The sequence below is a fragment of the Haliotis cracherodii genome, unplaced genomic scaffold (genome assembly GCF_022045235.1).
Source record: "Haliotis cracherodii isolate W230 unplaced genomic scaffold, xgHalCrac1.p SCAF_16, whole genome shotgun sequence".
Classification (NCBI taxonomy): Eukaryota; Metazoa; Mollusca; class Gastropoda; order Lepetellida; family Haliotidae; genus Haliotis; species Haliotis cracherodii.
In genome coordinates, this window is record NW_027266271.1 from 15,970,990 (window position 1) to 16,043,078 (window position 72,089).

General features: G+C 38.5%; 2 protein-coding genes across 2 annotated transcripts; one reads left to right on the forward strand and one right to left on the reverse strand.

Moving 5' to 3' along the window:
• Nucleotides 1-579: 579 nt before the first annotated feature.
• Nucleotides 580-4,146, forward strand: LOC139463590 (uncharacterized protein KIAA1958-like). Its single transcript, XM_071244862.1, has 5 exons — nt 580-585; nt 1,259-2,373; nt 2,593-2,857; nt 3,856-3,936; nt 4,009-4,146. Exons 1-5 carry the CDS (start codon nt 580-582, stop codon nt 4,144-4,146), a joined length of 1,605 nt encoding a protein of 534 aa, XP_071100963.1.
• Nucleotides 4,147-7,274: 3,128 nt separating this feature from the next.
• On the reverse strand, nt 7,275-27,034 carry LOC139463413 (mucin-2-like). Its single transcript, XM_071244671.1, has 10 exons — nt 26,941-27,034; nt 19,232-19,411; nt 18,525-18,781; nt 17,440-17,564; nt 16,593-16,716; nt 16,021-16,206; nt 14,124-14,249; nt 11,830-12,003; nt 7,943-11,516; nt 7,275-7,447 (listed from the first exon to the last, which is right to left on the reverse strand). Exons 1-10 carry the CDS (start codon nt 27,032-27,034, stop codon nt 7,275-7,277), a joined length of 5,013 nt encoding a protein of 1,670 aa, XP_071100772.1.
• Nucleotides 27,035-72,089: the final 45,055 nt, after the last annotated feature.

Sequence of the window (72,089 nt, forward strand, 5' to 3'; positions counted from 1 at the left end):
CCCTGGTAGACGGGCTTTGGTTTAGCAGGAGTTACATACCGAGTGGTGCTTAATTGTCAGAATTTAATGCTGTCAGGATAAATCGTTTGTCAACATGCGCATAATTTTATGATTTCTATTATGTAAATTTCGTTGCGTTAATTGTAACTACCTAAATCAGGAAACCAGGACTTCATTCACGTGCACGATGAATATATAGTTCGTAATTCCTTGTACCCAGTAGGTTATTCTATATCTTATAAGTTTATTCTATATATTTTAAGTTATAAGGGACGCCTAAAACCCTATGTACCCCGAGTAGTTCTGCTACAACGAATGTATCTTACCGATATGTTTTAATATGACATTGTAAAAGAATTAAAACAAATTCAAATTTGATAGAAAACACCTGTTCGATTGAGCGGAGGTTAACTTGCGCTATGTCACGTGACTCGGGAAAAAAGCGTGCGGATTTATTTTACCTCTCAGAAATCCACGTGCAGCCTGACTTTCCCGCTGAGAAATATATTCCCTCCAAGGCGGGATACATCGTTTATTATGAAGATAAGGCGGGGACCAATTATATCTCGTAATTCTGACATGAAGGTATGTATTATGCCCTGTATCAAATTAAGACGTACGAATCTCAACCCTTCAGTGAAAATTTATTAAAGTCAACCTGTCGTCCAGATAACTTAATATTATTTATGACGCCAACGGCTGACACTGCAAACAAAGGATGACTTCATATCATATCGTGTGACGTGTGACGCAATCTGTCGTCTCATTACTACAACTCAACATTGAGAGACCCTAAAATGGTGCAAGTATCTAAACGTTAATACACACGACACTTCTATCCTTGTGGGTAAAAATTGACATCATGAATATGATTCATTCTATAGCATAATATCGCGACGACCCATTTAGCATTCACATAAATTATTTGCTTTTATGTGTAGGATATGGTCCGAAAAGACACGATTATTTTTGCACGTGGGGCGAGTTCGAGGCCGTCAGGCCGAGAACTTGCTTCACGTGCAAAAATAATCGTGACTTTGAGGACCATATCCAACTTAAAACAGAGTCCCATTCAAAATACATGTTAAACTAATGTCCACCCAATATGCACGTGCATATATATTGGAGGGTCGTTCTTGTTTATGCCGAATCGATAGGAACTGCGCGCATGAACGCGCTAAAGTTCGAGCAAAACTATTGGAGCCCTCGTCTTATAAGAGCGCGGAAAAGCACGTGCGATTTCTCAATTCGCTTTCAGTCTTTGTACGTGATTAACATGGGAGATTCCGATTCCGATTCCGATATTCATTTCATTACACAAAATCGTTTTACGAGCTCGTACCAGGCAGAATTTAACTCAGATTTTGAAAGACTTATTAATACTGATATTGAAACATTTGACGTGGCTGTACCAGATTTTGATGTTGGTAAAAGTGATATCTTGGAATCAGATGAGTTCTCTGGAAATGATACAGATTTGGTGGAACTCTCTCAACAAGTAGAAGCAAGTATTCCCCAGGCCATACCAATTCCCATTACTACTCATACCACTGATGACGCAGACGGTATTTCCGGAAATAACGCAGGTCCTATTCCTAACCGTTTTAGCAATCCTGTGTCAGAACAGGATCTTCAAAGTCTTTGTAATTCGGCTTTTTCTCAGAACACAGAAAACAAGAGTAGGTGGGCCCTCAACGTCTTCCAAGCGTGGGTCAAGGAAAGACAATCACGTGGGTTACGTGATGACGTCTTGTTAAACCCCGACATTATTGCCCTTTCGCATCGTGAAACAGATCTTAATAAAACTCTCATGCGTTTCTTGGTAGAAGTACGAAACCAAAAAGGTGAAGAATATCGGGGAAATACGTTATATGAACTGATTGCGTCATTGCAATACTATCTCCGAAGACATGATGTCGAGATTAACGTTTATGAGTCTCCTTATTTCAAGGGAATGAGAAACGTCTTGGATGCTCGCATGAAGTCATTAGCTAAGCAGGGTATTGGCATTGAGAAAAGACAGGCAAATGTTGTTTCAGTTGATCAAGAGGATATACTGTGGGAGAAGGGTATGCTCGGCGAGGATACGCCTCAAAAGTTGCTAGACACTTTGGTCTATCTCATTGGCTTAAACTGTGCACTTCGAGCTGGAGACGAACACAGGAATCTACGTGTGGGCCCCAATTCTCAATTTCAAATAACAGAAGATTCAAGTGGCGTCACCTATTTGAAATATACTGAGGACATTTCTAAGACAAACAAAGGCGGCTTAAAAAGTCGAAAATGTTCAAGGAAGACCATTCGAGTGTCAGAGAACGTTGAACTGCCACAGCGATGTCCAGTTCGACTATACCGCAAATACATGTCTCTGAGGTAAGTTTTTAGGCATAGAATTGAAATTAAAACAGTTTGTTGCAGTCAAATTGTTTATTATGTGATTTGCAATTGATCTGCATGTGAAAAAATAACAATTTTTTCTCTTAAAAAACAGCAACAATCGCGCTTAAAGTACATATGAATCTTTGCTTAATTTATGTGGTGTGAATCCCGATTTCAAATTCTTATAATTTTTGACTGCAATGTATATTTCAGACCCAACAATGGTAAATGCAACGCATTTTACCTGCGACCACTGCACTACGTCAAGGAGGGTGTCTGGTATGCCGATATTCCCGTCGGGAAGCACCCGTTACGTGCAACAGTTTCCAAACTCTTCAAGCAAGCTGGTATTGAAGGATATTTCACTAATCATTCTCTTCGAGCAACGGCAGCTACTAGACTGTACGATTCCGGCCTGGACGAGCAATTGATAGCCGAACGCACTGGACACAGATCTCTGGCTATCCGTAGCTACAAGGTATTTGTATTCACTGGTGTTTCTAGATGTGTCGTATAGATCTCAAGTCCTAAAAATCCTAAAAATTGAATTTTCTCCTTTACTCTCAATATCATATTTTTAAAGTTTTACTGAAATACCTAATCTAAATCATAAATGCTCTGTCTGCCTAGGGTTTTATCATTTTTATGTTTCTAATGAGCAATTTCTAATTGTAAATTTACAGGAGGAAGCTTTATCCAAAATATTCTACTTTTGCAGGAGCGTTGTATATCTTCAAATATGGGGGAAAATAAAGAAATTAAGGAAATCTGAAACAGACTATAAATTGATGCAAATGTAGTTTTGTAGCACATATTTTTACTGTTTAAAATAATGCTTCATTATTGGTTGCTAATATCAATGTTGCGATAAATGGGTGAGTTAAATTTCTTATTTCTTTTCATCGCCTCACCTATTATTTAAAACCTACTCCCATAATGCATATTTCATTAGATGTACATAGCCAAACCAGGGTTTATGCCATAACGTTTAAAGTACTTTCTCTCATCCTAACATAAAGATAACTTTAATAAAGATTTGACATTTTTCTCCCGGGAAGCAGTCGTTTCAATTTTAAATGATAACTTTATGATTCCTAACTTCAGTCCCATTCTCATAAAACCGCTCGGTTTGATAATATTTGCCTTTATATTTTATGGAGACTCCCCAATACATTGACTGTCATCTAGGTCAGCTTTGTACCTGTCAGGTGACCGGTCACTGACGTCATGCCCCCCCCCCCCCCCCCCCCCCCCCGTGATTATAGTCTATTTCACACATTTAGGTGCACAAATGAATGAGTATCCAACGGTTTAGCTGTAAACATGCATTTCTAACATTGTGACATTAAACTAGATGATAACCGATGTTATTTAATGAGATATTTCTTACAATCTTTACTGTATGAACAAAGTACGATTTATCATTTGACATCGTCCAACATGCATTCTAAACTCGCACAACACTTTTGGTTACAGAGAACATCTGCACAGATGGAGGACCGAGTAGACGGAGTTATTCAGAGAAAATCGAGAGCCTCTGCAACTGTTACATCTGCCGCCTCTGGTCCCGCTATCGCACCTTCGAAAACGTTGGTATCTACCGCCTCTGCTGATGCTAAATCGGCTGAGACAATGTTGACACCTACAGCGGTTCTGGATGAAACGTCAACAGTCGCAGTAACAGAAACAACTACAGCCGAGAGTGCAGCAAAAAAATCCATGAAACTCGTATTACCAGATGGGGCAACTTTGTCGTTGTCTTTCTGAAATAAATTTAATTTCTAATGTGTCTCCGTTTCATTTACCTCAGAGGACAGAAATCATGGTAGTTTTATAGTGTTAACACAAATACAGGACGGTTCGTGTATTTGGGATTTAGCGCCTTTATTACAAACAGAATTTCAGTTATATCACGGCGGCATGTTCATTGCAGAAGAAAAGCCTGCCAAACTATTGTGGTTATGTGTTGCAGTGAAACGTGCGAACGTCGACTGGTACATGCAAACCAATGGTGGGCGTAGTTCCTTAACTAATTGGGAGGGTGCGTTTCTACGTTTTGTCTATCAAAGTTCACAAACACGGTTCGACTGACATGATCGGCTAATGGAGTTTAAACTATTGGAGGGTGCACATTAGTTGTTAACTATTGGAGGGTGAACATTAGTTGTTAACTATTGGAGGGTTTATCTGCAATACACCGACTACTGGAGGATTACAGCATGAATGCGCACGACCAAATTCACACGAACATTCATGTGACTTTGTTTTAACATTATATAATATAGTGATCTATTTCGCTCATTGTATCCACATATTCTCTGTGGATCAGTTCTTTCAACAAGCACTACGTGTAAGCTGTAGGAATATACTGACTAAGCGTATGTTGGGGTCAGACTCAATGTACCATCACTAAACTTGAGTTTTCCAGCACTCGTCATTGGTCCTTTCCGATTTCTCCTTGTTGGAATTCCGGGCCAGAATAGTACAACAGTATCCCATTGTAGTAAGGGCCGAATTGTTCCAATTATGTGACCAGAGCCCGTTAGACGAAACGAATTTAACACTTAGGTGCTGAGGTCTGATGTCACAAATAGTTGTTACGACAGTAATGGCGCCAAGATCGTTTCGGTCTCTGAACGTATCATCTTACGTACAGCGTTGGTTGTTGTTCATTCTGACAATCACGGTTTGTCTTGCCCAGACCTGATTACTGACAAATATATAAATGGTAATTTGCTAAGTGTAGTGGGAAGCATCACCCAATGCAATCTGTCTATGTTTTTGTAGAATAATCGTGTTACTCCGCAACATCTAACGGGCTGACGCATCTGTATGAAAAACAGATCCCATGTCTCAATTCTTTTGATCACAATCACGGCAGGTTAAAAACAATGATGACACTACACGTAATCAAACAGGACATATGAATAATAAATTAGCTTAAGACAAACGTATTTGTCATCAGCTGTTTCTTTGTATGGATGAAAAACGTCAATGTTCAATGTATCCTTGGTGATGCCACGTGTTATTTTTGCCATATGTCCAGCTCACAATCTAACATTATGGATCCGTTTTTGAATTGCACTCATGATCATGTTTGGCATAGTATATGGCAAGGGTGCACACGTATCTTGTAAGAGTTCAAATGTCAGGAGTTCGTATTGGGACAATGCAATGGTTGTCAATAAAGCCATGTTAATTTCTTTTAAGAAATATACCAGGGTCCGTGTGCACGTGTTGGAGAACATCGATGTATTATGTTGCTGTTGGCTGATCTATTTGTCAAATGCTACGTTTGAATTCAATGAATAGAACATTATGAATAAGGCAGATGACGTAAGTGTCAGAGCATCTCTGTTAGCCAACCTTTGTTTAACAACACTGCTCACCATTGTCTGTAAGTAAACAGTGCACAAATAGCCTTGTAGATAACGTAATAGAAACACCTTGCATTTTGTTATTGAATGCATGTGCTGTCAGATCATATACAAGAAGGGTTTCAGTGTGTAGAGTGTGTCTTCTGTCCAGATTACATCATAAAAAAGAAATTGTTCATATTGTCTGAAAGTGTACATATTTACTTGAACCGGATTTTATGGCAAGGACTCGGAGTGATTTGAGGATGCTATTTTCTGTTGTGGTTATGACTGTTGATTTCTGTTTTTGTCCTGACTGCTTTAAACAAAAAGCGACAAAAAACTTTCCATATTCATAAGAAATCTGTGGAAATGTCCTTCACATGTCTACGATATAACTTTTTGAAAGATTTACCGAGGCCGTATATGTTGTAACGTTTGCCTCATATTTTTGTCCTTGTTTTGCTTTTTAAGATAATCACTGAGTGTTGTTATTCCTTGAATGTATGAACGTTATTAACGCAGATTGAACGCTATTTGAACTAAACCTTACTCCGCGCAGACAAGGTCAGAATTTCATATGAAATGCCACTTAAGGTTAAAATAACAAATAATGACGTTTTCGCGCACCAGCTTAATAACATCATTGTAATGACAATGTCCTGGGCCCACTTGAATAAAGCGATCTTAGAGCTAAGATGATCGCAACTCCCATATTTTAACATAGGCTTACAATAGTCTTAGCGCTAAGATCGCTTTGTGCAAGTGGGCCCTGGTGTCATCACTGATTTTTAGTGATTCATTCGTATAATTTTCACCTCTATTTTGCTTTTTATTTTCTAAAGGAATCTGTTTGGGAAGATAATGAAAACACGTTATTCTCTGGCGTTGACGTTATATATTTCCATGCAGAAGACGTGGCAAATGTCATATGTCCTACGCTTCAATCATGTTAATGCTCCGCACCATAATCCTTATACATTGTGTGCTGCCAATTACATAATAGGAAAGTGAACCCGTGCACATATGCAAGTATATGTTATGTTAAATATTATGTAGCATTCACGTCAGTGAGTGAATTTTGTTTAACATCGACTTAAACAGTATTTCGGATAAATTACCCCGTAGCATGGATCTGTATGTGATCTGAAACCCCAAAATGAAGCAAGATTCTCATCACGTAGATGAAAACCAACCATTACAATGTATGTTGCTGCCCTTGTGTCATAATCAGTGTTGATGTAGAATTGATGTCAGAATGGCTGTATTTCTAATTTTCGGATCTTGTCCAAACAATTACACAAATCCATTTATTTCGTATAAAGAATATTTTATTCACAAGAAGATAAAAATGGCAATATCAATGCATTCTTCTTCTGATAAAAGTAATGAAAACAGTATAAATTATATACACGTATAAAATATATTCAACATTTGATAAAATATCATCGTATAAACAAGTTACTATTTACATTTACCAAACCCAGAGTTTGCCCAAAGTTTTTTTCAGATGGCTCTCACGTGAGCCTTCCTGTGACGTCACGTTGGACACGTGGTAACGGCCTGCGGCCAATCACAGATTTTCATGGTATCGTTCCATACAGTTCCCTTACCACACATATGATGAAATGGCACAAACCACACACACTGATAGAAACTGTGACAGTCCGTTCTGTCCGGGAATATTCCAAACACAGATGGACATCGGAATTCTGAAAAGTAAATTAAATTTCATAATGAATGTACTAGATTAAACTAATAAAGTGATTAAGCATTTTATCATATAAATATTTAATAATCTGTAACACTAAAGACAAAGGCTCTACTAATATGAGTGAGTATGGTCTCACGCCGGCCGCTTAAAGCAATATTCCAGCAATATCACAGCTGGGGACACCAGAAACTGGTAACCACGTAGGGAATCGAACCCGGAATTCGGAATGAAGGTTGAAAGCTTTATCCACTAGGCTACCCAACCTCCACTTATACTTATATGAAATAGAAGGGTCAAAGGATACTGTTATTAATACTTTGATATGCACGCTTGTGGGATACTCGTTGATCGGTGGCTGATCTTTACCACGGTAAATACATGGTTTGGACACAATGTACGGTACATTATTTGGTTGTCTGATGAGAAGAGTTGGAGCCATGTCGCTATTGCATACATGATTTCCTATTAAGCAGGACATTTATTTGGTACTCACCTGGAATGGCAAATTTATTGAAGTTTTCTTTTTCTGTAGCTTCCATAATATGTTTCTTTTCTTGTGCTTTTATCTCCAGATTCTGTTGAATTGTGTCGAACTTTCCTCCAGGAACTCTGTAATCGATGACTATTTTCTGCGGCTGTGTTACCTTCCGTGATGGAATATTATACCCAGTTTGTGGTCTTGGTTGTCTGAAAGAATTTCGCGAAGGGACGTGATATCTGACATTTGTGCTGTAAAGTCTTTGAGGTCTTGTCTGTTTTGTAGTGATCTTATAATTATGGCCATAGTTATTCCTTTTTTGTTCCTGCCTCCTGTAGAGACTGTCTTTAAGGTTCTCAACTACGAAGCCGTGGTGTGGGCGTTTTCTCAATTTTGGTCTTGGTTGAATATAATCAGTATTCATTATCAATGGTCTCTGATTGCGCTGGTTGTCATATGGCCCTTGCACGTCAGGTTGCCTGATGTCCTCATTCTTATGGTCACAGTCACTGGTTTTGGGAACAGTGAGGACATAGGCTCCATCAGTTGGAGGTGGAGGAGTGGCAAGTCTTGGTGGTGTTACTCTAATGAATGGTCTTTTAAAGAATCGCATACCACGTCTGTTATTGACGAGACCTTTCCTGGGACCCTTCCTTAGGGACGAAAATTTGACATTTGGGTGAGTATGGTCAAGCCCAAGCCCGGCCTCCATCAGACTGTGAGTTGTTCGTTTTAGAGTACTAGTTCTGGTCGTAGCAGCTGACGTTGAAGTCGTTGTAGGAGCTGTTGAAGTGGAAACGGTTGTTGTAGTAGTAGGCGTCGTGGTAGTAGGTGATGCCGTCGATTGCGTTGTCGTCAATGGAGTGGTCTTGGGCTTTGATGTGGCTTTCGTAGTTGTTCCACTGACCTTAAATGATTTAGTTGTTTTTGCTGTCATCCAAGCAAATATTTTTTGTGGTCCAGTAGGACTTGGAGATGTAGATTTCCTTCCTCGTCTATAGTCGGAATCGAGGTCACCGTCATTTTGTTTCAGATTTACACTACGAGATCCGATTGATGTTGGGGGAGCTGTTGGCATATCAGTCGACCATGAAGATGCTGCAAACCCTCCATCTGCTTCAGCTCTCAGGTCTGGGGTGCTGGATGTTATATTCTTTGTAGGTCCTCTTTGGGTAAACTTAATTTCAGGGTGTCTCTTTTTAAATCGTGGAGTAGTTCTCCTGGGTGGTAGTGTCACTACTTTAGAAGCCTTGGTTGTTCGTCTCATTGGGAATGTCTTTTCTTTTATTATTTTGACGATAGCCGGTGGTGTTGCTGTTAGTTTCCATTGTCTTGAATTCTTAGTGGAGGGCCGTGGTCTTGGCGTTATCCTACGTGTTGCTAGTGTTGGTCTTGAGGTTGAGGTTGAGGTTGATGTTGTGGGTGGAGATGTAATTGATGTTGTTGATCTAGTCGTTAGTTTAGTGGTGGCTCTAGTTGTTTGTTTAATAGTTGGTCTCTTGGATGGTCTAGTAGTTGGTCTTGTGGACGGTGTTTTGGTTGGTTTAGTAGTTGACCTTGTGGTTGGTTTAGTAGTTGGCTTTGTGGTTGGTTTTGTGGTTGGGTTAGTAGTTGGTCTTGTTGGTTTTGTGGTTGGTTTAGTAGTTGGCCTTGTTGGTTTTGTGGTTGGTTTAGTAGTTGGCCTTGTGGTTGGGGTAGTAGTTGGTCTTGTGGTTGGTTTTGTGATGGGTTTAGTAGTTGGCCTTTTGGTTGGTTTTGTGGTTGGTTTAGTAGTTGGCCTTGTGGTTCTCGTTGTAGGTCTAGCAGTTTGTTTCCTAGAAGGTGTTGTGGTTGGTTTTGCTGGTCTTTTCTTTGTAAGATGAGCGAAAAGGAAGAAAGCCTTCGTAGATGAAGGTGTTGGAGATGTTGTTGTAAATTGACTTGTTCTCGTCCAAGGCCTGAATTTGGGAAGGGATGTACTCACTCTTGAAGTCATTGTAGGTGCACTCAGTTTTGGTTTGAACATTGCAGCTCTCATTCCTGTGTCGGTTGTAGGTATTGGTTCTGTGGCTGTTGTTGTTCCTGCGGTAGTTGCTTTGAGTGTAGTCCGGCTCCATGGTTTGAAGGAGTATCGAGGCCTTCGGGATGTTCTTGGTACATTACTTGTGGAAAGAAGAGTGGTTGAAGTCACTGTGCTTGAAGGCGTTGTAGATGTACTTGTTAACGGTGTGGAAGTTGTTGATGAAGAAGTTGTAGATGTTGTAGTTGATACAGTTGTCTCAGTCGTATTCTCAACAGTTGTAGCGTTTGCCTTGGGAATGGATATCGTAGAAATCATTGGTTTAAATGTCGATTTACTCCAGGGCTTAAATGAATACGGTGGTCTCCAAGTGGGTTTGGGTGATGTTGTCGTTGATGGGGTAGTTGTAGAAGTAGAGGTTGTTGTTGATGGTGTTGTTGATGATATTGTTGATCTGGTCCATGGTTTGAAACTGAAACGGGCCCTGTGAGTCGTGCTCTGAATACTTTCCAAAAGGTTATGCTCATACACATCGGCTGACGGTTTGCTGACAACATTCACTCTGGTTGGTTTGGTGACTCTCTTCACATTCACGATTGTTGTTTCAGGAGAGGAAACCGTTTCAAAACTCGAAATGGAAGTTTTCATTGTCGACTTTTGGAAAATGTTGATGACTTTCTTAGATGGCCACTTTGGCTGCGAAACTTTGGTGGCAATTGAAGGGTCAACACCTGAGCCAGGAAAAGAAGCCTGCTTTGCCAGATAGGAGGGAGGAGGAGTGTAAGGACTCTTCCTATGAGAAGGTTTAGGTCCAAACCGAACAACTTTATCCTTACTGTTCTCGTTGGGTGTAATCTTTCTGGATAACAGGGAGTTTTTATGATCATTGATTTTCAGATCATGTGATGATTTCTTTAAAGCTGGCAGTTTTGTGGGTGTTACTCCTTTTGTAGTGATTACAACGGGAACCCATTGTGGATATTTTGGTGAAGAGGACATTACTGGGGGCAGTGATGGTGTCACACGTTTAGCTTGAGTTGGCCGTGTAGGGTTGGTTCGCAAGTAAAATGGCTTCCGTGTGCTTGTATGTCTGTATGACGGCCTAGTGGGCCTAGCCGTTCTTACAGTACGTCTGGAAGAAGGTCTGCTTGTACGTTTTGTTGAAGTGAACTTCGGAGAAACTGTCGATGTTGATGTTACTCTTTGCCAAACACTTGGCCGACGTGTTGATAGCTTTGTAAGTTTCACAGGTTTCTTGTATGGCGATCTTCTGGAGGATATGACTACTCTATGGGTGGAGCGTCGTGGTTTTGTGGTAGTTGGATGTGAGGTAGGTGTTGTTATAACTGTCGTTGGAGTCGCCTTAGTAGTAGTCCTCCTTAGTATGGTGACAGAGTGCGTTGTTGGTCGTCTTGTTGCTGTCGTTGAAGTCCATGTTCGGCTGGTCCTCCTGGACGGTGGTTTAAAGGGGGATTTTCTCACTGTATTCAAATTATTAAATTTAGAACTTTTGTTCTTCTTTGTTACGGCCTTCTCCTGTTTGTAAGTGTCCTTCCCTGGTCTTTGCGTCGATTTAGGCTTTTGTTTTGTCTGAAAATGCAAAAGACAAATCATTTTACATTATATTGATACAAGCAGAGAAGTGGCGTATCATTGAACATATTTCCATTTTCAAAGCATGAATCGGTGCCACACTGTAATCTCAAATATATTACGCACAAAACGGTAGTAATTAGCTTATTAACAAAGAAACATATCATGTGAAGATACCATGAAGCACCGGCAACTGCAATGGAGGAAGTGCGACAAGTTTCTGAATGTGTAGGAACTGCCCATATTGCCCTGGCAGTAGTGTTGTGGAATGCATGTATTTTTTTACATATATGCACATATATAATCTTACCGTTGCGATTTTCGGAGGTGGGGTGAATGCGGGATAGTCAGCGTCTTCCAAAACGTCTCTGATGGCCTTGGAAAGTGGGTAGACTTCACCACGTCCGGCCAGATTACTGAAGTCATCCAGGTCCACAGCCCACACCATAGCTCCTGCCAGCTGACGATGCTTGATGTACTGTGCCTGGAGAAAAGTAATGGCGTGAGTTCAAAGGAGTTCAAGAAACTAATGGCTGTACACCAGCATGTGAAGTATGTATTCTCAATCTACTGTTATAATTTGTTTGCTGGATTTTTGTATCGGCGTCGGTTTCAAATGAATTACCAGTCGTTGAAAGACAACGTAACATACGTAACTATTTATCTTCTAATATAATGTCCCTTCTGTTTTGTAAGTGGAACACGGTCATGATACAGCACTTGCAATGTTGGACTGTAGCAGTAAATATGAGATGTTATTTGCAATTTGTTGCCTTCCAACTTGGTAGAATTGTACAAGAAGTTAATATATGGCAAGCATTTTTACGTTATGCATGCGTGAGAACAAGATAAGAACTTACAAAACAGAATAGGTAGACCGCATGGATATATAGGAAAAACTACTTAATAATCTTAACATTCCAAGATATTGTCAAATCTCTTTGAAGACCCTATCAGGCAATTACTTAGTAGCGTTAATGTTGACAAATTGTACATGTCTAAAAATGTCCACAATCTGCTGTTTTACACTCTCAATAAGAAAAGTGGCCCAGCAGATTGAAATGTATAGGACTTTGAAACATGTCTTGTACAATACACATGGATTAAAAGGAGAAAATTGTCTACGTGAAGCTATATGTAAAAGACTTGTGACATTTGAATTGAATTTTAAAAGAAATAAAAAAATCGGTAATCTCGTAAGTTATTTCAGGGAAATTTTAAACATCTCAGCCCGGTGAAAGACGTATGTATGTTGAAATACTTGAACGTTTAAAGTAAAAGGGAATGGCCAAAGGCATTTCGATTTAGGAAAGGAATGACTTCATTGAACAATAGACAAAGTTATCATCCGGCTTAAGGCATTCACATGTTTAAAAATGAGGAACAGATGAAGCCTGTGTTCTTTTTAAATGACAATCATATTGCCAATCAGTTGTATTTGACGTAACAATTTTCCAAACTATTTCATCAATCAGATTTCGTCTCACGTGCCAGTGTCAATCCCGATATTGAACAAAAACTTCTTTCTAAAATTGAAAGGCAATAAATGTGAGTTATGGTAGCTTTAGTTGACAGACACTAGTCCAGGTATGCCGGACCATCGGCATGTGTTTGAGGTCAGAATTGGCCAAATGTTTCATCCATACCAAAACGTGACTTTTGTTGACTTTTGATTTGTCTAAACAAATGCATGTGTTCCTCTTCTCTGGGCGCACCAACGATTATGAAAAACCATGTCAGATATTTCTTGTATTTTCCGGAAACAATGGGACGTACGTCACATGACGTCATTGTTGTGTACAAAGCAAGGTGTCAAATGACAATGGAATTTGTTCTCATGTTCCAGCATTGCACTTCGCATGAATTAAATGTAGGTGTCAAATGGAAATGTATGATTCAGAATACTATGATTCAGATTCTAGAAAACAGATCCTGTTTATGTGTATTTGACGGGGAAACGATAACATTTCTAGATCATAATTTGTTTGAGTAGTTTTTCAGCTGATGTTTCACGTGAACATACAACGTAGTGTTCTTGTTGCACTGAGGAATTTTGGGTTCAATGTCGCTGTGAACAGTATATCAGTTTTATCACGGCATGTCTGCAAGAAAGCCCAAAGTGATGCAGGTCACTAGGGACAAATATGCCAAAGGTAAACTGGGGTCATATGCTTCTGGCTTCAGGGATGCACCAATATACATAGTCTTCACTTATTGTACTAATGTAATTAACTGAGTGAGTTTGGCTTAACACAGTATTTTAGTTGTATTACTGCGAGGTGGCTTGATGTAGCACGACAATGATGCAGGTTTTAGACGCTTACCACTTCAGTGGAACCCACGAAATAAATTTTCTAATGACAGGGGTTTATAATAATAAAGAATTGTATAGCGATTGTTGCATAAATCGTACATTATCTATCTATAATCTTTAGATATACAGACCTCCCTGGTCATAATGCCATGTCTCTATCAGAACGGATTTCCGCAATGCAAAATTCCCTGACTGTAATGTCATTCTGTTTATAATGATAATGCTTAGGTTTCCCTGGTTATAAAGCTATATCTCCAATTTTTAATACATCAACATCGTACGGGTCGTACCTTGAGCTGTACGCTCTGAATGTCATCGTAGCCGACCCATTGTTTAAGACGGAGGTTGTAGGCATACGGCACCATCTGGTCCTCTAGCCATACCCGTGTCCAGTCTTGTTGAAGGTACTTGGACATCTGTAATAAGAACGTATATCAGTGGACAATCACAGACAGTGTGAGTAATTGAAACACAAGTGGGATAGGGAAATACACTTCCAGGTCTTACACTCATATGCCGATCCCATGTGCTTAACTTTCTAGGCTATTTTACATATTCATATCTACAGTTCTGTCATCTTATGTTGAAACAGCATAGGGAACCAAGGCAGTTTCCTACAGATATCTTTGATTCATTTTTGATGAAAGAATGGCAGTAATTAATGTGAGTAAGGTGGTCCGAGCAGAAAGCCATATGAAAATTTCGCTCTCGCCAATATAGTATGTGTGGCTTTAGTATGTTTTTCATACTCTTTCTAAAAGAAATCTGGGGTAGTTACAGAATTTCGTGCCAATTTTCGAGTTAATGTTTGAAAAAGTTATTATATTCATGAAAATAATTTACCCTACACTTTAATACCGTAGAAAGCTATGGGTTCAATGACTTGATGAAAATTCAGTGCACAATAGTGAAACCGAGCTTCAATTGTCAGGCCAAATTCAGAATTCAACAAGCCAGAGAATAATCAGCCTCAAATATCTAAGCAAAACATGTTAAACATCATATGAATGAATCAGTACAAATCAGTGATGACATCAGGTGTTCACGAAATTGGTAAGCATGCCATGCTCTACCAGTAGAACCTACCACTCACAATTTTCATTCAGAATTAATTGCCAGTTTGGATCTAGATATATGACAACACCATCGCGCATCTTATCATCAAACGACGTTTAGTAATTCCCTCTGAATATAGTCCATAATGACTTAAAGCCTTTTGTAGTGAAACCTTGACTGAAACATAGTTGTAGGCAAAATGTTTTTTGCTCAACTCAAGAGTCATTTCGGAGGCAGTGAGGACAGTATTCTGTTTTGTATTATCAGAGGTAAATAGCTAAACTCCGTGACATACTGTCAGTGTTAACAATTCTGGTTGTGTTGTTTTAAATGAATGCAAAATGCCAGTGAGTTAAGACAGAATGTCACACCATACATGGACTAAACTAGCTTCGCGGTGATAGCCACATGTTTCTAAGGTTATTTTGGTATTCTGTATTTGTTCCTTGACGCAAAGAAACATAAAGACTTCACCTGTTGCCATGAATGTTAGACAATAACATTGAAACATTTTTGCTGAATGGGATGTTCGTAAATAATGACACTCTGTGTTGGGAGAAAAGAAGAGTACACACGAACAATTACACCAACCATCACAATAACAATACAAAAATCACCATAAGAACTATTCACGAAATTTTAGTGAAATAGTCATCATGCAAAGTTCTTGACATATTAAAGGCGGACTCTGCTCGGACAAATTGAAAGTCCCAGCAAAGTTTATACAAGCCGTTTAAACATCACGTTGTGTGTTTTGTCTGGTCAAGACTTCATTGTTTACAGGCCGCCGTCCTAGAGCAGGAGTGCGACTGTGCGGCGTTAGACAACAACACATACTTTCTTATGCAAATTGTGTCAGAGGCGGGTGCTACCGGTAGAGCAGGTCATGCTTACCCATTTCGCGAACACCGAGTGACATCACTGATTTTCACTGATCCATTCAAATAATTCCAACAAAATTGACTTTTATCTTATATCGTATACAAAATGTATGATGTATACAACTCTAACAGTTGACGATTACCATAATAACACAGAAACAATTACTCATTTTACACATGGCTCCAATTACCAAGACTTAAAGTGGGTTTCAGAATGAGGAGTCCCCTTTAAACATCATCACAAACTTACCTCATAGTAAGAGACAAATCCCTTTTCTCTTGTGAAGGGTGAAGGGCGTCCTGCTCCACAGTTCTTGTCGCCAACGTTGATGTCTTTCTCCGAGCAGAGCGTGAAGGAACGGCCATAGGTGGGGATACCCATCACTAGCTTGTCTCGGGTGGCACCTAGGTCCAGCCACAACTGTACAACTTCATCCTAGGTTTAAATAAAGAATGTTTCTAAATGTTCTCCTAATGCTAGTAGAGAGTGGTGATGTGATACGGAAGTTAGTTATTATTGTTCCTAATGACGCGAGGTGCATCTTTGATTCCTTTCGTAGAGTAGATGATTCAGGCCAAAGTTGTGCTACCTGTCACATCATCGTATCAATATTGGGACAAGAGTTTGGTTTACCGTAAAAAACGAAACATGGCTTACTGAAGTGTCATTTTTTAGAAACTAATGCCCATTCACTTAGTGATTTATAATTGACGTCATTTATTTCGATATCATTTTTGGAAATTTACAGCGTATTGATAATACAAGACGGGATTAAAATCAGTTCTGTGACGTTATATGACATATTGCTTGCTGCTTCTTACCACACTCGTCGATTTGATCGCAGGGTCAACAGTGTTTGATTTGTAGAGGGGAGCATTGATACCCAACACCTTGCTCCAGGCTCCATTTAGATCGTAGCTCATTAGGTTTATAAAGTCAAGATATCTGAAAAATAACACACGTAATGAAACAAAACGACAATTGTCCATCTGCATTTGTTTGTTTGTTGGTTGTTTAACACCGCACTTAGCAGTATTCTAGCTTTAATACGGCGGTCTGTAGATAATAGAGTCTGGACCAGACAACCCAGTGATTTACATTATGGGCATAGATCCACGCAATTGGGATACGATGACATGCATCAATCAAGTCACCGAACCTGACCACCCGATGCCGTTAGTCGCTTCTTGCGACAAGCATAATCGCCTCTTACGGCAAGCAAGGGTTGCTGAAGACCTATTCTCTACCTGGATCTTCACGGCTTGCAAACTACTACTACTACTACTACTACTACTTATTTGATATTTTACGAGAGGAACGTCAATATTAAAAAGGGTGCTCTCCTACAGCGTAATCAATAATATAATCACGTACGTGAATACAACTGCCTGTTGTATGGAGTCAGACTTATATTTAATCGGGGCGGGTTGGAATGTTTGCTTGAGACAATATATTTTCAGTTGGCGCGACAAGACGAGGAGGTGAGGCGAGCAGCCAAACCATCCAAACACATTAGTTTTCAGTCCACCCGGCATATCAAGTAGGCTTGGGTGTGTGTGATTATCATATCAGAATAGACAGGCAGATGAGAACGTTCATATGAAACTAGCACAATATATGTGTCTAGATTAGATGCGGATGTCCACTGACTAGTTGATGGTTGCTTACTTGTTGATTACTGGCACCTCGTAGGCTGATCTGACAATCTTTTCTCCTCCGGCAACTGCTGCCGTCACCAGTAGACGCTCCTTTCCCGTCCTCACAGCTTCTTGCTCGTATGCATCTCTCAGTTCCTGAACACAGTGAGATCAAAGCGTGTTATGCAGTGTTCGCAGTGTACGGGCCTTAAGACGTAGAAGTCTAATACTGGTACGAACCACACCTTGTAATTCCACTACCATTGACAGAATAAATCAAATTGTCTCACTGGATTCCAACTAGACTAATGCTAACTAATTCTAACATCAAATGACAAACTGACAATTGTTTTGTTGTTGTATTTCTGACCTCATGGCCCATAGTACTAAATGCAATGAGACTAATAGTAATGCGCACAACAACGTCACTTTAAATAGAACGTAAAACTCTATTTGTATACATATGCAACTAGATAGGTAAATACATTCCCAGCTCTTAAATACGTTTAACATATTGCGTAGATAATAATTGGCATTTTCTTCTCCCGTTGGATAGACATACTATGTTTCAATAAACTTTTTTACTGTATAACAAATACCAACAAGAAGGAATGCTACTCATCTTCTGTGAGCCATCGGTGGTCACGTGAAAGAAATTAGTTCAAACAAAACTATATCATACTGATCTTCAAAAGCAATGAGAGAGATTTTTAGTTACTTGAACAAAAGAAATCGTGAACTATAGAGTGCATTTTTGTTCTCTGAGTAAAATAAAACAAGACAACGTTTTCGGAAGTACCGAATTAGTGAGTGAGTTTGGTTAAAGCCGCTTTAAACCGTATTAGAGGTTGGTAGCTTCATGGGTAAGTGAAGCTGATGTGATGAAGGTCTCAGACGTTTATCAACGAGCACGTTTATAGTGCTAAAAACTAGAAAGTTAATCAGGGCGAACCGGGACCCAACCCACGATCATAGGTTTCTGGCACACCTAAGGGGCAGAACTCTGCAAAGAGAATTGCGGTGCCTTATGCGATTGAAAGCAAACAATTCTATAAGCAACATGAAACAAGGACACAATTTTGGTAGTAGGAAATATAATGTGAGAAATGTAATTACCATTACGAGTTGGGAGAATTTCTTCTTGTCATCTGCAGGACTGCCTCGGTTAGCAGGGTATTCCCAGTCAAGATCAATTCCGTCAAAGTTATGGGCTCTCAGATACTGAATAGATTGTTCGATGAAGGATTTCCGTCCTTCTGGTGTCTTTACCATGTCTGTAAAAGGTCTGGAACCATGCGTCCACCCACCGACAGCCAACAAGGTCTTCAAATGTGGGTTTTTCTTCTTTAAGCCAGTAAACTGCTTGTATAAATCTGGAAAGCAATGGTGGAAATAAGGAGTGAGAAGGTTGAGTTTTACTCCTACAATATGACAGCGTGGGAATCGACCCCGGGTCTTCGGCGTGACGAGCGAACGCTTTGACCACCCGACCGACCCATGAAGGTAATAGACCGTTAATGTTCTCAGCCACTGTGCCTAATTTACATTGAAATCCATTGGTAATCCAGGTAATTATGCAATGGATTGATATGTTTCGAAACAAATGTAAATTACATAATTGTATTAATAGAAAAAAGAAATTGATATATTTTTGAAATTGATGATTCGTATTGTATTAAAAAGCCTTTTCCGTATTTAAGCAGTTAATTGTACGAATCCTTCTAAATAATGAGAATGTGTTTAGGAATCACTATTAAACACATTAAAATGTTGAACTGTGAAGTTTAAGATTATATACAGTAATTCAAAACGTTCGCGCTTACGTGGATATTGTATATCGTTCCATTCATATGGAGCAAGTTGACCCTTGAAATCAATCTTGGCGAAAGCGAAAATCAGATGTGTGCAGAGAAATGGGTCGATGTTGAATGGGAAGAAGCGAGCCGGCTGTTTTCTGTACTGGGACCAGTTGGTGTAGTAGCATACCCTCTTAAACATGGGATCTGAAAACAAACAAAGCTACAAGTAAGCCAACGGGTTGAATAATACTATTTCATAAAATGCCTTTATGACCTTTCAGTTTCATCCGTAGAGGCAGAATGCTTGTATGGTTATCCTATCTTTACCAATATGTGTATAAAAATATATGCACCAAGGACAGTCAACAATTACGTAACTAGCCCAGGTGTTTTCATTACCGATTGAAAATGTAAATATTGGTTGTCTCAAACAACGTTCACACCCTCAAGGTGCATGACGGTCAATATTGGCATTAAACACTGTCGTCAGATGATGATGATATACCCCTTACAACACGTCCTATCGAGACCGCTATGTGAATACTCAAATATTCTATTTGAACATTTGACATCCGTTAGTATGATTATGTCGGTTTTCACATTTAATAAAGACATTTGATCTTTAAAAGAAATTACGTTGTCTGTACATTTTAAACGTTAACACATAAATATAAGAGGGTAAATCTATTATTATCTCAAGGTAGACACAATTTTATGGATAACAACTTCTTTAATACTGTAAAATTGCGACGTTTCGGTATAGATCCTTATACCGTTGTCAAGCAAGATATTTATTATATCAGCCAAAAGCAAAATAGATTGTACTCTTCCAACTATATCATGTTAAGTTTAAACACACCCATTTGATGTTAAACACTGTATGTCTTTGTGTGATATGATACCAATGTTTCAGAAGTGGAGCTTTGTATTCAAAAATAAACGTTGAACACGAGAAACCTCACGAAATAGCTGATCCTGTAGACATCCCATTAAATCAGACGAATGACCAGGAGAAGTATTTCCCCAAATCAAAATCAAACATGATTTCCTTATTGTCTCCAAGTGTTTATTAACAACACAAAGGGCGTTCCCAAACTATCAAACACAAGCGTAGTAACGAAGAATCTTATAATGGCACGTTCTGTAAGTACAAGACGAGCCACCCTCCAAAGATGAAAAATACGCTAGCCTATCAAAGGCGATAGCGAATTGTCAGCCTGCCCTGGCTGGTGGGGGCCTAACAGTATTTACTAAATGGATAAGTTCTTTACTCCAGCGGTGAAAACGGACAACCACAGTTTGTCGACAGAGCTCCTAGTCAAAACGCCATGTGTGATGTGGGAACGCAAACCCCTCCCCTAGATTTACTTCCTGTTTAAATGGCGGCCATATTTGTTTGCAGTGGCTTCTCTCGACAGGTCGAAATTAAAGATCTTTGTTAGAGACTGGTAAAAGAAGTTCAGAAAACATGTGTTTTTAAGATTTGGTGATGTTTTTTCTTTTATCTACATTTCTTTGTGATATCCGGTATCGTCAATTCCAAACCTGACTCTTAAATCACTGTGACGAATTACAGACAAGCGATGAGTACGATACCAGAACGTTAGGTATTACGTACTGGTCGAAATGACACTTTATCCTTCCTCCTTTATCTTATCACATGAAGGTATCAATGTGAATGAATGCGCATTGTTCATAGTTTTTACATTTCATACATTAAATATCAGTGTGAATGTCTATAATGATATAAGACAGATACTGACTAAACGTATATCGACTTTATTTGGTATATTCTAATTATCTTACGAATGTAGTATTTTTTTATTTTGACTTCTCCCATTTTTCTTCCGCAAACGTTGCCCTTAATGTATAAACTTCTATTTCGAGGCAGATTATAAATATATTTGATTTGATAATTAATTTTTTTTCTAACAAAAAGATATTTTTCATAGCCATGCCTCTGTTTCTTGTTGTGCCTGAGACACGTCGATGAATACCCTTAAAATCTGAAAAGTTGATTTTCAGTGATCCATTCATTTAATTTTCACCGCTTTTTTGCCTTTTACCCTCAATGGAATCTGTTTCGGTGGATAATGTAGACTTTATATTCTCTGGATTTTTATATTTTGATGTCATATTTTAGGGAATCAGTGTGTGGGAAAACAGCAGTCACGGCCAACTCGATTCAAGTCCTTTTAACATCTTTGCTAGTCTGCAAACTCAAGTTATATTATGTAGCTACAGGTAAAATATGTGGTAATGTATTACTATAATTACATGGGGACAATTTATCAGGCTCCTCTAGAAACTCATTATTACGTCTAGATCAAAACTTGGAATTGGCGTCAGATCGAGAAAGAAAGAATCCCTTCATAAAGCGTAAAGGGGAAAGCGATAAATAGTTAGATCAATTATTCCAGTACTAAATGTTGGCCAGTAGTCAAGCGACATACCGAAGCAAAGTCATTGTCCACTGTTTCCGAGCAGTGTTGATCATCTGAGTTATTGAAATTGGTTCAGGTGTGTGTGTTTCCTGGCTGGCCCCGGAAGAGAGAAGACAGGCAAGCACATTACTATTGACGTTTGTCTTTAGTATTGGAGCTGTCAGTCCCGGTACTTTCTCGTGACAATTCATATTCATTTCCGCAGGAACTATCGTGTGACATTTTTCTCATTTGAGCGCGATTCATGTAAATATATAACGTCAACGCCAGAGAAGTTCCAGTCTTGATTATCCGACAAAACAGTAAAGGCGTAAAGGGCAAAATGCGGAGAAAATTATCTGAATGGATCACAGAAAATCATTAACGACACCAGGTTTTCGTCAAGGACGTATTGTCAAAATTATTTTTAAACCTTTTATTTCTCAGTTATAAATTAAAAAAAGATTTTGTCACGAATTCCATTCCATAGGAACACATTTACATTTAAGAATACGCCGTTACCATATAACATGTTGAAATAGATGATGAATGTAGTCGTACGCTTTCTTAATACAGCGAATGGAAATATGAAGCTTATCTTTGACGGAAAAGGTCGGTTTAACCCACACCTCAGCAATCGTCTGTAACTCACGAGATAAAAACTCGTATTTAAAAAAAAAATGCTTTTAATAATCGATTTCACAGAATCGACTTCAAATGCAGCGGTGCAGGTATTCACCTTCTGAATCTCAATAGCCTGACGTATAACAGAATATGTCTTTTATCCCTGCAATATCATCTTCGTCAGACGTGATAAGGATACCTCCAATGATCTCATAAACCGAAATAAATACCCTGTTATTTTCTTGATTTATAACGTTTCCTGAAAAATGTTTACCAAATGCATGAAATGACGCTATCACGTGTCTCCACACTACACAATTTAGCGGCCTCTTGATATGAAATCGTGTTTGATATCCTCTTTATGCGAATTGGGAGCTAAATATTGGCATTACTTGAATTCACACTTGACGATATGGACAAGTCTTCGTCCTCTTTGTATTCACCTAGAATCATTTCGATCAGAGAAATTCCTCAAGAGTTTCTGAAGGCCCATATATGTCCTTTGTACACTGCACTCGGTGTTTGGAGGGACATTTGCTATAAAAATTATCGGAAAATGTCGGTTCGAAACACTCTGAATTGTTGTTGTGTTAATCTAGCAGAAATGTCAATAGCCCGGTGGCCGATATTGAGGTATAATGTTTCAAGGATTTCGGAAGGAGGAAATAGCATTGAAGTGATAAGTGCTGGACAGTGCTAGCTTAGTTTGAATCTACACGGGGAAGCATTATTCTGACGTATGAGGAATTATTGTAATGTAAATAAACTAAAGAGGAACCAATGCATGTGGGAGCTATGTGTCAAGGATCCAAATGCCAGAGGTATGGAAACACAACATAGTTTGATGTTTTTCCGAAGTGCAAATTTGACCTTTTTCTAGATGCGGACAGAACTATTCATTTATCGATGTCAGTTGAGATGTTGACAAATATACAAAGCTCAGCAAGCAGAACGTATACTGACATTTCAAAAATGACACTGTATGACTCACAATGTCCACTTTTTTGTCGTACTGTGTTTATTTACGGCAATAAGAGGAATGGGTACCATCACATATCGTGGATATAATTGAAATATCTCTGCAGTCGTCGTGTCAGAATATGACTATTATCTTATCTATTTTAAAGTTCATTCTCAACAATGATTTTGGCTGTGTTTACAGAAAAGAAACGCCAAGAAAAGGACAAGACACAATGCAAACAGGAAATTACTTTTCTCAATCAAGATGTCCACCTTGTTAACACAATTATGAAGGAACTCTAACGTTTATCATATTGATCAATGTTAATTTCTCAAAAAAAACGGTTTAGTTATTTCGTTCTTACCACACGTCCAGTATCACCAAACCAGGCACATTATTAACTTGCTCATTTGCAGAAACATTTGTTAAATATATCACTTACTGTGACATTAGAAGCGTAACACAGCGTACCCATATGTCCATGTAGATTCATTTAAAACATAATTTCAGCACAGTTAACAACATAATCTTTCCTCTTTTGACAAAAGAGATTATCTAAATTATTTAAAAGATTATTATTTAATCGTGTGTGCATGTATTATATTAAGGGTTCTAATGAGGCAGTAAATATAAACGACAAGACCATTTTTATAATCATATTAAATCTCTACATACAGCACAATCGATTGTCTGATTGCGACTGTATCATAAAACATGTGTTTTTGAATCACTCTCAAATAGTGATAATACCACATGTTCGCGAAAATAAAACAATGTTGTTCTCATTCTTCACCAAAAACACGACAGTATTCTGTTGGTTTAGCCCTCATTGTTGAAGGCAAGAGTGATAATTAAAACCAAAATTTAAGAACTGTTCAGCCCAAGTGAGGCATTATGTGAACAATCGACCCTACGGTAAATGGGTTCAGGCCGTCCGGAAACCAACCCCCCAGACCCCTGTCTTCTTTACTTCAACATCGATTTCAGGATTCTACGAATTGTCCCACAATTTCATCATCCTGGGACCTACAGTGCTATTTGGGTGAGTCAGAATGCCCTCACGGTACACACCCCCATCTTCAGCAGGTACACCGATAAAGTGTTTGGCATCTGTTTATGACGATGGTAGTTATTGTATAAAAAAATTTCCGTTCATGCATATTACGAGATTTTGGAGTTAAAATAACGATACAGTATGTGGGAAATTTACCATCTTACTAGTTATTATGTTCTATTTAATTATGGGATTTCATATATGCAATAATAATACTTCTGAATTATAAATAAAGTTTGTGATGTATTATAATACTGAAAGTGTTTAAGAGTGAGTGAGTTCCGTTTAACGCCGCTTTGAACAGTATTTCAGTTATAGCATGGCGTGTCAGCTTTGTGGATCTTACGCGTATGTTTCTTTTTAAGATACATGAACTGTTTTGCTGCCATTTAATTTCTTTTATGTGACAAAAATACAAATATGAAGGCCCTAGAACCTTTTGAATCGATATAAGTGGGTCTTTGTCGCGTTCAAATAAAATGCGGAACATATACGATACGTTATAGAAATTTCCTCACGCATGAAGTTGTTATAAAATATATATATTAAAATTCATGTCCGAATAATGCAAACACAAAAAAATTATTTCACATTACGTTCGATTTTGAAACAATATTGACATTATCATATTTACGTCATGGTACAATAATATCATAAACTCTCAGAATGAATTGTTTCGTTTAAGTTAAATCAAATCCTAATATGTAGATGTTTCAGCCATAGTGGCGTTTTTGCCTTGCACCAACCAATAGTTATTTTAAATAACGCACTCAGATCACCGGGTTGATAAAACGTTTTAACACTCGTTAAACTTTACAGCTCATCTGCCTACAATTGCAAGTCTTTACTTTGGCATGTTCTATGGTAGAGTACACCTAGACTGACTGTGTTAAAGAACGTATGACGTAGGTAGACCCTCTGCGAAACACCTTACGGCGCTTTGGGCGAGGGGCGACATTCCTCGAGAGATAGGTACCGAGGGGCCGAGAAGTACCCCCGCGGGAAAACGTCGAAAAGTGTTGAAAGTTTGTTCAGTTGTTTCTTAAATCTCTTGATCAGTTAACCCGTCGTTTCTCGCAGAGGAATAGGTTCACTGAAATTCAACAGCATTGGCAACCTTTCTTCATATTTAAATTGCATTGATTTTCAAATCCCCCAGGGAATCCACACACACGCAGTGACCCACCATTGTACATGGTCGATCACTGAACATAGCCAAGGTTTTACTCAGATGGCTATTGTTTTTACTTGGATTTTTTCTGGATTTTTACAGGTTTAGTGATAATAAGAGTGTGCTGATATTTACAAATGTTCATGTCACGAAGTACGTTTAGATTTAATTCCGTGAATGTGGGTATGATCGAGTGTAGAATGGGTGTCTTCTTTAAAATGACATATTGATAGTATATTGGCGCTCTCAGGTAAATGTTTTTACAAAAGAATAAAAGTTGTAAGATGGTGCTATCCTAATCAGTCTGGTAAGATTTCTTATCACTCCTATTAAACATTACTTGGAGGTTATACTTCTTAAACTTGCAATACCCCATTCCATTTAAGTCTTAAATACATGATATATAATATCTAATTCGTCGTCGACCGTTGAAATTGATAGATAGCACATACCACATAGTATTTATAAATAATGATACTGTTTAACTTAAAATGATGCTTAAAACTGAATCGGTTCCACGACAGTTTATAGAATGTCATTTGTATCTCCAAGCAAGTCATCGTCTTTGCGAACCTGAAAACTGTCTATATGTTGTACTCGGAGTACAAGCATTGAAGCAGGATACGTCCTGAGCAACTGTGGTCGATCATTTGTACAAATTAGCAAAATGGATTGCGCCCAAAACAGCTTCTAAATATTGAAACACCGTGCTATTGAAAAAAAGTGTAATTAAAAAGTGTATTTGAAGTGTTTTTACAAAGCATGGTTTAGGTTAGCAACCAAAATAACAAACGTCCTCATTGAACCATTTCAGATACATAATCTTTATATCCACGCACTCTAGCGTTTATTCAGGTCCCATATTGAGAAACTGTTGCGTTTACGACGGCTGAACTAAGACCTGGTTTGCCAGCGGCGTGTGCTTTGGTTTGCCGAGTGATGGACATCTGAAGTCGGCGCCTGAGTTGCGCTGACTTCTTATTGACTTGGGGTTGATGTTTTGGAAAGATTTCAATAAACTTCATGAATGATTTGAAGATGCCAGGACTACAGGTGTTGTAAAAGGTGTTGTAAAGGTTGTAAAATTACTTTACCAGTTACACAATAACTTTGAATTGATACAATATCGTTACATACACAATATTTTTTCAGAAATGGATGAAGTGAACGAATAGGTTTGACACTATTGTTCATGGGTCTTTAGTTGAATATTTTTATATGCTCACTTAGGATGTGCCTTCTTATGTTTCACGACATGTGAAGACATTGAGTGTTCTGCTAAAGTATAACATAATGGATAAAGGACATGAACAATTTCCAAAGCGAAAAATTGCCCTGAAAGATAACCCTGCCGAATGAAGGTTTATGTAAATCAAATATGTACGGCACAAATTACTGCTAATTACCATATCGTATGTCACATATTAAAGATCCCACAGGGAAAATCCCAATACCATAGAATGAAATGCTTTACGTCAAATATATTTTTGTTGTACTTACCTCTTCCAATATTCCGGGGTTGAGCGGCCACATCGTTAGCTGCACGTGCACTACACGTGACTAAGAATGACGAGACTAACAAGAGCGTCAACATGACCTGCAACGTCAAAGAAACACCAAAGTATTATAATGATGTAAAATGCGTATAGATATGACTTGTCCCTTTAATAATTAAGCAGATAATTGAAATGATCATTCCAGACATCGCTCCATGTAATGTTACATTATTCAAATTTAATACAGATGTACATGCATGCATGTGGATGCTAGAAACTTAACTCAAAGATAAGAAAAGAAATTATCTATATGCGATATATAAAATACACACATGAGTATAAAATATACACAAAATATACATCAAACTGGCATAAGAGGTAATGCAGTTTTAAGATATTACAGATTTTTATGACAAATTGCGATGTTGAAAATTTTCGCCATTACTTTAAACTTTGTTTCTAATCATGTTGAAACTTTGGATATGTCGCACTTATGACGAGAATTGCCTAAACTAAACGCATATGAATACAATTTGATTATACAGAACTGAACCAGTTGGTGAAGTATCTGTGACTTACATGATCGTTTGTATACGCATATGAAAATCCAAGACTCGTTTGATGAATTATTTTACCAACAAATATAACTAATTACCCGTTACATGCGTTTTAAATATGAGGTTACCTGTATGCGTTAATAACACAAAATACAAAATGACAATAGCCAATACAGTGAATCTAGAAATGGTAAGTAATAAGATAGTCAATACATACCCTCTGTTATGGAAAAATCACAATGTTCCAAAAGGGCACCTAATCGTGGTGCATGAGTTGAAACTGTTACTGATGTGGTCAGCTTAATCTCTCCGGCGAATCTGACTCGGTGTCAGTGAATCAATGTATCAAGCCTAGATGTAACACTACAGTATGGCCTCGTCGTCCAACACAACGCTCTCGACACGTCTCGGCTTGTGCCAGTTCATGTATTTGAAAGAGTCACCAAGGGTCTTCCTCTTAAACGTCACAGAACTGATGCGCACTGAGCATGTCCAAGCCTCGTTATTGTTTCAGTTGCCCGTATTGTTGTCCAGCGTCTCCACCAAACTACACAAAGATACATCCGCTATTTGCCGGGCTCCGCTTAAACAGAAAAAAACAATGGCGTGTTGAACCAACACCGTCGCTGGAGACGTTTGGAGGCTGAGGGCGCGCCCCGTCAACGTTGTTTACTTTCTTCGATCTTCCAGGGATCAGCTGCGACATTTCAACAAATAAGGAGCCCCTTTGCTTTCTGTAATACAATTAGGTTTGTCTGACTTTCCCCCCGAGTCACTTCTTCAGGTGAAATGCAAGCCAGTGTCGTAAAATGCCCACAGCATGTGTTAAGCCTGGCTCTCGGGTATGCTGAGGTTCAAGCAGGACAGAATGACAAAGTGAATGTTGAAAGGGTCAAGATCTTAGAGGTTTAAAGATTCAGTATTCCAAAAATCAAATTTCACATATTATGGATTGCTCTATTGCATAACACAATGACTATATTATTAAGGCTTAACACCGATTCTGGAAGGATCATCGTTTGAAAATGGAAAACAAAGCAACGTTATGATGACATAATATGAGAACGCAGTTTGCCATCGGATCAAGTTATGGTCGAAGGGTTAGCTTCATTTTATAGTATTTCTTCGAAGATGTAGCATATGCCGGAGAAAAATACAACAAATATATTTTGTATTACCCATAACATAATAATAGCAATTTCAACAGAATGAAAGACGTTACTGCAACGAAAGAAGAGAAGATAATTGAAACACTTAAACATCCGTTTGCTCCTTATCTGGAAACAAGACTTACCACCAGAACACAGAGATATGTTTAATGTAAAAGTACAATGCCACAAATGCAGTATAGATCCCAATTGTATAGCTACTTGGGATCAACGTTAACCTACAATTCATTCCACTATGTTCAAGTTTAGCCAACCATATCATAAGTACGAGTATACTAGCCGTCATTGTGAATATGTAGTATTTTTGAAGTTTCAAAATATGTTTACAACAAAAATAATATATTTTTGATACTTCAATATCCACAGATAGACATAGAGAACTACAGTTTATCAATTGCCCATACTTTAATGTAATTAATAAAGCAATACCCTACCCTGATTCTATGAATATCGCGACGTTTCCAAAATCTAAAATAACCCGATTGCCCTTAAAACGTTTGCATGTATATCTGGATCATAATTCTGAAAATTGTATCTACATGTGCCTGACATAATCAATGTTCTCTGGAACAAGAGGACTAGATAATGGTGGACGTCCATGTCCAATTCAATCAGGAGAGCATAAGGCGCAACGAGAACGGTATTATTGAGTGGGTGGCGATTCGGTGTACATTCTTAAACCTTATCGAGCAAATGATGTTTCCTGTAAATCCTTACACCTTTATCGAGCAAATGAAGTTTTGCTGTAAATTCTTACATGTGTCCCAAGCAAATGGTATTTCGTGTAAAATCTTAGACCATTATGTACAAATGATGTGCGGGCGTTGAATGTACATCTGTACCCATTCAAAGGTGTATGGTGTACATTCTTCAAATAATATTTCTTGTACGTTCTTATTTTATTGTCGTACTAATAAAATGTCGATGTTCATAATTTATTGAACATAAGATGTGTAGCAGTAGATACTACCTCATTATTTGGAAACATAACCCTCTGTAATAAAACTAACACTGCGTGCAAATGTGGCTGTAAATTGTCTGCACATGTAAGTGAAAGATCGTGGTTCTGGTCAACGGTAATAACAGATGACATACATTCATATGTGTACGTTTTTGTACAATTATTATTTTAGCATGTTTAAGAAAACCGGGCACATTTTTCTTCCGGACATGCTTACCCTTTTCGCGAACACCTGGTATCATCACTGATCGTCAGTAATCCATTCATATAATTTTCAATGTTATTATGCCTTTCACGCACAATGTAATCTTTTTCATGGGATAATCGAGACTGGTTATTCTCTGGTGTTGGTGTTTTGTATTACCAATATATATGACAAGTATTTTAGATGAATGACAATGCGTCATATCTGGAAATGTCCTTCACATATAAATCTTCCTTGAAAACTTTTCTCAGGCTTTGGAAGTTATAACCCTGATGAAATTGTGACACCATTGCAATTTAATTATGACATGTTCAAATCATTGCTGGTTCGTTTTAATCAATGGGTGTTTGGACTGTATCGATAGAAAACAAACAGTCGCAGCAGCCACGGGCAATATGATCTATTAATATGTTATAATCATGTGAATGTCATTCCTAATGTACTCACAAACGTTGACCGTGCATATAACAACATAACAACTAGTGGTTGTTTAATAATGAATACATGTTTGCACTGTAAATAAAAGTGACAAAATCCATTCCATATTGTAAGCTTCTGACTCCACCATGAGCATGTAATTATGAATCATTATCAAATAATGATGATACCAAGTTTTCGCGAAAAAGGTGAGCGTATCCTGCCCCTCCGGTGGCACCTGTCACAAACACATGCAAAGGCAAGTCAATAGTTCAATGATTCACCTAAACATTATAATAGCGTAGTCAATCATATGTGAGAGTAAACTTTAAACATAACTGTGAAATAACGTGTATGTTTAAAACATTTCTCATGCAACGATACATTTGAATGAATACTGTTTTAAAACTTAACCTTCGTGGAGATGTACTTCATTTCACTTTTCTAGAATTTGAAAATAAGTATGTGAGTGAGTTGGTTTAACGCCGATTTGAATAGTATTCCAGTTACATAATAGCGTGTCAGCTTAATGTGGGAGGAAAACCCGAAGTGATGCAGGTCTCATGCGTTTACAACTTTGCTAAAACTCACGTGTTTCTTGCGTGCCCAAGGGGAGCAACCCTGCGGAGCGAAAATGCGGCGCCTTAGACGGTGTCCCAACCCGTGCCCCCTGAAAATAAGTAACATTACAAACATTTCCAAATTGTTGATAATAGAGTCGCATTTTGTTCTAAATATTCTATCATATACAAGCATACGTGTACAATGTATTGAATATGTTCATATGTTACGTTACATCAGCCGTATCTCAGCCATGTTATGTCGAGTAATCAACGTGCTGGATGATTAACAAATCAAACTGTTTAGGGTTTTTTCTGCTGACTGATGCACTGAAGGTTTGCATAAGCAAAGAAATGGTTTATTTCATTTCTCATGAAAATAAATATGTTAATCATCCAAGACTACATCTTCCCATGGCCAGATAGCCTTTTTTTTTGTCCATCTTGCGCATCCACCTTGGCATGTATGCATTGATACATATCGTGTACATTGATTAACCTAACTCTAAGAAACATATCACGTCGAAACCGTGTAAAAAACCCACGACGCTTCATTTTTCAAAGTGAACAAATATCTGTGTTTGACAGACAGTGCACGCTTTTGCATGTCTGTTTAGTTAATGATATACATAACTGCAATATCAGAAGACGCTTTGGCGTCATCAACGCAAAATCGAAAACTATGACGGTTCGTACGACCTTGGCGGAAAAGATATGTCGAAAGCAGCAGAAGAAAAAACATTCTTGTCGATATTAGAACTGACGCTTTTTCCATTTGAAGATCATAAGAAGTATTTAGATGAGTTATTAATAATGTGTATTCAAGGCACATCCGTCATAACCATATAATCAATGTTGTGTTTGCGTGACAAGAAGGGCCACATTGCTATATTGTTCCAGTGGCCTTGGGTATAAAGTATTGTATGCGACCATTGGTCAGAAGCGATGTTCATCGCGGAGGCTATTTACAAACAACGTCAGTGTAAGATTTTTGCTGTTGTCTTGTTAGTGAATGTTTAACTTGAGAACATTTGCGGAGTTAGATAAAAACATTTCCAAACAGTTAGGAAAGTGTTCCTGCTTTTTAAAGCACTTTCTGTTGGTATAATGGTAACATGCTGTTTGAAACAATAATTTGACAGCTCATAGCTCTTACTTTTTAGTTGCTTTGAATGATCTGAAACGTATGGGAAAAATAATGAAAATAAGGAAAGAATTTCCAGAAATGTAGAATGCTGGCAAGTATTTAACATTTCTTTGGAAATAACTTCGCAGCACCATGTCCCGACTTGAAGGATTATTCCATATATGTGAGGTGAGGCGAGGTGAAATTAGGTTTAACGTCGCATCCAAGATTATTGCACTTATATAGCGACGTGTGTGTGTGTGTGTGTGTGTGTGTGTGTGTGTGTTTGTGTGTGTGTGTGTGTGTGGCTGCTTGTACTAGTCCGGACTGATGCCGATTTAGTGCTAACTCCCTGAGATACCATGCCGCAGTTTAACATGCATACCCCACTCACAAACAGTATACCACTCCTCGCCAGACAGGGTAACAAATACCATCATTTAACGTCTATTGGTATGACGCGGCCGGGTATCGAACCCTGCACCTCTACCATTAGACTACGGAGGCGGTCCCATATATTTGATGTTTCCTGTAAATCCTTACACCTTTATCGAGCAAATGATGTTTTGCTGACTTATATATTGAGCCCTGAAGAACTAGACTAGAGATTGAAGTTCCTTTGACAAAAGATATACTGAGGTAAATTTATTATTTAATAAAACAAACTTAGAACTCATTTATGTCATTCTCTCTCTGTATTGAGTGTTGCTTCTCACAAACAATGATTTTGATGTATGTAATATTTGAGAGAAGCATACATCAAGTAAAAACCTCTAAATATGTAAAATGATTGTTTCATCTGAAAAAAACTCACACAAAGCTGAACTATTTTTAAACAATGTCCCCTTTCATCATATTCGATGGTACAAAATCCAAAGATTAAGATATCAAAATTCTCACTTTGTATCATTTTTATGAATTAAGATCCCAAAACAGGAGAGCGTGCTTCTTTTCAATTTAAATTCACATTTTACTCATGACTCCTGATATTTTTACCTACAAAATCCTCATCTAACAAGAACTTTATGTAAAATATCAAAATGTCTTCATATCAATCGCAAAGTGTTTAGATATGAAAATTGTCAACAACCTGTATTTGCATGTCATATACAATGAGTAATCGTGGACTCGAATATTTCTGCTATGGTGCCAACAATAGGAAGTGTTTGTTCTGCGTGTTTATTTGACAGAGACCTTGCTTCTTTAAGTCTCAGCAATAACCACCTTAAACCACTTAGTACAGGGTTAAGCTCTGGGTTGAAAATAGAAAATCCTAAACAAAAGGAGAGTTGTAGTGTACGACTTGTTTATGAAACAGGTAACGTTGGCTGCTTAAATCATAATTACAAAAAATAAGATATTATTCACCGATTTAATATATATATTAGAACATGTGAGCCTTTGTTAGACAATATTAGTAGTTTATTGAGCACGCAGACGTAACATCTATGTATGAAGGTGATTAAAAAATAGTTTTTGACCGTTGACGTTTTTTGCATAAAAATATTTATTGGTTTAATTTGTGCATTATAAGATGGAAAATGGCAATGGAGTCCTAGATGTATGGACATTTCATGTTCAGCATATACCATAAAGAACCTTACAATTTGACAGTTTAACTCACATCGTATCCTTTGCTTGCACATTTTACATTTCATACGAGGTTTGACGTAACTACTGCTGCTGAGACTGATGTAGGGATGCATCCTTTGCCATTATATTAATATGTATCAATTATAAATGCAACTATTGACATATGCGTAAGGCGATGCTTTATTTTTTATCAGTGCATTTCGAAATGTTGTGGACATAGGTCATAATAAGATCAACACACTTCTTGCCACTGAGACACTGGAGAAGGTTCGCATATATCCAGATTGCATGATCAATTGCAGCCATAATAAATATTTCAGTTATGATAAAACTCGCCTTACAAATACGAGTATGGGGGATTGATCCTGCCTTAACATGTAGCAAAATGCATTCGATAAATAACTATTGTTTCATAATACACATGTTGGATTATCAATACATACGGAGTCTCTTTGGCTCTGAGTTAAGATAAGAAAACTTCAAACTACAGATGGTTCTTTTTATTCAATTTCCTCCCGTGAATTCCCATGAGCTTTAAGCACTGGCATACAGGTAACTTTTTCTATCAACCGCAGGGCTTCAAAGCATTCTCCTGCAGTCAGCGATGGCGTGCCCAATTCACTGGGGTACAGCAGGGGGCTGTCTTACGTCACAGTGTATTGAACGTCTAGAGCACCACGTCGCGACAAGCAGGAGGTGTGAATGGAAAGGTAGCCGACAATAACGACTAAGCAGAGTGATATGTAGTCACCAGAAACTTGATAGATGCAACGAGGTTCAGATATGGGACCTATTTCAAATCCCTCTGCTATGAAAGCTGCACTTAGTACTAGTCAATAATGTTTGCTTTTTGTATCTTGTACAGTGAAAGACTGTTAGCCTGGGGACCGTTAGTCCAGAAATCCCCTTACCGAACGATTACTGTTGTTAACGTCTGTATATAATTACAGCCACATTGCTGAAATGATACGATGAGCGGGACGATTTCCCTTGGAACGATACCGTTCGCATTAATAAGGTATGAGTTAAATTATAGAAATATTGAATCGGTCATTATTACGTATCAAATACATCATTATATGTTATGCATAAGTGGACATCGAAAACAATGGGGAATCTATAGGGACTGATCATATATCTTTAGCAATGGGGTCTCATAATGATGACGTATAATATAAAATCATATGGACAATGAAACATTGACATAAAGATTAGTCATTTTCATGTTTGTATCTAGTTATGGCATAATAACCAGTGTTCATATTACACAATGTTTATTGATGAATAGTTTGTGTACATATTAAAATACGTATGTCGTATGACTTTAAAGGTGAATTATTCAAAAAAAAAAGAGAAAAAGGGAAAGGCTGATGCATAAAGAAAGTACCAAACTTCAGATATTTGCAAACACAAACCACAGATGTTCTTTCACACATGTATTCTACTCTAATGCAAATAATGGTTCTCAATACAAAACCATCAGGCTAAAAATCAGTAAGAAATATATGCCAAGCATTACATCTACACCAATAACACAGCACAACACCAATGGGATTGTTCTTCAAGGTAGATCTTGTCTAAGGATTATAAAACTTCTCAATGCACAGCACGATTGACATATAGAATAGACAGGAAATGGTTTGTGTAATCACAGAATATCACCAAACATTCAACATGATACAACAAGAGAAATAAAAAAGCTACAAAGCTCGTTCAAACTATGGCCGGGGTATAGAGCTGAAGTATTTCTCTGAATCCTTCCATTCCCTTTAGGACTGAACTTTAATGCCTTTACTGACCGAAAATAACGTCACCCGGAAGCACCGCCAGTGACGTGGTGTCACCAAAGATTGCACAATGTTGGAAGCGACGTGCCAGGATACGATGTGATCAATTAAGACGCTTCACTGAGGCCATGAGAAACATAGGCGTATCCTAGAACGAACGAAAAACACGCTTTGGGCGTAGCGAAATGTAAAATATGTGTGTTTACTGCATAGATATCGGAAAATCTTTAGTGCTTTTGTCAACTGTCCAATTTAGGGATAATTTAACAATTTTAAGGCTTAACTACCTGCGTTTTTACGTGACGCTGATTCGATGTTAAATATTAAGGTTAGGGGGTTGGAATTGACGTTTCAGAGGCATGCAACAGACATCATGACTCGTCCTTATTGAATGCATTCATAGCACGGAAAGAAACAAAAGATCAAACAACACTTTGTGGATATGAACGTTTTATGAAAACAGAAATTTCTACAAGAGATCCTTCCCAATGAAGAACAATTCAGCTTGTAATCTTCCAAAACATCTCTTTAAAACTCTTTTACATCCACATGACTTAACTGATAGCTCATCGAACACAAAGTCGAAAAATGTTCCTACTCTTAAAGAAAACAACCCAAGTGTAACATTTCTTGAACATTCCGGAATTGCCCATAGGACAAGCACAAGGAAGCAATCTAATGTATTATCAATTAGACATATTTGATTAAGGCCGACAATATCAACTGCAGTAGCAGGTTTGAAACATTGATGTTTAGAATTTACACGGATAAAACCATTCGTGGTATTCGATTGATTATCTTCCATGCATTGTGTAGCCGTAAGGTTGGTAACAAAGACTAAACACGGACATTTGCCTTGACGCTGGCTTCCTGTATTTAACTGCCTGGTTGTTGTGACCATTACACAACATCAACGGTAAATATGTGGGCTTCCACGAAATTGGCGTTATCCAGGTCACTTGTGTGTATCGACAACCCATAAACAGAAAACGTCAGTTTAATTTCAACGCAAAAAGTGTCAAATTAAATTTTCACCTTTTATCTGAAAAGTCAGAGAACAGACTTTTTGCTTTAACTTTACCACGTTGTCCAAAGATTTACATTGCTTCATTATCCGATGTCTTCAAGTTTGCGTTGCTTGTCTGGCGTTGCTTTTCCGATATGTTAAGTGTGTCAAGTTTCACGAAAAAACATAAATAATTTTCGAATAACGTCTTTTTTGTTCCTGACGACGTTTCTTTGCTATATTCTAGCCTCTTCTTCTGACGTAAAGGTTCATATGAAAACCATATATGCCCGGGTTGTGTAATCTGTAAGCTTTATTTATTTCCTCATGAGATGAGCATCTGCCAACTTACCCGTGTGATCAGTGTGGTGTGCACATACGACCAAGAAACTACTTCCTTATCTATTCCAGACACTCTTTTGTCATAAATTAAGTCATAAGGTGTTCAACGTCATTCGTAGATGTCCATCATAAAGGTTTTGATTTAAAAATATTGTCTAAAATAAGATAAATAGGGCACAAGGTATGATACTTTTACTAGATGACCGCCTGCAATGTGTTAATGATATAAGAAACACAACGACAAAAATGGATTATGTATACAAAGAGACAATCAAAGTTAAAACATGTCTTAAGATCATATCGAATATAATGTATGTAAATGTATAGATGTTGATCATACTACCCCTTATACATATAGATGTCTGTAATTAGAGGAAAGGCTGCATCTTTTTGAAATATAAATTTAGTATAAATTCAAAGTTTTTACACAAAACTATTTAGTAACATGTTTAATTAATATCTTCAAGTTACATTCTACTGATAATATTTATGCATACATGTAAAATAATTAGAGCATGTACAGTAACTGCATATGTAAATATCGCGTGTGTCATACATATGTAAATACCTCGTGTGTCATGCATATATAAAGTTCCAGATGTGTAATGCGCTGAACCCTTTTGCATTCAAATGAGAGGAATGCGACTGTTTAATGTGAATTTGAAGAGAGAGAGCGAGAGAGAGAGAGAGAGAGAGAGAGAGGGAGAGAGAGAGAGAGAGAGGGAGAGAGAGAGAGAGAGAGGGAGAGAGAGAGAGCGAGAGAGAGAGAGAGAGAGCAAGAGAGAGAGAGAGAGAGAGAGCGAGAGAGAGAGAGAGAGAGAGAGAGAGAGAGAGAGAGAGAGAGAGAGAGTGGCAAGTAAGGTAATTTACTGGGATAGGAGTACAAGGAGGTTCATTGATACTTTTCAGCGCATTACACATCTGGAACTTTATATATGTATGACACACGAGGTATTTACATGTGTATGACACACGCGATATTTGCATATGTATGACATACGCAGTTACTGTACTTAAATATGTACCACACATGAGGTATTTTGCAAATGCATGACAACTACATCTACAGTAGAATATGGATACAACGAAATCCAACGGGTCGGAGAAATCAGTTCGTTATATACGTTGTTCGTTATATACGTTTTCGCTAGGAAAAGTCCGCCATCATACCTAATATGCACCTTACACATGCATCGTAGGTTCAAATGCGTCGTGGCGTTAATCCAAACAACATGAATAGGATTCTTGGACAACGACGCGCTGTATAAGCATTTCCTTCTTCCGTACTTAATGACACCTGCGTGAGAGATAAACGTAAATATTATAAACCAATATTGGACAAGAGGGAGAAGATATACAAACTGCCACATCGTGTTTAGGTGTGAAAGAAGCCCTTGACTATGTCTGATCATATGTGTAAATACAACAAAACAGCAAACCGCGGACACGAAAACTATTGCTATAGGCGAGAGAAAACAGTTTAATTAAAGACACTGATTACATAACTGCAGGTAAATGTTTTTTTGAACAACATAACGGTGTGTGACTGAGGACCACTGTAAGGGGCTTGCATTGTGTCTGCTATAACGCTCAGATTCATGAAGATCATTTGCCATTAAGTGCAGGTGCCTTTATCTGATATTCAAGTGTGTAATAATAATCCACATGAATTGTGATTGAAATTTCTGATCCTATGAGTAAATCAAATCTTTTTACTACAAAGTCGCGTTATAATGGGGTTCCACTTACTATGGACATAAGGAACTTGTTATATGCCTAAATAATCCAGTATTTACTTCCTGTTTGTTCAGTCTTTGAGGTGTTTCTAATGTTTTGGCTGAACCATTTAACTGCGATATCTTGCGGTTACGTGAAAGTTCCTTTTTTCGTAGAGAAGGAAGACATAGTACAATAAATCAGACAAGAATAAGTGATTTCGCCATTATGATATTACTTTTTTGTTGAAAAAACAAGGGGATCACATGAACAGTAAACGCACCACACTGGAGCAAACTACTGATTCAAAGACATTCTGGAAGAATATCAAGGACTTGCAGAATACGAATAGTAACTATAATGCCATAAATTAAAAAAAAATGGATGGAATACTTTGAACATGTATTTAATCAATCTACAATTGAAAAAGATAATGATTTCTTAAACGACGAAGCCGAACCACTAATAATAGAAAGCGAGGAAATCTACCGCGACATCTTGGATGGACCAATCACTAAAGATGAAATTAATGACATTATTAATTTTCTCAAAAACTCTAAATCACCTTGTGTGGACAATATTCTCCCAGAATACCTGAAATTTGCACTACCTAACATTGTCCCTCATGTTGAGATAATTTTCAATTGTATCTTTGATAGTGGTGTTTTTCCAAAAGATTGGGATACAGGTGTTATTATCCCATTACATGAAAAAGATAACTGTAGACTCAGAGTTATTAGTTTATTGAGTATTTTGTCTGAAGTGTTCACAAGTATATTAAATCATAGATTAGTTTTTTGGGCAGATTTGTATGACAAAATATCAGAATGTCAATTTGGCTTTAAACGAGGACACTTAACAATCGACAATCTATTTATTTTGAATGCTATTATTCAACGATATTTAGGTATGTCTGGTCGTAAGTTATATGTAGCCCGTATAGACTTCTCAAAGGCGTTTGACTCTGTCCGTCGGTCTTATTTGTGGAAAGTATTTGGAACGCACGGTCTCAGCACGAAGATGTCCAAAATGTTAAAGTCAATTTATGGTAATGTAAAGTCATGTGTCAGAACTAATAACCTGTTGTTTCCATGTAATTTAGGTGTCAGACAAGGTTGCGTTTTAAGCCCCTTCTTATTTCAATTATTCATAAATGAAATTGTACACAAAATGGAACAGGGGCAGCTATATGGAGTACAGTTACATCCTGATATTATACAAGACTAGTTTTATTATTGCTCTTTGCAGATGATTTGATTTTGATTTCAGACACAACTTGGGGACTACAGAAGGAATTATCTATCTTAGATAAGTATTGTGTGGACTAGAGTATGTCAGTTGATATTACAAAAACTAAAATTGTAGTTTTTCAGAGAGGTGGGGGGCTGAAAAAAGTGAAAAGTAAAGTAAAGGTATAAATATTTATGTTTGTTTTTAGCAGCATGCTTTCTGGACACAAGCTTTAAGCTTTATAGCAGTTCAAGCCAAAATGGTACTAATAAACCTATTAAAAAGCATTAATTGTTTACAACCTTATTCTCTAAGATATCACCTATGTTACTGTATAGGTCAGAAATATGGGCATTTCATAAAATAGAAGAAGTTGAGAAAGTTCATTTATATGCGTGTAAATGGTTATTGAATGTTAAACAATGTACATCGAGTAGTGCTGTATGGGGTGAATGTGGTAGATTCCCTTCACATATCAATTCAACGATGAGAGGGAAATAAGGTGTACTGTCTTAACATTTGAAATTAAACGCGTACAAATTCAACACATATCAAGTGTTGAGATATGTTCGTGTTCATTGTTTCCAATGCGTACTTAGTAGACAAGTTTGGGAACCCATATAGCATATTATAGCATATCATTTTTCTCTGGAGATAGAGAGAGAACATGGACAACACGCAACTTTGCTTTACAACGGTATAAGGATCTATGTATAACTTGTATCTACTTTGTCAAAGGTAAGTCAATTGTTCACTTGAATAAAAGGGAGCATGTTGTACAAATGAAAATAGGGAATTTCATCGGACATATTTTCTGTCTATTGTTCATATGATATTTGTTGTTTAACATATATCAGACCAAAGCCTACAACGGTCCATGACGCCTTGATTGATTATGCAGAGATGCGTCCCTTTAGTTTCCTGATCAGCTAAGTGTGGGTTCGATCCACGTTTCGTCCTTTTTGAACGTAGGTTTCACCAAAGTGGTATACCTCTACAACTAGCGTCCCTTTGAATTTTTCTCTCTAATTATGCTGATACACACTGTTATAATTCAACCATATTTCAAAATCAAGTCAAATGTGATTGCTTCTGCGATCAAAGTATTTTCAAGTTGTGGATGACATAGATTACATGTTCAACGTAAATCTCAATTTAATAAAAAAACAAAAAAACCACTCTATTTATGTTTCTGAACAAGATAACCGCCTCTACCCTTATAAAGACAGCTGGGTTAGAATTGATCTTCAGCAACCAATGTTTGTAATAAAAGGTGACTAACGGGATCGGGTGATCAGACTCGCTGACTTGGTTGATACATGTCATCATATCCATGTTGCGTAGATCGATGCTCATGAGGTCAATCATTGCATTTTCTCGATGCTTTTAGAGATATAGCTGGAATATTTCTGAGTGTGGCGTTAAACAACAAACAACATAATACAGCTATACTAAACCAATAGTGAAAACGAATATCTAAAGGATTCAGGGTAGTATTCACTTTTCATTTCCTGTACATACTCTGTCCTTGTTGATGTTTTATGTTATGTCGAAAAATAGCTCTTAAGTGCTAATATACTTTTTCTCCATAATAACCGACCTTAAACAAATATTCTTGTATCTTGTAAACCCAAATGCAAATGTTCATCACTAAACCATTCTTTGAGAAGCCTCAAACAAATTCTGTTATGTATTTCTGAATTTGCTTTTTTTTATCTTCTATTTCTTTTCAATTGAAGTCAATATCTGCGTCCTTCCAGTTCTTCACGAGTTCATTACAACAAATCTGGCATAATCCATGCTATTGGTCGGGGAGGCAAACAAGTTTATTTAAATCTTTTGGCAGATAAAAAATGTTGACTCTTGTGTAATCTTTCCCTTGACACTTCAGTCTGAATTAATATGCCTGCAAATAGCGCCACGTGTTTCAAATAAATCGGACCATCAAAAAACATGCGTGATATTTCACAGAGATTTTCTTCAACGTGCATTTATTTGAATAATTTGACCTTAATATTAAAACTTTCTAAATAAAACAAAAACTTTTTTCTGCATAATGGACATTGCAACAATGTAACCAGATTATTTTGGGCAGAGCGGCTTTATAACACAGTGAATACTTTCTCTCCCCTTTTAGAACTCTTTACGGTGTGTCATGTAATATATTGTATAATGTATATCCCAGTGGGAGTCCTTTTGTTCAGATTACTGGAATACAATGTAATGATAATACGATATATTTTGCGAAATTAATGCGATCGCTATATGGACATTTTTCGAAAACCAAAAATGTGAAAATAACAGCCTACAAAACATGTCAAAAATAATTAAATCAGCATCATAAATAGTTATGAAGTTCTAAAACACTGACAATTTGTAAACATACTCAACATACTCACTGAAACATGACGTTAGTCAGTTAGTGATTGCTGGTTAATGACGCATTCAGCAATATTCCAACTATATCACGAAGTGTCTGAAGGGGCGTTGGGGTAGCCTAGTGATTAAAGCCTTCGCTCGTCACGGCGAATGCCGAAGGTCGATTATCCAAATCGGTACACTGTGTGAAGTGTGAAGTTTCCTGCCGCGAAATTGCGTGAATATTGCTCAAAGCGGCGTAAACTCATACTCACTCACTTGGTCATAGTCTGAATGAATAGTCAACGATACAAGCACGAAGTTAAAGTCGAGTCGGCCTAACCAAGTCCCTCACAATTAACGTGGGGTCCTGTGCGACCAAATTATTCTCGAAATCACCAGGTATTCCATGGCATCAACTGAATGACTTAGTACTTGACATTAATCTAATGCCCTTGGTACTTGACTTTAATACAATGTCACTGACATGTGCCTTTTAACTTACCTTTTTCGCGAACACCTGGTGCCATCACTTATTTTCAGTGATCTTTTTATGTAAATCCCATATACTTTACCTTGTACGCTCAATGGAATCTGTTTCGGCAGAATATTGTTGGAATTGAGCGATTGACTCTGCTTTTAGCAGATATTTCTTATGACTATTGAACAGCATCTGTCCCTCTTATTTAAGAGAATGATATTTATACATGATATTAACTGAACGGCATTGAAATGTGCCAACTTAAAATTGTTTTTAATATGTGCACATTTCTGCAAATTAAATGTTTATTCAGCGGAGAAACAACAGCCTGTTCACTGTTTACTGTTTACTGAACATCACCATATAAAACCTGTAATCAAATCATAATATATGCCTTGGCGTGAACGGTGTATGTAAGTGATTTCGTTCTTGGAGTAGATATCTTTACACACGGAGACAATACCCCATGATACAAACGGTAGTTAAAAGTAAACCTGAATATATTTGCCACATTCTTAACGCTATCATATGTGGAATCTTATCTGCCCTTCACCTTCGGTGACAAAAAGAATATCCGCTTCAATTCCCTATATTGACTTGTACCATATGTTCCCGTGTTTATTTTCAGGTGAACACTTACCTTGCCTTTGCATGTGTGTATGACGGGTGCCACTAATGTGGCAAGGTACACTCACTTTTCACTTGGTGTCATCACTGTTTGATAGTGATTCGTAAACATATGCTCATGACATAGTCGGAATCGCTTCTTACGATTATGGAATGGGATTCGTTGCTTTCGGGATGGAATGATTTGCACTGACAATCTATGATGTATGTGAGGAATATCAATATATTTCAATTCATTGATGGATGTCTTCGACATAGGTGTGATTTAAAATAACATTCCCTACACCTATGAAATTTCCAATAGTCTCACCTAAGCAATATCTCCAGTTTTGGATGATAAAATAACATTACCTGCACCTATAACATTTCCTATTTACCAATAATACAAACGTCCAAACTGAATGCCCATCTAAAACCCTCCAGTGCGTTTGTTTTATTATCATTCTATTCATTTTGTTTTGCATTGTTGAACTCACTGTATGAACAATCCAAAACTATACAATATTCTTTTTGTAAATAAAACGACAAAAAACATTTCCATAATCATACGAAATCACTGGTAAGTCCATTGTAACACAGGACGCCCTTCTTTCATTGTTCAGAGTGCCTGTGTAGTCATGCATACGTAAAATCCTTTAACGCAGCTCTTCATACAGTCGCTGCACAATTTGAGACGACCACATTCAACAACTGCTGCATCCTTTGTATTCTTACAAAGACAATATGCCTAAAAAACTATAGTTAGATGGTCTCCAATGTGTACAGTCCAATTGGTGAAATTATTCAATCAACTATATCAAGATTGGTACTTGGTTTAAGAGATTAAGTTCTTCTCGCAGGATGTTCCAGGATATTTACTTTTGAGATTTAGATACCTTTTCTGAAGCCACATTACAATCAATGGCTGGAAGTAAAGCAACGCTACATTACAACATTTACAGTTCTAATTTAGAAGAACGGACATATGTACAAGTACATGTATATTGTATTTTGGAAAACGTATGCAGATATCACGTACCGACATATGAAAATGAATTAAAAAATGTAGTTGGTCGTTGCACTATTGAATGAATTAACATTAAAAGTAAAAGTATTGAAATGATTCACGTGTTACAATATCAAAAGATGAACAATAGCGCAGCTCTTAGGAGTTCATTGTCAGTTGCATCATTTAGAAAAATAAACAGAAATCCATTTAAACAAAGAAGTCAGTGAACAATGTGGCTTTTGTCATATTTCAGAAAACACAATATCAGTTGAAGAGTTCCTTCATCTGGCATTTTGCAACAATTCCAAGCGTTTGTAACCTTTTTGTTAAATATCTGGAGATTGCAGGTGATATTTACACGAAGAAAAACACCGCTCTGCTATTTAAGTCTTATCTTGCGCAGGTTAACTTTAAGAAAACTATTTTTCGCTAAACAGAGTACAAGTCTTACATATCAGCAACCGGATTTCTAAAATTGGAAATAGGAAAACAACAGGGTTAAATTTAGTTTCAATTTTAACTCAAGTTAGGTAGAAGGTAGCCATGACCTCCATATAGGAGACAGATGCACATAGTTTTGATATTCAGCATTATTGATAAAATTCAAAGTACTATATTTAGCCGACAATATATTCAGTTATAACATGATGAAATAGCCAGATACATGTATACGACAATGGCGTATGCAATGGATTCGCCTCACACATGGCTTCTCAAAGGTCGGCAATGCTTATAAAAGCCGTTTGATAAACCAGGTTTTGATTGTGAGAGTACCTATAAGTGCAGTAAGGGGTAAGGGTTCAGAGCTTGGAGTTGCCTTCCCTTTTCTATCCATGTCATTCCATACTCAGCATCTAGTGTGAGCATACAGTACCCAATATAGTTAAGTGCTTCTTACGACAAACATTGAGTGTTGCAGTTTGGCATATTACAAATAATTTCACAATGATTTGACAAAACTAACTGAGTGAGATAGATTTATAATAAATACGAGAGTGAATGAATGTGGGTGAGTTGGTGAGTGAGTCAGCTTCTAGCAGCAACATTAGGGTGTTTCGGATAGATGTATTCAGAAACACGTTTTTTTTGCCTTTGTTGTTTAACGCCGCACTCCAATATTCCAGCTATATGACGGCGGTCGGGAATAGAAAATCCAGAGATTGACATCATGAGCATCGATCTACGCAATTCGGATACAATTCAGAAACACGTAAGTGGGTGAGTATGTAAATGACTGAGTTGGGGGGAAGTAAGGGGGTAAAGGGTGGAACGGGTGAGAGTATGAGTGTGTTTGGATGAAGAAGTGGGTTAGTTGGTGAGAGTTCAGAAGGTGTCTGTTTTAGGGGGTCTTACGCAGTTTCCAAACAGGCACTATAAGGTCGGGGTAGATGACATAACTAACTGCACCAATCAAATTATAGGACGAGCGCCTTCAACCTGAGACGACATGTAATACAATCAGCTTCATCCGTTAACGTCATACACGCAGACAGAAATATGTGGCAGTTTCAAATATGCTTGAGTGCTTGAAACGGACGACCAAAGGTGAAGTATCCATGGAATTAACTGTAACCATGGTAATTGTTCATATAATAATGGAGTGAGTATGGTTTCAAATCACCTACAACATTAACCAAGCCATACCATGGTAGGGGACCCCAATTGCATTATACCAATGTTAGAATTCGAACCCGGGTCATCGGCTCGACGACCCAATGCATGAACCACAAGTCAACACGAACATCTCATATATAAGTGGATACGACAGAGGGAGAGCTGTGACTTGTTGTAGAAGCAGTATTGGAATATTTTCAGAACAGAAAATCATCTGCTACTTTAGTTCTTTGTCCCTGAATACTGCTCAAAGCACTGTTTGCACAACGGCTCTAAATATTGCAGATCAACGCTAATTCTCGCATGGTCACGTCATCTCCCAATCATATTACGGACACTGAACACTCACGCTCTTGGTCATTTGTTCCACATGAAGGTCACTGCAGATAGTAAATTAGTCATATTTTGTTTGAAGGAAAACACTGTAAGAAATAATCAAGTAAGTAAACGTCTTTTCAAAGTTTTAGTGGTATTTCGTAAAGCCTTTCACATTTCAGTACATTCATTTGTTACGAATAGAACTCTGAAGATCCGTACGATCCGTACAAAAGTAAAATGTACACGTATGTACGTACTTGCTTAGAACAGTATTTTAGTAATATAATGACGTAAACTACGACCTCGTTTTATTAAAGTGTCCTATCTCAGATAAACGGAGTAATTTAGAATTCCATACCTTATACTGCAATTACAATAGAAGCATATACTATATTATACACTTTTTCCTTCAAAGGTGATGAGCTACTTGAAACCTGATTGGAGATTATTTGCAAACTTGTATCATATCTGCTTTCACAGAACACCAAACGCGCTTTAATGAGAACTTCGTAGGGGCACATTGTTCAATCTAGACATTCGTACATACATAAATGTGTATATAGATGTATAATACATTTTGAATGGCCAACGATGCCTGCGGTTGGTGTAAAATTATCTTGTCCCGAATCCATTAATGTAGTCGTGAACTCAAACATATTGTATCTTCGCAGGTGACACATATGTATGTAGAGTGCTGATGCATATATTTGTACAATGCCATTCACAAACTGTATCCAAAACGGCCACGGACCGCCTCCGTGGTCTAGTGGTAGAGCATCCGTCTGGAGAGTGGAAGGTCCGGGGTTCGATACCCGGCCGCGTCATACCAAATGACGTTAAAAGATGGTAATTTTTGTTACCCTGACTGGCGATCAGCATTACGGTGATAAAAGAAGGACTGGTCGGCTCGGAGTCAGTATACTGTGTCTAAGTGGGGTATTCGCGTTAAACTGCGCTATAGTATCTCAGTATCACACACACACACACACACACACACACACACACACACACACACACACACACACACACACACACACACACACACACACACACCAACGTACACATACACACACATCTTTTCACATCTTTTGGCTCAAACCCCGGACCTTCCGCTCTCCCACAAGACCACGGTGGCGATGGAGAATTAAGGGCTTGACAAACTAACCACAGGCTGCCTTACCGTATTGCAACACTTCTAATTGGAGACCGAGTGTCGCTAAAAACAGAGGTGCATGTCAACCCCAGACAAATGACGTACAGGGCAGGGCGGACTATTTGGTCACTGACAGGAAAGAAGATAGTCAATAGATAATTATATCATAACAGGATTTAAAAAAAATATTATTAAATATAATAAATAATCATTACTTTTGATTTATGGTTCCAACCTTCTAACATTATCGTTCATACCTGAGAAAAAAATACATAATACAAAACCATTATTTTTTCCAATCCACTGAAAACAGGTTCTATTGACGTCAACAGAGATCATATATGCCAGTGCTGACGAAGCCCTTGGGCGTATTGTGCAAGGGCGAGTTCTTGTGACTCAAAGTCAGACTAATGACTTATCTGTTATATAATTTCAAATTCCACGTGTTTCCCGGTTAAGATTGACCAAACATTTTAGCCAAGATTCTATATACTTTAAAACACAACCGGCTCTGATCAGATTCAATCATGGGAATCGAAAACAGATTTGTATGTATGTCCAGATTTTGGAATGACCAAAATATACTTATCCACTTATCATTTTCAAATGAGGATCGCAGCAATTCTTGTATATTAAATTTAAAACAGAACATCTGCATGGCATCAACTTTCATTCTATGAAATAAAGCTCAACTTTCTTATGTTTGTAAGAGACGACTGGAGAATCAGGTACCACGACGAAACACACGACGAAGGGTTGTTTCTCATGTTAACGTATGGTTTGTCTCAACCCGATACTTTCTAGCGACCTGGACAGTGCCAGTCTGACAGCTCTAGTGTTAAGGCGACATTTTTTTATTTCTTGGTTTACGGATGCGCCGCTCTTTCAAAGTCCAATTGTTAAAAAAATTAAAAATGAAAATTACCCATTTTGTTTATCAAGCGTAAAGCAAAAGGAAGTCCCTCTGATATTTCTCGCTGCGATCCTTCTCTACTACCATCAAAGCTTGTCAACGCAAAACGCAGTGGTGACCTGTTTAACACTTTCAACACTGTTGGCCGGTAAAGAAGCTACGAGTCACACCGCGGGGTAAACCGACCAAGTCACGTCAAAATAGTTTATAATTTTATTAACCTACTTGTCATATCATTCAATTACTAAATCTATCACATTTCACAATGTCTGAAATACGTATTCCATTGGATTTTATCATTTTTTATCAATAGATTAAGCATTTATTCACTATAGACATTATTTCCCGCAATATTATTGAAAATAAAATTCTCGGACACACTTCGACAACGGGTCTTCATCGACCATGTCAAACAGCAAAATAAAGACGTTTCAAGCAAATCCTTGAATATATTATACAAAGTAATAAAATCAACAAAAATATACCTAAAAGTTGCCAAACTGACATCTAAGTTATTATTCCATCCGCTTTCGTCGCCTCGATTTCTCGGCTCGGACACGATGTCTTTAATGCCAAGACCGCCTCCGTGGTCTTGTGATAGAGCGTCCGCCCGGAGAGCGGAAGGTCCGGGGTTCGATCCCCGGCCGCGTCATACAAAAGACGTTAAAAGATGGTACTTGTTGTTACCCTGTCTGGCGCTCGGCATTAAGGGGCTAAAACAAGGACTGGTCGGCTCGTACTGTGTCTGAGTGGGGTATTCATGTTAAAGTGCGGCATGGTATCTCAGTGAGCTAGCACTATAAATCGGCATCAGTCCGGACTAGTACAAGCAGCCACACAAACACACACACGTACATGCACGTCGCTATATAAGTGCAATAATCTTGGACGCGACGTTAAACCCAATTTCACCTCACCTCACCTTTAATGCCAAAATATATGTATAAGAGATCTTTGTCACACCTCGTAACCTAGCACTATGCATCTATAAAGTTCCATGTTTTTAATATAAATCGCAATTTTATGCCCAAAACGTTCAGAATAACGTCTAACCCAAACCTTTCGCCAAAGTCTAAACATTACCGTTGCTGTAATTTGATTGGCTGCCTTAGGTCACGTGCGTAAATTTGACCAATCACGAACCTGGTAGCAGATTATGTCGGTAAAGTGTTTTTAATGTATACTGACTTCGCAGCCTTCGGCGTATGTGTTATTCATACGAAAACGGAGGTATTTCCTCATGTTATATTAGTGAGCGGACAGCCACTATCATCGGGAAATGGGTGATGACAGATATTATTTGTAATTCTTTTTGAAATAATGTTCCGACTACGTAAACAAATGAAAATAGAAAAGAATGCAAGTGGATTTTAATGGAATCTTATATTTGCCGAAAATCGTTAAATTTTCGCTTCATTGGACCTTAATCTGGACGTTATGGATGTTTTAGCTTACATTATTTTTATTTAAAACGAACTTTATTAAGTTGTTAATGAAATATTTAAATAATGTAATGCACTTAACTTTCATATTTATAAACAATAGGTTTTATTAGACCTTTCAAATAGTGTATGGCCAAACATGTTGTAGCAAAGATACAAGCAGATAATTTCCTTGATAAATGTCAATTGGCTTCATCTATCACCCCAGAGTCTCTGAGAACTTGGTGTCACAGTAGTAATCTTCTGGTTGGCTGGTGTTGAAAGAGTTAAACGTTGCCCATGCTGCCAAAATAGCAGTGTCTTTCATGCATTTCCACCCATGACATGTATATTGTTATATGCCATTTGTGCACAAGCTGAGTGCCAGGGATATAATAAAATGTTCTTGAAAAACTGAGTTGTTTTACTTTTGTAACTTCAGGATATGTTTTTTCATACCTACCTAACTTTTTAGGACCAAATTCAAGTAAAAAAAATGTGAGAGGCTTTTTTTAAAAATAGACCTGCCTCACTTTTGAAATGAGTTTGAAATCCTAAAACCAAGAAATAACAAAAGTGTCGCCTAATGAGGATGATCTATCCTTGATAATAACTGGGTTGCTCTTAGATCATCTATAATGAATGCGATAAGAGTCGCACAAAGAAAGTGTGAAATAGTAATTAGAAGTAAAAGCATTTGAATGCTTACGTGAACGATGTATGAAACAATTATAGTTGACTTAGTGTATAAAATGTCGGCATGCTTTTTTGTACCGTACTATACTAAGAAGGAACAGGATGTTGGCCTCGTGAACCGTTCACAAGGACAAGGGGACATAACTCTTGGGAATGCTATTCATGGAGTGTTTTGGAAATACAACATGGTGTGGAACCGAGCTCCTCAAGTTCGAATCACCATATAGTTATGAAAATGTACTTCTAACATTTATTTCGAAACAATCAGAAAATGTCACATTTTATTTTGGTTTGAACAAAATTATACTTTTCAAGGATTGGTGAATATCAACAGTTTTAGCACATCGCACAGCTACATGTATATGTGATAAATCTATTTAATGCAAGTTAGTATAACCACTAAAATGTATAGATGCACACAAACGTATTCAATTTCACATAATATAATACGCGGTATATTTCCAGTCCACACAAATGTCAATATCTGTGGTCATGTTATAAAACAGAAGAACTGATACGAAGAGTGTCACACAAATGATAGCCTGCTGAAAACACATTTGGCAGTGAACAACCTTATGGGTAACTGTGACGCGGTGCTAATTAGCGTCATTTCTCATCCAATTTTCTAAGTCCATAATATATGTATTTGTACAGTTTGAAAGAGAATAGTATTCTCTACCTTCGTATGTATATAATTTTATTGTCACGTTTCAACTTTTTATGTATTTCATGATTTTGGGTCACTGAACACATAACTTGCCCATTTGTATTCGCTCTTTATTGTCCCTACCAATTTCATTTGAATATTTATTGTTGTATATTTTATGTCAGTGTATAGAACTTTTTATGAACTATACGTTCATATGTGTGTATACTCACAATATAATTTTAGTTATATTACAAAAACCGTGTTCTAGAAAACACACTCTCATTAACAAGACAGGGTTGTTTAGCGTTAGCCAACGTGAATAGGCTTATCTCCCATTGGTTAATTAATTAATAAAGTGGTCAATTAGTGATGGTCAATTAGGGGCTCTTTCTGTTAAAGGCCGACTCAAATCTTAAGTAAATCCACTCAAAAAGCTAATAACCTAGCAAATCACTTCTCGGCCGTCAGTAGAAATAGCAACTTCAACCAAAAATTCCAGGAACAACTAAAATCAGAAGCCAAATTTACCAAAGAGCCAATAGATAATAACCTAGAAATTAATCTCCATTTCACAATGGAAGAACTACTCTACGTCCTACAAAATAGGAAAAAGGGCACAGCCCCAGGCTTAGACCTTACTCCATACCAGATAATTAAACAACTACCACCCAAACTACTCCAAACTCTTCTGAAACTCTATAACCACATATATCTAAACGGACAGGTCCCATCACCTTGGAAACAAGCCCTGGTCATACCAATCCCCAAACCCATTAAACCAGCTGACCATGCTAATTCTTACAGACCAATCACCCTAACTTCTAACTAATGCAAAGTGATGAAATCAATGGCAAAAAAACAGGTTACAACACTACTTAGAACAAAACAACATAATAAATCCAGACCAAAGCGGTTTCACTCCTGGACGCTCGACCTTAGATAACCTCGCCCGACTCGAGCAGGACATTAAAACAGGCCAACTTAACAAACAATATACTACAGGCATCTTTCTAGACTTCTCCAAAGCATTCGACATGGTTTGGCATAACGGGCTAACACAAAAACTACAAAAAATAGGTCTTAAAAGTCAAATAGTTAACTACATCCAAAGTTTCCTAACAAACCGCAAAATCACCGTGGGCATAGACCAAACGCTGTCGGACCAATGTCCCCTAGAAAATGACACTCCCCAGGGCAGCATCCTAAGCCCAACACTCTTCAATATTATGATTAACGATCTATTCGAGGGACTATCCCCCAAAGTAAACACATCAAAATTCGCGGATGATGGAGCCCTCTGGATCCGCACTAAAAGCATTAAAATGGCCCAAAACTTACTACAAAAATCTCTAAATAAAATACAAAAATGGGCTGACAAATGGGGCTTCTCCCTAAACTCAGAAAAAAACACAGGAATAGTATTTAAACCCAAAAATATGCAACCCGCCTCCCTAAACCTCCAACTAAACAACAAACAAATCAAATTCCAAAAACAAACAAAAATCTTAGGATTAATCTTCGATGAACATCTCACCGGGGATGCTCACATTAAAAACCTAGTAACCAGATGCAGCAAAAGACCTAAACACGTTAAGATGCCTAACCGGCTCCAACTGGGGGGCCTCTAAAAACACCCTCCTCTCACTCTATATATCACTTATTAGATCCAAACTAGACTATGGCAGTCCCATTTACGACGCCTTAAACAACTCTCTCATTAAAAAACTAGACTCAATCCAGTATCAGGCCCTAAAACTAATCACACGAACTCAACATGGCACCTCCTCCACCTCACTCCAGGCCTTAACAGGAGAAATGCCACTTAAACTACGTAGGGAACAACTTACCCTAAACTTCTGGGCCGCGTCCCAATCAAGCCCTCTTATCGAAAACTTAATAAAAAACAATATAAGCCCTAGAAACCAAGCCCTAGCCCGGAAACATCCACTACTCAAAGAATAACCAATCACCTAAATGAACACAAAATAAATAATCTTAAACAAAACAAAAAATCATCCAATATCTTCACTCCAAAACTTAAAATACCAAAAATAGACACAACACTAGCCGATACACTAAATAAACAGACCGATCCTAACATCGCTAAAACCACCACACTAGCATACATACACGAAAATTGGCCAAATTGGTATCACATATACACAGACGGATCCTCAGATCCGATCTCAAAACACACAGGTTTCGGAGTCCACATCGCACAACCAACCAAAAACACACAATCTTACCGACTCCCAAACAACCAATCCATATTCGTAAATAATATGAATCATCATAATCATAATAAACCAAGATTGATAAAAGATCTCCATCAGAATCCACTATTGCTAATCTTGGGCTTTGGACAATGCTCGGCTATATCGATAACTGTAAACTCCAGCTGCTTGGCCGCTTATGTAACTTAACCTGTAACAGTTTTGTTAAACATCTTTTTTGTGCATACATTGCAAATCCAACTAATCCTAAATCTGTATGTGGAGATTTATTATCAGTTCTTAACAAGTATAACCTACGAAACAACCTTTGTACATATATAAGCTGTGGTGTATTTCCTACAAAGAGAAACTGGAAGCAACTGGTTAATAAAACCATTCATGAATATGAAGAAAATATGTGGCGCAGAAAAGTTTCTGTCAATACAGGTCTTTCACGCTTCATGCTAATACACACAAAGCTTACTCACCATATATTATGGCAACTAGCATATCAGTACCCAGAACAGAGGTCAAGTTTAACATTTTGTGTTAGAGTTTCATCACGTAACAAAACTTCCAGGGACTGTTTATTGTGTAACAAGCATGCCTTTGATTATGATAATCACATCATATTACATTGTGAAGCTCTACTGCAGGAAAGAAATGAACTGTTTTCAACCTTTATTGATCTGCTTGATGTTGAAACCTATGTCCAGTTGGAATTACAAGATGAAGAAGATATGTTGTCATTTTTCTTTGGTGCTGATACTCACTTCTCACAATGTATTGATATAGTTACATGGGAATCTGTTATACTGATATTTTCTGCTTATGTACTTACACTAAAGCCTTACCTTCATTATGTCATCTGATCTAACCTTTTGTACTGTGTGAATGGCATGACACTGGTGCTACTGTCTTGTATTGTATATATGTACAGGTAATACAAGTTTGTGTGAATACGTTTGATTAATTATGTATAATCTTCGGATTAACTTCTGGAGGAAATAAAGAATCTCTCTCTCTCTACACCCATCCAAAAAATCGACAGAATAATTACTAAACTACAAACAGGCCACACCAAACTAAATAATCACCGTAAAATAGATAATCTACACACAACAGGAAACTGCCCACATTGCAAACAACAAGAAACACCAGGACACGTACTCATTCACTGCACACACTACCAAACGGGGTGTTTGCCAGCAGCTATTGTTCTAGTTTAAAAATCAGTAGCCCGTGATAATCCCTACAACAATGGGGATTAACACTATAGACTGTTTCACTTTCACTGACTGACTATAGCCAGACTACAGCCTGTCTAGGTAGATACAACACAAAAAATGTATGTAGTAGTATAGGTTTTTATTAATTATTAATTAAAAATTTAATGGAAGCTACAACACAAACAAAATACAAAGATATCGCCAGATGGTTACAGTAGAAACTGAAAATTACTGAAAATGTCATTTGTTACACTTACTGTTCAGCTCTTCTTGATAAATACTAGGCACTGGCCTAGGGTGAACTTGAACTGAACCCAGTCTGCTGGCAAAGTGAGAGTAAACCTACCAAACACACCGAACAACACTACAGACAACCCTAAATCTTAAAACCGGACTTACACTAGAATCAATCCTAAATCCACAAAATAAATTAGAAAAATTCAAAGCCTTAGGCATATACCTAATTAAAACAGGACAAATTAGTCGCATTTAAACCCCAAATAAAATAATAAAACCAAAACTACCTTATCTTACAACCACCCAACACACACAGCTCCCTTAGTTCGTCCCCCACCAACTCTTGGCATTCTTTCCAAATCTCAAATTTCAAAGTTACTATATAAGCAACCCCTAAAGCCCCCCTCCTGGGTTGCACAAACTCACTTTTCCTGGCCAGGCCCGTGTGCGACATACGCTTGCAGTCGGAAAGCGCACGTTAAATCTCCAATAAAAGTAAGTAAAATAATCAAGTAAATCAGTAACGTCTCGGCGGACTCCGGTCACGCTGCTGGCTGCTCACCGCTGTCTTACTGCTGGACCGACCTAGGACTCTTTGACGGGATTTGGTGAGATCTTGAACTTTCTCTGAACTGTAAATGTTTGGATAACTTTGTCATACCCACATTTGCTTATCTTACCCCTTATTATACCCTTTTTGTAAGTTCGTAGACTATTCTGCTTGCTCTTACATTTTATTATAGGGTTATTTGTACTTGTAAGTTCATAGAACTATCTGTTTGTATCTTTCAGTACTTTGGGAAGATATTTTGGGTAAAATCCTTATTTACGCTTAAGCGTTGTAGTTCTTTTAAATCCACCTATTATACCTTAGAGGTAATTATCCCGTCTGTTGAGTTTTAGCTAATTGGTCCAATTAAGAGCTTATGTTAATTGGTCACAGCTCATTGTCTCAAGGTGTGAATTCTGTCGGGCGTAGACGTTAGCATACCCATTGTCTTGTCTAGCGTCCGGTGAGATTGGTTAGCACAGCGCTAGCCTATTTAGTTGTGAGTTTGTCAATTAGCTCCATACCCAGGTGTTTATCTATCAGGTCCTACATACCTGTTGTTGTAACCCCTACTTGAGTTTGATTGCCTATATAAATAAACTGTTTTAGATTACAAGCCACTTGTTTGTATTACTTTTTTTCTATCATGACCACTGCTATTCACTGCCTGACATGCGGATTGACGGCGGATTTTTATGGCTTCTGACAGTTTTCTTTCAGTTAAGTCCTCATGTTTGCACTTGGTCAAATTGAATTTAATGGCTAGGGAATATTTGCTGGTGGTTTTAGAGGGCTCCTTTGCTGTCTGTTTTGGCTGTTGAAGTTTCGTGTTTTTTTAATGCAGGGATCTACTGGGCGGGAGGCTTCTCTAAAGGTTCCTCACACTTCATCACATAGGGGACTCCTTTGTGGGACTGCTTGTTGGAGGGATTATGGTCTATGCTGACGTTATTGTTTAAATTGCGAAAAAAGGATAATGATCTCCAAATAGTGTTACATATGTTAAGCAGCTGTTGCTGTTACTAATTTCATGAAGGTAAATCATGTAAATCTTGAATTGTGCCCTTCAGAACGCCATCTGTACCGAGAACGGTATTTGCCTGTGTTTATTAGGTGTTGGATTATCTGATGGCTATGCATATCTCCGTCTGTTTTTATCTAAGCATCTGCACTTAGACCGTATGGCTTACTTACTTACTTACTTTGGAGATTTAACGTGCGCTTTCCGACTGATGCGTATTTCGCACACGGGCCCGGCCAGGCCATTTAATGTGTTTCCGAAAGGGGCGAAGGTGGTCTGTGCAACCCAACAGGGGGCTTTAGGGGTTGCTTATATAGAATTTGGGAATTTTGAGATTTGGAATAGATGCCGATGGGGTTGGGGAGGAGAACTAAGGGAGCTGGGTATGGTGGATGATTGTTTGTTTATGTGATTTTGATTTGGTAGGTTATTATGGTTTTAGATGCGTTTTATTAGTTCCGTTTTGATTAAGAATACGCCTAAGGCCTTGAAGTTTTCTAGTTTATTTTGTGGGTTTAGTATTGCTTCTAGAGTGAGAGCCTTGTTTAGATTGAGGGTGGTTTGTAATGCGGTTCGATGTGTTAGGTAGTGTGTGCAGTGGATGAGTGCGTGTTCTGGGGTTTCTGGTTGTTTGCAGTGTGGGCAGTTACCTGTAGTGTGTTTTTTTAATTTTTTTAGGTGGTTATTTAGGTTGGTGTGTCCTGTTTGGAGTTTAGTGATTACTCTGTCGATTTTTTTTGATGGATGGAGAATTTTTGGTTTGGTTAGTGGTTTGCTGAGCACTCTTTTGATTTGGCTATTTGAGTTTAGATATAGGTTATGCCATTTTTTGTGTAATTTTTTGTTTGTTTACACTTTTAATTTCTGATTTTGAGATGGGTAAGTTTAAGCTTATTTCTGGGATTTTGAGGGATAGTTTAGCTGCTTTATCGGCGTTTTCATTACCGTATATTCCTACGTGGGCGGGTATCCACAAGAAGGTTATTTGTTTGCCTGCCTTAGTTAGGTCGTTGGAGCTTTTAAGTATTTGATTTATTAATTTAGGTCGGTTTTTGGTATTTTTGTTTTGGAGGGTTTGCAGTCCACTTAGGGAGTCAGTAAGTATTAGGATTTTTTGGTGGTTTTTGGATTCTTGATTGTGGAGGGCTGAGGCCATGCCCATTAGTTCTGCCGTGAATATTGATTGGTTATTTGGGAGTCGGAAGGATTGTGTGGTTTTAGTTGGTTGTGTGGTATGGACTCCGAAACCCGTGTGTTTGGAGGTCGGATCTGAGGATCCGTCCGTGTAAATGTGACACCAATTTGGCCAATTTTTGTGTATGTATGCTAGTGTGGTAGTTCTAGCTATGTTTGGGTCGGTTTGTTTATTTATTTGGCTAGCTAGTGTTGTGTCTATTTTGGGTATTTTAAGTTTAGGGGTGAAGATATTTGATTTTTTGCAGTTTTGTTTAAGATTTTTAATTTGGTGTTCATTTAGGTAGTTTGTTATTCTTTGGGATATTGGGGTAGACCGTATGGCTGATGTAGCAGTATAATTGGCTAATATAGCCCTTGAGTTATATGTAAATTTAAGGCAGTGGGAGGTATGCCTTTTGAGGTGTTAACTAAGTTATATGAAACAATGGTTTGGACTATTTTAGATTACGGTTCACCAATCAGGGGTTTGCAAGATGTTCTTGTGTTAACATGCAACTTCAAGGCAATTATTGTTTATCTGGGATTAGGTAAATATGGTTTAAACAAGATACCTCTTATTTTAATACCTCTGCCTATATAAAAAATCAAGTAACAAGAGATAGTTGAGGTGTATATGATTACACAACATATTCCTTGGTGGTCAGTTATCAAGTACAACAGCGTCCGGATTTGATAGCCAGAATGATGGGGTTATACGTAATATTAGTTACTACATTATGTGCACAAGATACGTAAATATTATATGTGAGTGTTGGGAGTATTATTTAAGTTTTAATCTACCAGAATTTGTGATGAAAGTATGAAAGTAATTGGTTGGAGGTGTGAGGTGTTTCTAAGACTGTAATCACTGCGAGCGTTAACTTTGCCTGGGATAAGGCTGCAGAGAAAAGCTGGTGCTAAATTATATACCATTTTGTAGAATAAAGATAAAGATTGATTCTTGTGCCTTAGCGATAATGGTCTCAGATTTCGCCACGATTTCGCAATCAGAGATTTCAATCACAGTGAGTGAGTATGGGTTTACGCCGCTTTTAGCAATATTCCAGCAATATCACGGCGGGGGACACCAGACATGGGCTTCACACATTGTGCCCATGTCGGGAATCGAACCCGGGTCTTCGGCGTGAGGAGCGAACGCTTTAACCACTAGGCTACCCGACCGCCCCGATTTCAATCAGATCACTGATTAACGCTAAAGCTGCGGTGGCGGCGTTTTCTAATAACGAAGGGCATATCGTCAGCAAAAAGTCTAAAATTACTATTTCTATTATTAACTAAATCACTGATGTAAATCAAGATCAGAAGCGGACCAAGTACAGACCCTTGTGGCACTCCAGCCAGTACAAAGTTTAATTTGGAGTTATTTTTTTAAAGTAAATACTCTGTGTTTTCCATCCATTAAATAACTTTCAAACAATTTTAATAATGTTCCTTTAATACCATTAGCCTCTGGTGTTTTTTTATCCACGGTGCCAGACCTTATCAAAAGCTTTACTTATATCATCAAAAAATGCTCTAACTTCTTTACCATCATCAACGGCTTTAAGAATAAAGTCCTGAAAATAGATCAGTTGATTATTCGTTGAATCTCCAGGAATAAAACCAGACTGGATATTACTTAGAAAATTCATTATCTCTGAGAAAGTTGAATACATATTTAAAAACACCTTTTTTCTGGAACTTTGGCAGCAGCTTGTGGGTGCTATAGATATATAATGATATATCAATTCTTTTTCGTTTACACTACCCATCTGGTGATCAGGAGTTATAAGTGCTTCCTCCCAGGTTGTGGGGAATTTGGTTGACTGTAATGATATATTTAACAGTGTAGTTAGGGGTTTTGATATTATTATACTTTTAGCTGGCTGTCAATGATCCTGTTACTTATGCCATCATGTCCAACCACCTCAGTTGTACCAACTGAAAGTAGTGAGTGAGTTGGTTTTAACGCCGCTTTTAACAGTATTCCAGTCACATCACGGCGTGTCAGCTTAATGTGGGAGAAAAGCCCCAAGTGATGCAGGTCTCAGACGTTTACCACTTCGGTGAAACTCACGAGCACGGGTATGGTGCTGACAAACCTAGAAACATAATCGGGGCGAACCGGGATTCGAACCCAAAATGCCCAAGGGATGCAACAAAATGGCGGCTCCAAGTCAAGACGATCTGATCGATATTCAAATCAGGTGATCACCATCATTAGGAACATGAAGAGATTTGGGAAATATCTGTTGACGCCGAATTTGCGGCACACATATTTTGTCACACCCAGCGATCGACCGAAATCTGCACGGCAGTTCACCAACAGAATGGCGATTTCGTTACGCGATTTTGTAGCCGAAACCTTTCCCCCATTGAGCACGTCTTGGACATGATAGGGAAACGTGTGTGTCAACGTCATAGGCCGCCGACCACGTCAACGGAACTTGTTCAGGCGCTAGAAAAGGTGTGGGACAGGCTCCCTCAAATTGCCATTGGGAGACTTTTATACAAGAATACCTGATCGACTGAATGAATGTTTGACAAATAACTGGCGGTTTTACGAACTACTGATAAAAAAATATAAAAATTTGAAATTTCCTATCTTACCCCTATCGTCCTTCAAGATCAGTGGAGGTCATAATATCTGCTGTCATACTTCACTATCGGTTGCAATATGTTCCCAAATTGTTCATTAGTATCATACAACTATATTACCAGAAACAATTCTGGAAATTACTTTTGTTAAGGGTATATGAGGGACCGACCATTGGCCTGGGATTTTGTCTGGAGATTAAATATTGCTTTCAGCTACAGCTGCAAAACAACATAGTTTCTTTATAAAGAACTATGGACGTGAATATTGTTTTAAGGAAAACACCTTGTAAAGTTTCAACAGTATGAAGCCTCTTTTTTCAACAGTCGGAAGCATAATTATAGTGTTCATGTATTTTCGTGGTAAATTCTCTGGACGTCCTGGTACTTCTTCTAATTGGTGGGACCTGGTGGCCAGCACTGACTTGAAACACCTTTATCTCCTTCATCTTCAGGAACTGGATCACCTGGATCTCAAGCCGTTGACGATTTAATTATACATTTTGGTACATTACGAACAGCGTTTGACACATCATTACTCCGGCAGTGTAAAGCTTTACAAAAACGCCGAACACTGTTGTGGACCTGCATTCTCATGGCCGTCAGCGTTTGTCGTTTTTACTTGATTAGGTTCTGCACAAATCTACAGTTAGGTGTTCGTTTCATTAACACACGTACATTGTTATGTATAAGATTAAATTAACAGCCGTAGAAGGTGAGAGGGCGTCCGTGGTTCCTAATCGCTATTTCCATTCTGTTTGGTCTGTCACACGCCACCCATTGAACTGAATCACAGAAAATGTATTATCACTTTTTGCTGGGGATTCTCGACTTGCATCAATCGAGTATCTTCACAATTAGGTGGGACAGATCGATATGCCTCTCATTTCTATGGATTTACTCTACAATGGTAAATGAATTTCCAATTGTCGATACCCATGTAATCTGTAGAGAAGCCTCAGTCAGACGCAAAGGGCTGTTCAAAATAAACATGATTATCGTGTAGGGAATAATAAATTAAGGCAATTCTTTTCTGTACACTAGTTTGGTTTGTTAAATTTTCTAATGTCAGTACGTGGTTCAAACAACATTGACATTAGGTGGAGCAATTAACCGCATAATAGGTCCAACAGGTACACGCTGGAATTAAAGGAGATGCACACGAGTTAGTCCTTAGTTACGTAAACATTACTAACTTACTTACTAAATAGTGGAACAAGTATATTTGTAATAATGGCTATAATACCTTTGATGGTGATTTTGTTTTGTTACACTTAATAATACTAAAGCGCCTGATGGTATTAGGAACCGGTTTTGTAAACTGATCCAATGTGTCCAAATATCCTTACTTCACTGTTTGAATTCTCTTGTGAATACAGGGGATATTCCGACTTGGTTGTGCAAAGGTCGAATAATACTTCTCCCAATGTCAGGTGATTTTTCTGACCCTAAAAACTTTAGCCCTATTTTGTTGTCTGATACACAGTACAAAATATTTACAGGGTGTCTTACATATATTGTGTCATCATACTGCGCTTCCAATGGCATTATTTACATGGAACAGAAATTAACCAGAAATTGATGTTGGGGTTGTATGGTTCAATTGCTGGTTCAGAAAATGGTCCTTGAAGAGGCTAAAACTTACCTTCGTAACCTATCAATGTATCGGATAGACGACAGAAAAGCTAATGATTCTGTACCTCACGAATGGATTATGAAGTCACTGGAATGTATTGACCTCCCCGAACAGCTGCTTGTTTACTCAAGTCTTTAGTGAATTGTTGGTCAACTCAACTTGGGATGTATTCGCAGGGGCGGGTGGTGACTTCGGAACCAATGTTTATAAAAAGAGGAATACTTTACTAGCACAGATCTACATCACCTCTTACTCACCTCCTTTATATGGATGACCTTGAACTTCATTTTTGTTCATTTGTCAACGGAAACGTGGCAAGGTAGAAGAGGCTAAGTGAGTTTACATGGGGGAGGAGTTATTGATCATCTCATGGTCAGGCGCATACGTACTTAGGGATGCAGATAAGGGACAACTGCGTTTGCTGTACCAATCCTTTCGTATTCTTTCAGTGTTGTTGATTGGGCGAAACAAGGAATTCAGGGTATTGATGCCCTCACACGAAAAATCATGACAGACAATAGATCCCTCCAGCCTCGCTCTTCCCTCCAACGCTTATATCTACCAATCATATTGGGAGGGTGTGGTTTGATTTACGTGGCGGCTCTTCATGATTGAATTGTATTGTGGACTATTGCACACATTTATTTATCTGACGATCATCTTGTGAACCATGTCAAGACTCATGATGAAAACCAGGCATTCCATAGTTTTCTGAAACAATTCCATCTGTGGCAAGAACTTTTGCTGACGCCACAGGCTGTCTTCAAGGCCATCCATGCCACGCTTAAACTCTGCTGCCCTGTGGTGGCATAGGACAGGATATCCTTCCCTGGCGCTGTGCTCATATTTTCATGATGGATTTTGATGTCAAGCCCTTTCCGCAACAGTCAACAGAAACTATACCTCTCAGTTGATTTCATCATATGATTGATTTTCACATAATGCACATAGCACAGTCCATTATATTATTAGCCAATCAGTAAACAGTGTTCCGCTAGTGGGCTTGGCTAAATATTTACCTGTTGAAGGAAACGTGAAATTACTTGCTTAGCACATAAAATGCCACGGGATCACTTGCAATTTATATACGGATTGACAAAGATGAGAGAATTGAGCACCAGAAGTAGTATGTCTAAAATTATATAGCAAAGATTTCAATGTTAGGTACAGAAATATTGATAATGATATATCCGTCCCTCAGGCGAGACATCGATGAATGTGAGATATTTGTCTGTTTATATGTGGCGTAACGCCGCACGCGATATCCCAGCCATGTAAATAATCGCGTCTGGGGCAGACAAACCTGTGAGTGATTTCACTAGCAGCGAGCCTTGTCTCCGGGGTACAACGATACGCGACACGATCCGGGGTAGAATAGGTGTTCAGCAACCCATACTTGTCGTAAAAGGCGACTATGCTTGTCGTCAGAGGCGACTAATGGGATCGGGTGGTCAAGCTCGCAGACTTGGTTGATACATGCCATCGTATCTCAATTGCGTGAATCGATGCTCATGGTGTCAGTCGCTAGATTGTCTGGGAAAGACTCGATTATTTACAGACCGCCGTCATATAGCTGGAATATTGCTGAGTGCGGCGTAAAACAAACAAACAAACAAACAATCAACCAAGTCACATAGCATGAACACCCGATCCATTAAGTCGCCTCTTACTACCAGCAAAGGTTGCTGTGGCGCAATTCTTACCAGGATTCCACACGGGACACAACCGTGAGATTCATTATTATACTAATATGGATATGAAAGGATCTGTCAAAGCGGACAGGAAACAATACTATCTATCAACACTACGCCATAGAAAGTGTGTTCATTTCTGTGAAATGTTTAATTTCGATTTCATGTGTGATACAGTTGTCTGAATTTCGTTTTTGCATCGACATTTCGTAATATAATGAAAACCTTTCGTCTTTCGTAAAACTGAAAAGGCACTGTCCAGGATTAACATAGATAAGCCATACGGGGCATATAAGAACCGCAACCCTCTGGATAATTTGATTATATATCGATTGGCATATTAAGTATAGTGTATCCCATTATTCAAAAGTAATTGATGCCAAATCTATTCACAAATTAAACATTCACAAACGTCTCATTTGATTTTCTTATTGTGCAAATCTACATGTTGTTTTTAATGTTAGCTGTATATAAATGATTGTACTTACTTGCAATTGCAGTTTTGTTGGTGTTTGGAATAAGTCTTGATTAAAACTAAACAAGAACGTTTCTTCCAAATTGTAAATAACATATAAGGGCTTATTGGACACATAGCCTATATTGTATACATTTTTTAATATATTCTCATTATATATCTTATATCGTTTTATCATGTACATAGTTGTGTTGAGTAATCAAATTTACATTTTGTAAGTGTTTATTCTATCCGAAGATATGATAAATTGAAATTTTGACACTGATAATAAATGTAAATAATATGAGTATATAGGTAAAGCTAAGGTATATTTATAACGAAAAGATGACCCTCGTTGGCGAACCCTGCCTTTCAGCGACCAACTGAGGTCAAAGGCGTGAAGGCATCAAATGCAACAGTGACGGTAACCACAGTTACAGTAAAGCATGCGCAGCATTCCATTGGGAGTACCAAAGCGAGCAATGCATCATTAGAGAGTGGTTCTTGATCTGTTGCAGGTTCTCGGTATGAATGTTTCTACAGCGGATGAAGTGGCGGTGGTGGATACCAGAACTACCACTGAGATCGTGCTGGAGCTAGGATCTCTAGCCGCCGTTAGCGTTGTCGGCATTGTCGGCAACAGCCTCGTCATAGCCGCAATTGCAGCATGCAAAGATCTCAAGACGACTTCAAATGGTTTCATTTTCAATCTGGGGTATGTATTATTGGCACATCAAAATATAAGCAATTATGTATTTGTTAGCTAGGGAAGCTCCTATCTGCCATGGCTAAAATTATATTTATATACTTCCCTAGCCATACTACCGCGATTAGTAAATTATAGAGAAGAAAAGTGAAGCTTATTGCGAGGGAACTTGGTACTCTATAGAAGGAACGTAATACGCTTTTCACTTTGACAGATAGGAGCTCTCGAAATTTGGCTCTAACACATAGATTTTCTAAAATCGGTTGATGTGTAAAATGATCTTGGACTTGACAATGTTCATTGAATGCTCTATTGTGATCAAGACAACATAATCTTGAACATGACAATATGTTTTGAATGCTCTATTGTGACCAAGGCAACATGAACTTTGACTTGATTATATGCTCTGAATGTTCTAGTGTGATCAAGGCCGCATGATCTTGAACTTGACAATATGATCTGTATGTTCTATTGTGATCAAGGCAACATAATCTTGTACATGGCAAGATGCATTGAATGCTCTATTGTGATCAAGGCAACATGACCTTGGAATTGATTATATGCTCTGAATGTTCTATTGTGACCAAGGCAACATGATCTTTAACTTGACTATATGCTCTGTATGTTCTATTGTGATCAAGGCAACATGATCTTAGACTTAATTGTATGCTCTGAATGCTCTATTGTGATCAAGGCAACATGATCTTAGACTTGATTATATGCTCTGAATGCTCTATTGTAATCAAGGCAACATGATCTTGAACTTGACTATATGCTCAGAATGCTCTACTGGGATCAAGGCGATATGGACATTATACAAAAATAACTTTCTCGCGTTTGGAAACAAACTAGTAACGCAGGACTCAATGGATTTCTCTCTGCAGCATCCGCAAACGATTCTATTTAACTTTTATTTACATTGTCTGAAAATATGGAAATATAGCATGGTGTATTAGCTGTAGTATCATAGCATATAGTTGACATAACCGGCAGTGTGTATTATTCCAGCATTAACACGTGATCAACATTGCATAGCAATGCAACTAAGATCATCAAAGATAACAATATATATACTCACCTGGGAGCTTAGAATGAAAATCTGTGTGCACACCGATCCGAGGGCTGGTGTAATAATAACGTAGAGCCATGAACATTAACTTGAGTGCAATTTGGCACTTTTATTTTTAAACTCGATATGTAAAACACCCCCCTTGACATAGAAGGTAATTCATTTAAAGAAATGTCATTACATTGGATTTTGGCATTATTTTGCGATAAGCATAGCGAGAGGTGTGCCTAATTAACCCATTAGAGCGATTACCAGCCTACTCACATAATAGCATGATATCGCAACATAACCCTTTCTGATCATCTGAAAAATCGGCTGCAAATGTATGAAGGTCAATTACACTCTAAATTTTATTTATAATGGAAAAAAATAAAAAAAGAGAAAGCACACACACTAAACGCAAAATCAACAAAGTCCCACCCCAAACAAACAAACAAATCACACAAACCAAACATTATTTTCTGAAAACAAAGAAAAAAAGGAAATAAATTATAAAGAAATGCAAATAAAACAACAAAACTGAAGAAAAATTGCACAAGAAAAACCTACATACAAAAAAACCCCAGCAGTAACAGCAAAAAAACCCCCCAAAAACAAAGCTATGCCGGGTTTTATAATATTGTAATTACCCTATCCTCCTCATTGTCAGCTCGTATGACAGACAAGCTTGCCTTACTGTGGATCCATTGTGCCCGGAATCACCACAGGGTGAAATCGATGTACTGAGGAAGACAAGAAGATGCGCTTCGAATTATGACCAGTGACATTGTGTTTTTTTGGAGAATAATGCAAGTCATATGTCATCTTTCAAACCAAGGCTATCTGTTCCATGGCAACACTTCGTCGTGAAGCTACGATTACCCAACGGCGCTTTAGAACTATCGGATAACCCGTTGAACCAGATACCTTACCCTGGTTAAAGAATTAGTTGCTCGTCAGGCGACGTTAACATTACAAATCTTTAATGCATTGTACGATTGTACTTCTCCAACATTCATTGGTGAATGTAATCGTGTCATGAAATAGATGCCTAATAGAAGTATGAAACAGATCACAAACATTATTAATGTCTTCAGTCACTCTGGTTGGTGCTGACTCTCCACCATCAGTCACCCTGGTTCGCACTGACTCTCCACCGTCAGTCACTCTGGTTTGTACTGACTCTCCACCGTCAGTCACTCTGGTTTGTACTGACTCTCCACCATCAGTCACTCTGGTTTGCACTGACTCTCCACCGTCAGTCACTCTGGTTTGTACTGACTCTCCACCGTCAGTCACTCTGGTTTGTACTGACTCTCCACCATCAGTCACCCTGGTTCGCACTGACTCTCCACCGTCAGTCACTCTGGTTTGTACTAACTCTCCACCGTCAGTCATTCTGGTTTGTACTGACTCTCCACCACCAGTCACTCTGGTTCACACTGACTCTCCACCGTCAGTCACTCTGGTTGGTGCTGACTCTCCACCATCAGTCACCCTGGTTCGCACTGACTCTCCACCATCAGTCACTCTGGTTTGCACTGACTCTCCACCGTCAGTCACTCTGGTTTGTACTGACTCTCCACCGTCAGTCACTCTGGTTTGTACTGACTCTCCACCATCAGTCACCCTGGTTCGCACTGACTCTCCACCGTCAGTCACTCTGGTTTGTACTAACTCTCCACCGTCAGTCATTCTGGTTTGTACTGACTCTCCACCACCAGTCACTCTGGTTCACACTGACTCTCCACCGTCAGTCACTCTGGTTTGTACTAACTCTCCACCGTCAGTCATTCTGGTTTGTACTGACTCTCCACCGTCAGTCACTCTGGTTCGCACTGACTCTCCACCGTCAGTCACTCTGGTTTGTACTAACTCTCCACCGTCAGTCATTCTGGTTTGTACTGACTCTCCACCATCAGTCACTCTGGTTCGTACTGACTCTCCACCGTCAGTCACTCTGGTTCGTACTGACTCTCCACCGTCAGTCACCCTGGTTCGTACTGACTCTCCACCGTCAGTCACTCTGGTTTGTACTGACTCTCCACCGCCAGTCACCCTGGTTCGTACTGACTCTCCACCGTCAGTCACCCTGGTTCGTACTGACTCTCCACCGTCAGTCACTCTGGTTTGTACTGACTCTCAACCGTCAGTCACTCTGGTTCGTACTGACTCTCCACTGTGGGTCACTCTGGTTCGTACTGACTCTCCACCGTCACTCACTCTGGTTCGTACTGACTCTCCACTGTGGGTCTTTCTGGTTCGTACTGACTCTCCACCGTCAGTCACTCTGGTTTGTACTGACTCTCCACCGTCAGTCACTCTGGTTCGTACTGACTCTCCACCGTCAGTCACTCTGGTTCGTACTGACTCTCCACCGTCAGTCACTCTGGTTCGTACTGACTCTCCACCGTCAGTCACTCTGGTTCGTACTGACTCTCCACCGTCAGTCAGTCTGGTTTGTACTGACTCTCCACCGTCAGTCACTCTGGTTCGTACTGACTCTCCACCGTCAGTCACTTTGGTTCGTACTGACTCTCCACCGTCAGTCACTCTGGTTCGTACTGACTCTCCACCGTCAGTCACTCTGGTTTGTACTGACTCTCAACCGTCAGTCACTCTGGTTCGTACTGACTCTCCACTGTGGGTCACTCTGGTTCGTACTGACTCTCCACCGTCACTCACTCTGGTTCGTACTGACTCTCCACTGTGGGTCTTTCTGGTTCGTACTGACTCTCCACCGTCAGTCACTCTGGTTTGTACTGACTCTCCACCGTCAGTCACTCTGGTTCGTACTGACTCTCCACCGTCAGTCACTCTGGTTCGTACTGACTCTCCACCGTCAGTCACTCTGGTTCGTACTGACTCTCCACCGTCAGTCACTCTGGTTCGTACTGACTCTCCACTGTGGGTCACTCTGGTTCGTACTGACTTTCCACCGTCAGTCACTCTGGTTCGTACTGACTCTCCACCGTCACTCACTCTGGCTCGTTCTGACTCTCCACCATCAGTCACTCTGGTTCGTACTGACTTTCCACCGTCAGTCACTCTGGTTCGTACTGACTCTCCACTGTCAGTCACTCTGGTTCGTACTGACTCTCCACCGTCAGTCACCCTGGTTCGTACTGACTCTCCACCGTCAGTCACTCTGGTTCGTACTGACTCTCCACTGTGGGTCACTCTGGTTCGTACTGACTCTCCACCGTCAGTCACTCTGGTTCGTACTGACTCTCCACCGTCAGTCACTCTGGTTCGTACTGAATCTCCACCGTCAGTCACTCTGGTTCGTACTGACTCTCCACCGTCAGTCATTCTGGCTTGTACTAACTCTCCGCTGTGGGTCACTCTGGGTCATGATGACACTCCACCGTCAGTCATTCTGGCTTGTGCTGACTCTCCGCTGTGGGTCACTCTGGGTCATGATGACACTCCACCGTCAGTCATTCTGGCTTTTGCTGACTCTCCGCTGTCAGTTATTCTGGGTCATGATGACAATCCACTGTCAGTCACTCTGGTTCGTACTGATACTCAACTGTCAGTCACTCTTCATTCTTGTCATGTACCATCCACTGAAGAAACAATGATCCTACAGAGTTTTCTAGCAAGGCATATTTCCCACCATTCATAATAATTCGATAATAATGATATGTATTATTGTATCCTGCATGCCTAATCGTTTTCAAATTAAGAAATCAGTTTATTGCAGGTTTAGAAACTTAGACTCGGAAACTTTCTTTTTCAGTATTGCAGATTTACTGATTTGTTGCCTCGTTATACCGATGCTAATCTCAGCACGCGCTAAACGGACTTGGTTGTTGGGTGACGCAATGTGTATAATACAAGGTTTCATCAACTTCCTTTGTCTCTATGCCTCCCTGTTCTTCCTAGCCGCCATCGCTACAAACAGGTAAATGTTTATTTGTTTGTTAGTTTGTTGTTTAACGCTGCAGTGAGCAATATTCCACCTATATGACTGCGGTCTGTAAATAATCGAGTCAGACAACCAGACAATCCATTGATTGATATCATGAGCACCGATCCACGCAATTGGGATGCTATGATATGTATTTCAACCAAGTCCGCGAAAATGACCACACGGTCCATTTTAGGACAAACGTAGTCGCCTTTTACGACAAACATGGGTTGCTGAAGACCTATTCTACACCGGATCTTCACGGGGAGAGGTTAATATATTCACAAATGCCACATGTGTATATCCTGTGGCAGGAAACGTCGCAGGAAACGGTCACCTTTTCGCGAACACCTGAGGCGTGTTCAGGAGGGCGGGCGCTCGCGATAATACGCGAGCGCGCGCTGTTGAACACGGCTTACCGCGCGAGCGCACGCGAGTACTCGCGATCGAGCCCGAGAGGTAGCTCCCTCGTAATCCAAGATGGCGTCGCACATTGAACAAATGTTTGCCTTTGGCGAGAATGGAACCGATGTCAATAGAATAATCTTTTAGACTAGATCTACCATCAAAAGGTTATTTTTGCATTTTCAATATATTGACCCGTGATGATCAGGGAAGACAATAGGTCTTCCGCAACCCATATGTTTGCCGTAAGGATCGAGTAATAAGACTCGCTGACTTGGGTGATGCATGTCATCGTATCCCCATTGCACAGACCGATGCTCATGTCGATTGCTGGATTGTCTGGTCCAGCACAGGGACATGTAACTAATAATCAAAGTATGAACCCATCAAACTTGTGATGAAATTAAATGTGTGAATCTATGACACTTGTGGACAGGGCTGTTTTGATTCCCGGTGACGCCATTTTGGATGCTGTGCCGCGAGAGCGAGTACGCGCCTCCCGTTGAGAAAGGCATGATATTGCCTCACTGTACTCTCGCGCGGTCGCTCGCCCTCCTGAACACGCCTCTGGTATCATGCTTATGATATAGTGTGCATCGTACACAACAGATGCTACTTACAAAGAGTGAGTGAGTGAGTATGGTTTTACGCCGCTTTTAGCAATATTCCAGCAATATCACGGCGGGGGACACCAGAAATGGGCTTCACACATTGTACCCATACTTACAAAGAGATGAAAAATAGTTTATAGAGGCAATCAAATAGTATGTTGGTATTATATTAACTCTTAAATTATTCTGGTCTCGCACAGTTACTACTCTTTCACAACAAGCTGAAAAGAATGCCAACAAATTTAGAATATACACTATTTATGTGGTAGTTTGTCTTTGGTATGCGCAGCAACAATATTTGACAGCATGGTTTCGTCAGTGTTAGCATATGGTGCCGAGATTTGGGGATATCAAAACTAAGATGCACTATTCAAATTCAGGCAGTGACAGTGCTGTACTCGGATAATGTGGAAGACAAAACGCTGACACATATCATGCCATTAGTGTTATAAAATATTGGATAAAACTCATCTCTATGAATCCTAAGCAAACATAGTTGATTCTCTAGAGCTTGGATGAATTGGGTAGATCTCCTTGGGTAACATTTGTCAGAGCTTCTTTTTATTTGAACATGGTTTTGGTTATGCATGGATTATTCAATATTTCTTTATTTAATATTTTTAGACAGGTTAAGCATCGTATTAACGACTAAACTTGCACGATAGTTTCATACAAATCTCGTAACTAACAGCGTATTGTACATATGAATCTGTGTTAAGAATATACAATTATCTTACTTGTGTTGAAAATCATGCGTTTCGTATGGCACTTTTAAAATTTCGATGCATCAACCACAATCTCGAACTAGATAAAGGGAGAAGATGTTGAGAAGAGAATAAGTACCTATTGTGAACGTTATGGTTTTGAATACAACGAAAATGAATACTTCTTCTTCTCGTGTGCACTGCCTTCTCAGAACGTTGACGCAGTTATTTACCTCCGATTTTTCACAACAATTCCTATCCAGAGAAGTTCGTTTCTTGAATATCTGGTACAAATTCTCAATGTTTGTCAGACCTATCAAAATATATCTATTTTGCTTTTAAACTTAGAACATCAATAATTATTTAGATACTAGTATACACGAACTTCACCTTGCTCAAATTATACTCATATTGTGCATTTCATAGTTTTGTACTATGGGCCTGAGGTTTTTATACCCTGGATGATGCGACTATGCAAATGCTACAGTGTTCCTAGCACGGTCCTCCTCTCTTATGTGAAAATATGCTTGGACTAAAACATGCTGAAATACGATTTGTCATATCAGAATGTATCTTCTTCAGACTTGAACATTCTATCAATGATCAACATTCTTTATGTTCTTGCCAAAACGTGATTTCATTGTCCAATTATGAAGTGAGGGTCAAAGCCATATTTGGTCCATCAGAAATAATGAATTGTTAAGATGCGGAAATCTTTGAAAGAAAATTAACAGACATGTTCAATTGGCTGACATGAAGCATTTTTTCTTCCTTAGACCTGCAAATCTTTGGATTTTTGAATCAACAGTAAAGCCATCAAATTAAAATCTTACATGACATTTTTTTAAGAATACAGACGTCTGCAAAGTAAATTCTCTCTAAACCTGGTTATATATCTATCGGGGTCACAGAAAACTAATAACATGTTGTTTTCATTGCTACTTGTGAGACTCGATATCAAAATTAGGCCTCAATATTTGGTTGATATCTGTTTTTGTTTCAGATTTGCTAAAACTTGGTCGATGAAGTACACTCAACTGATATACACGAGGAGGAATACCGGGATAATGTTCCTGT

Bases quoted from the DNA above. Each gene is read 5' to 3' on its own strand.
- LOC139463413 (XM_071244671.1), bottom strand. From the start codon at position 27,034: ATGTTGACGCTCTTGTTAGTCTCGTCATTCTTAGTCACGTGTAGTGCA. The intron at 19,412-26,940 runs GTAAGTACAACA...GTTTGTTTTCAG, and splicing joins ACCCCGGAATATTGGAAGAG to ATCCCATGTTTAAGAGGGTA. The intron at 7,448-7,942 runs GTGAGTACCAAA...TTTACTTTTCAG, and splicing joins CAATAAATTTGCCATTCCAG to AATTCCGATGTCCATCTGTG.
- LOC139463590 (XM_071244862.1), top strand. The intron at 2,858-3,855 runs GTATTTGTATTC...TTTTGGTTACAG, and splicing joins TGGCTATCCGTAGCTACAAG to AGAACATCTGCACAGATGGA. The intron at 3,937-4,008 runs GCCTCTGGTCCC...AAATCGGCTGAG, and splicing joins CTGCAACTGTTACATCTGCC to ACAATGTTGACACCTACAGC.